The sequence below is a fragment of the Lycorma delicatula genome, chromosome 4, assembly GCF_047948215.1.
Source record: "Lycorma delicatula isolate Av1 chromosome 4, ASM4794821v1, whole genome shotgun sequence".
Lineage (NCBI taxonomy): Eukaryota > Metazoa > Arthropoda > Insecta > Hemiptera > Fulgoridae > Lycorma > Lycorma delicatula.
In genome coordinates, this window is record NC_134458.1 from 124,291,700 (window position 1) to 124,363,788 (window position 72,089).

General features: G+C 29.2%; 1 protein-coding gene across 1 annotated transcript; it reads right to left on the minus strand.

The window, feature by feature from the left end:
• Positions 1–590: 590 nt before the first annotated feature.
• LOC142323856 (actin-binding protein IPP) lies at positions 591–44,541 on the minus strand. The gene is made up of 11 exons (XM_075364153.1): positions 43,907–44,541; positions 33,816–33,960; positions 29,320–29,458; positions 24,583–24,748; positions 23,219–23,368; positions 20,828–21,021; positions 14,060–14,225; positions 10,351–10,448; positions 9,121–9,203; positions 6,536–6,756; positions 591–4,215 (listed from the first exon to the last, which is right to left on the minus strand). Exons 1-11 carry the CDS (start codon positions 44,177–44,179, stop codon positions 3,985–3,987), a joined length of 1,866 nt encoding a protein of 621 aa, XP_075220268.1. The 5' UTR covers positions 44,180–44,541; the 3' UTR covers positions 591–3,984.
• Between the last annotated feature and the right edge of the window lie 27,548 nt (positions 44,542–72,089).

The following is a 72,089-nucleotide window of genomic DNA, read 5'->3' on the forward strand; positions in this document are numbered from 1 at the left end:
AGTGTTTTATAAATGAAATTTCGTCAGTCTAAATATCCTCCAATAAAGAGTATAGTAAATTATATTCTATTATAAATGAAACGATAAGAATTATAATGCCAAACTACTAAAAAATAATTTTGATTATTAATAACAAATCATCCATTTTAGAAAAAAAATTTCTTCAATAGTTTCTAGATGAACTGCTGTCTGGTTAAGAAAAATAAAAATAAGTGACATCCTACTGTAATATATAATAAATTAAAAAAATTGATTTTTATATAAAATTATTTTTTCATAAGCAACTGATAAGAAATACTAATCTATAATAGGTAAATATTACACGTGTAATGCCATAGAGAACATTTAAATATAAGAGGAACTGCCAGTTTACAATATGTATAAAATAATAGTATGAATTAAACATATAATTAAATACACTAATTATACAAAATACAAAAAAGTAATACATACATGAAATAATTTTATATATATAATAAACGTTTATACTAATTAAAAGAATAACAATAATAATAAAAGTAGTAATAAAACATTTACACTAAAATTTTTGTAACATAAGAAAAAATTTGGTGATAGTAAGTATCTTTATAATTAAAATATTATAAAGAGTTTTGTAAAGCATGCTGACTTCTAATAAGACCAACAAATGGAATAAATACAGAAAATAGTAAAACATTTTTTTATTTTCAAGTTTATACATTTTTTTTATTGCCTAACACAAAATAATTTTATATTTAAACATCATCAATTAATTATTAAGATGATTAATAAGGATTCTGGTGAGACCTGTTTAAGAGAAGTTGACTGGTTCATGATACATGCTGACCCCTGTAGCTGACCTGACAACAAAACCACAGTCACGAATCCACCGATGCAAATGCCTCGGCAGACATTTCCATTAATGTATTTACACAACTTTCTATTCTTCTTTACCTTACCTTCCTACCTTCATATGGGTTCTTTCAACCATGACCACCTACCATACATTACAACCCTCAACTATCAAATTAACGGATTCACAAAAGTGTGATCCCGTGTCTTCCTCTAACAACAAAGGTTTCACACAAAAACTTTTCCTATATCGAACTTCAATTAAACTATGCATTCAGATCATTATCATTACTTGACTGAGTTTTTAAACATCAAAAATACTATCCTCACACCAACAAAACAAGTGTTGATCACAATGATTACGATTTTGTCTTACAATTGAACCAACAATTTTATCTGATTCACGACCCTTTCTTGAAATAGTGATCTCAAGGATTTTACTTGTAGTATAGTATGATTCTAGAAATCTTTGCAATGTGCATTTGGTAAGATTCTAATGATAGTCAAGTTTAGTGTCTGAGATTTCTTTTTCAAAATATACTGAAAATCACAAATACCTGAATGATAGTACCCTCCTCATACAGGAGAGTATCTTGAGAACTGAATTTTCTGCGGGCACAAAAGAAGCATTCTATAAATCAGTCTGTGTCAAATTTCTGATAAATATTTTTTTCATACTGTACAGACATAGAATCAAGAAAGGATATTACTAGAATAGAAAAGTTATCAAAATTACACATAGAGAAAAAAAAATGTTACCTGGACTTTTATAAGCGGAAATGGTTAAGGGGCTTATAATAAACATAAAAAAAAAAAAAATTTGTGAGTGGAAGTGGTGGAGAGGCAATTTGGGAGGTTGAAAAAAAATTTTCCAATACAAAAATTGTAGATCATGCAAAAATCTACAACTTCTGTAGAGGTACTTTTTAACCTCAAAATTTCCAAGAAAAATGCAAAAAAATTATTTTTTTGTTTTTTATTTTTAATTTCTGCAAAAATAATTTAATTTTGATGAAACTTCGTGAAAGTATACCTTTCTGTGTCTTAAATAATTACAATTTTTTTGACATCAACTTTCACCGGAAATCCCAATAATACCATTTTTCACCCCTTTTCAACTTCCCACCATCCCTGCTCATGCATTTATGTTTTTATGTTTATTATAAGCCCCTTTACCAATTCCACTTATAAAAGTCCAGGTAAAAATTTTTTCCACTGTAAATGAGTTATTTCTATTGGTAAATTAGGAAAGATTAAAAATTACATAAAGATTACTCGTCAAAAAAAGTGTTTGTTTATCATAAATGAATGAGAGGTTCAGAAATAAATAAACAAGATGAAAGTTAAAAACAAATTTAACCAAAAGAGAAGACGATTTTATAATTTTTCTTTAAATATCATTGATCACCATTCTGAATATATTTAATTGTAGACTACCATAATTTTTTTAATTTTTTACAAACGTTATTACTTTCATTAGCTAATTATGCCAGGAGGATGGATGGTAAAATATTTAGGAGCAATTTTTGTTTTTGACACTTTAATTTCAAAATGTCTCACCAATTTTATGAAATGCATATCAAATGATGCATCTTGATTGTATGCGTTCCACCTAATAAATAGTGGTTTGAAAAACCAAAATGGCAGATATCAGAAATAATTTTCTTTTAATCAGGAAACCAAATGTTTTAAACTTATCAGGTGAAAATGAAATAAAGGTTCTTAAAAATAATTTTAAAAAGGCACATTATACAGTAAAATGCATGCATAACTTGTAAACACAAAAATTTAGTTTAGGATATCACACACAGGTTGGTTATCCTGGTTTTACTGGGATAACCTTAGGGTTTGATTGGGAGTCCCTACATTTGTAAAATGTCCCAGTTTTTTAAAGTAGTATGTTTGCTATAAAACGAACATTCGGGTTTCAAAAAAGAAACCCCACTGTTTGATGCAAACTTAACTTATTCCTCTGTGATAAAAGGTAAATGAATGGGTAAGCAAAATCAATGAGCTGACAATATTCAATTTGATATGCAATATCCTGTCTTCGCTACACTTCTAGTAAAGTTTACTCTTCTAGACTGTGTGTGTTATCAAACATAGCTGTGGAAACACTTTTTTGTAACTGTGAGCATTTATTTTTTATCTCTTTCACAATTATTTAAGAGATTTTGGTAAGTTTTATAATGGCTAAATGTAGAGACAATATTTCTGATTTATTAAAAAAATGAGATTACGTAAAAACAAATGTATAATTTGGAAATTAATTTTTTCAATTGCATGTGGTAATTTTCTGGCCATAACCTTACGACTGTAAGTCACAAACAAAGAAACACAAGGATGCTCTTTTAACACTTAAGAAATTAAAAATAAATTTTTATAAAAATGTCAGAGTTTCATAAGCTTAAATTAACTGATGAGGATACATTACTTATTACATGTTTTTCTACAGCTTTTTTTGTTTGAAGGATTGTGCTTCATCTTTATTTCAAAAGCTGCTAGAAAGGCTACAGCTCTGAATGCATTAAATCTGAGGTATTTTTTGGTCAATATTTAATGAATGTGATAATTAAAACTGGATAAATGTTATCTAAATAAATGTACTCTATGAAAAGTTAATCAAAATGGGCTCAATACTTATGGATTAGTTTGAAAACTTAGAAGTTGTAAAAAAGAAGCTTTCTACAAAAAAAATAAAGAAATCAGATTTGAGGATTAATCTGATTAGCAATTTAAATAAAGATAATTTGATCTCGGCCTTGCACAATGACCTCTAGTTAAGATAAATATCAATATCTAGTCAATAGATAAATAAAAACCTCAGATAAATATCAATCTCAAATAACCTCTCAATATCAAACAAATTCTTCTTTATAAATATTATTTACCATTGTACATATGTAGCGGTAAACAAGTTTTTATATGTTGAAAATTAAAAATATATCATATTTAAAGAAGATATAACAAATATTACCAAATATACTCTTGCATTTGCAATTTTAATAATTTTTTTCATGGTGAATTAAATATTTTAAATATGTAATAATACATAGTGTTCTTGACTCTTGTGACAGCGTTTTTATGGTTTTGGTATAAATTACAGAATTACTACATAATATTTACAAAGAAACCTTATCGCTTATCATAATATCATATAACCACAGCTCCAGCTTCACTACGACTTTCAGGTAAAGGTGGACAATCATCCCATGAATCTGTAAGAGGATCATATCGTTCAGCAGAAGCAATAGTAACTTGCCCTCTGTAAAAGTTAATTTCATGAGTTTGATCTCCTCCAATAACATATAGGAAACCATCAGCTGCAGCAACAGCAGGACTACCTCGAGGAACTTTCATTGGCGGTACCTCGCTCCAAACATTCTGAAATTAAATATAAAAAATTACGCACTACTGAAACTATTACACAGCCAACAGAATAGACATATTTTAAACGGTTAAATACAGTAATATTCACAAATTAAATAGGCTGATCTCCATAACAGAGTGAGTGGCAGCATTTCTGTCATCAGCAGACAAGAGTGGTAAAGTATATATTATTATTATTATTACTATAAATGATGCTAACAGTAGTGAACTAATGCAAACAGTTAAAAATGAATGGTACAACCACCCAAGAAATAGATTAAACTTTGTTATACTTTGCAATTACTATCATTAATATGACAAAGGAAAATTACACTGGTACAACTCAAAATCCAGAATTTAAAAACTTTTTCTCTTCTTTTCTATATGACCACACAACATGTAAAAGAGTACATTCAGAAAAGAAGGTATAAGAAAGGCCACAGACAAATTAAAAAATTAATATGACTAACAAAATAACAGAAAAGATTTCATTAATTCAAAATTTAAGAAAACACTGAATACTATTACTTTCAGAATTTTACTTATTAGTACAGAATTTTTTGAAGTTGGTTTTAATTTTTTTAATTCTATTTAAAATAAAAATGCTGGCTTAACATGAAAAAAGTAGAATGCAAGAAGCACGTAGGTGAGAAACCTTGAAAAATAAGAAAAGGCACGCACAAAAAATGAATGAAGCGACTGCAATTGAGGATGATTAAGGTTCTTTAGAAAGACAGAATACGTATTATATTTTTTCTTTCTGAAAAAAAGGGATTCAGAGAAATTATGTAAATATACTACTACCGAGTATCAGATAAGGCTTTCAGAAACATGTACTAGCTTTTCTAACAAAGTTTTCTAACTAATGTTTTTGAATTTTCTTTTGAAATTACAATAATATAAATTACAAAGTTTCATCAGAATATACATGATTTAATTATCAAATTCTGATCACTTTCAAAAATGAAAATCTTCAAATTATCTGAATAGAATGTATAATGCTTGGTTTAAATAATCAACTAAATTATCTACAAAAATGTATAATGGGACCATAAGAGGAACTTCCTCTACAACAAAAAAAAATTCACCAAAATCAGAGTAAGAATCCAGGAAGAGTAAGGATGATATATGTATGTATGTGTATATTTATACAGTATATATATTTAAAATAATAACCTACAAGGAACCGAAAATTTTAGGTCATTATAACCAATGTTTAGGCAGCTTAGTGGTACTACTTTAATATGCCATCTACACGGGTATTGTAATACAGTAATAATAATAATTAAAAATAATAACTTATTTTCGCAAAGATATTATTAAAATAAACAAAACTACGCAATAATAAATACAAATACGGAAGAGTAAAACAAGATAGAGAAAAATTGTAAAATTACTTTTTCTGCAAAAAGTCTGTTATTTTGCTTCGTTTCGAACATTTTGTGTTGTAATACAGTTTTTGAAGTTTCTTTTCTAAAACAAAACAAACACTCTTTGTTTTTCATTAGAAATTGATCCCGAATTAGTTTTACCTTATTAGTTTAGTCCTTATTAGTTTTACCACTCTCTAACCTCCTGATAATGTGTGCCTTTTCCTCTATTGTGAATGTTTTCCATGAAGGCATAATTAAATCACTATTGAATGAATTACACAGGATACATAGAATTAAATACAACCTGCACGATATGATATGCTCACAGCAAAAGATTAATAACAATTGAATGTGACTGCTTCAGTTTACAATAATCTGGTACACAAAGAAGTTAAAAAAAAGAACTATAGTACATATGTACGAAAAAAGGAACCATCAAAATATTTCTGTAGATACAATATGTTACTAATAAATCACTTCTGTCCATCATTATGAATGATAAAATGTTGCATTGCAGTAGGAAAAATAAGTCATAACAACCAATGTCATGATAAACAATGTACATCCTATGTTTATGCATTAAAAGCATTCCAAACTAACCAAGAGACAAGTTTTTAGTCAAAAAACTTATACTCAATATGTCATTATATCCGATGTCACTATAAGCAATACTTACTGTATTACGTTACTGACGAGTCACTTCTGTTCGTCATTATAAGCGATAAAATGTTGTATTACAGTAGAAAAAATAAGTCATAATAACCAATATGTTATTATATCTGACATCACTATAAATGATACTTTCTGTTACATATAAAAAAAAAATCAATGGATATAATTAAGATTCTGCTCCTTTTAATGAAGTTGGTAAAAAACAAATATCAATTAAGTATAATTTTCAAAACAAGAGCAAAAAGAAAGGATTAATTTTTTTTATATTAAAATATAACATTTAAACTTACATGATCAAATGAATATCTTTCAACAGATTGTAACACTTCATTACATTTGTTAGTGCCACCAACAACATATAAATAACCATCAAGTACAGCAACACCCATTTGTGAACGAGGTACCAACATAGATGCTAAAGGTGACCATTCACCTGTTACAGGATTAAAACTTGTTAGTTTTTGCATATGGCGGCTATTATGAGTGCAACCTCCGACAAGGTATATAAGACCTATAAAAAAAATACAGAAAAAATAATTATACATCTAAGCTTTACTTGTTCATGGTTATTGTGAATCAATTTTGAATACTTTAGTATACTGATTATTTTTCCAGTAAGTTATTATTTTTATTTCACTTTTTACTTAAGCTTAGTTTTTAATATCTGGTGGAATATTAATGATAAAATTTTATTTACTTAAATTATAGGCTCAATTACAAAATTGATTCTAATATATATACTTATGAAAAGGCATATTAATGTAAAAAAAACAAGATTTAAAAAAAAGTAACTATTGCCTGGTATGAAAAAGTAACTATGTTGTATGAAACATTACAATTTTGAGGTGTTAATGGAACTATGAGTTAAAAGAAATAATAAATAGTATAGATTCATTATGATGAGACAAAGTTAATTTTACAGAATAAGCCAGAAAACTGAACTTTTTTCAAGAGGGTCTTTAGCATCTGCAAGAAGACAATTGATTTTGTAGAAAACCATAATTAAAAATTATTGATCAGTAATGTGTTATTGTTACCTTCCTGGATAAAGATATTGTGATCTCTTGTCAAATTTGGGTGGGAAGAGAGCTTGCTGTATGAAGTAGCCTTGAAGTATACTTCATAGTTAATTTTGTGATCCTTTGAACTAGATTATTCCTTTATCACAATTTACTCCTTTACTTGAGGTATTTGTGGATTTTAGTTATGTACATACTGCGACTGTGCTAAGTAAGTGGGGAGATGAATTGTTACAGCATCCTTGTATTTGTATAGAGAGTGACTCTACCTATCAATCTGTTCATGATTCTGTTTCTATCCGCTGACAGCTATGAGAAAATAATAAAGAATAAAACCTATGAAACAGGTTGTTACATGTTCTTGATGCAACAAAATACCCTTTGGATTAAAAGATAAACAATTGATGATAAAAAATATAATTAATACATAAAACCAAAATGTTTAATGTTTACTTATATTATGAACACTTTCATAAGAAAGCAAATAAAACAATGACCTTAAAATACAATGTAAATTTGAAAAATTTTATTAAGTATTCAACAAGTATTTTTTTTATTAGAATAGATATTGTACTTGTAATTAGTAAACAAGGTAATTCAACAATTGGAGAATCTTGAAGATAATGTATATCATATTAATATATAAATCTGAAAGTTTATTTGTTACTCAATCATGAAAAAACTACTATATTGATTTTGATGAATCTTCTTTTATTTTCTAACTTCAATAAAACTATGTGCAACAGTAGAAAACATGCAATTCATGCTTGCAAGTATTACAAAATAAAACTTTTTTTATCACAGTTATAGAATGAAAAAGCAACATCCAATCTGAAGTGAATAACAGCATTCCATATAAAAGCAACAACAATAAATATATTAACCAAATCCTGAACAAGTCTACCATAATTGAAAATAAAAAGGTTTCAACATTAGTTTCAATAATAAAATTCTAAAAAAAACCTGTTACTATAAACAAGGAAAATGACATATAATTCCTTTTAATAGCAACTAATACAAAAAATGTATTGAAAATTAAATAGTTATCGCTTCATTAGAGAGATTAAAATGAAAAAAAAAATACCGATTTCAAAAATATAAAGTGCATCAGAAAAACAAATAGTAAAAACTTTAAAAGGAGAAAAATAAAAAAACAAAGATAATTCATAAAAACATTAACTAAAGAAAAATTTAATATTAACATTAAAAAATAATAAATTACTATTACTAAATGATAAATATTACTTAAAATCTATAACATAAACCTAATATAATTGCAAATATATACAGAACTTAAAAGCAAGGCTAGTCCTTCAAAAATTTTTTATCAGTTAACTTCTACTTATATTTGAGGTAGAGCTCATGAGAAGTAAATGTCAAGAATTGTAGGGGGTCACATTATTATATATTACTATAATAAAACACATATCTGATATTCCGATAATTCCTCAAATAATTTATACCAGCAATGTTTTTCGTTTATGGTGTGATGCAACAGTTAGGAATCCATCTTATCCAATAATATGCAATTGTTAATCATGCAACTATGCAATCATTAATTAAAGATGGCTTTATTGGCTGGAATGATATATAACTCAAAATTACTGATCATTACTAGACGCTACCTTTGCACTCTTTTGGGTCTTAATAAAAAAATGTAATCAAGCAGTGTGAAGAAATCTTTTTGTATAGTCTATCATCATTTACACTTTCAACCAATATTTTAGATAGCGAAGGATAATTTTTATCTTTGCAACTATAAATATTGTGAAAATGTTGTACAACTAAACAGAAATAGCTTGACAATAACTAATGTCTAAATAAAATAAAATAAAGAGTAATTATAAATTAATTACCTTCATAAGAAACTACACCCATACTAAATCTAGGTTCAGGCATATTTCCATGTAATTCCCATTCATCAAGTACAGGATCATACCTATATAAAACAGTTAATTAATATTATAGAACTGAAAAAAAATTAATAAAACAAAATCTATGCCTACTAATTAATAAAAATGGCAGTTTATTTAGTTTTCTGCTTTCACCAAAATAGAAACTTCTTGTTGGTCCACTACTTTTCATCTGGATAATTATTACAGACTACTTGAACATAAGAATCTATTTGGCACAAATTTTCAATCCATGTACCTCTCATATACAAATAAAGATCAGATCTAAAAATATTACATGAGCTTTGAAACTAATTAGTATCATCAAAAAATAATTAATGCTATTCTTTTCCTTGTAAGACAGAGAGAGGGCGAGAGAGAGAGAGAGAGAGATTTGACAAAAGACATTAGCATGACTGCTAGCATTAACACTTTTAACCACTAGTCTTGTATTAACAACAATAGTACAATAGATAAGACAAGTATAAAAATATCACTGCAAATACCTTTGCTGTTCACAAATAAAACTACCCTAACAATTTATGAATAAAATTTAGTACATTATCTCTTTCACTTATAATCTAACAGTAACTCACCGAACCATTTCTTGTTTTCATTACTTGTAGTCACCCTAATTGCAACTTAATTCACTAGAAATTCGCTCCTTCACTGATGCAGAATACCCTCGCTGATTCACTTAGACTGACTGTCAACTGATCTTCCCCAGAGTATTTACACACCTATCCTATTTACCTGCCAAATCGGACCCAACTCGAAGCATGTGAATGATTGTCCGCCCTCACACATTCCCATACCGGTCTGATAACTCTTCTCACAGAACACCTGTTTAGGTGTGCCAGTGGGGAGAATTACAAAAGGTGATTGTTAAACAGACCTGTTACCTTTACTAAAAGGGTCTCTTTTAACTCCTTTCTGGATTCTTATATATTTTCTACTACATTATTATATTTTCTACTACTATCTTCCTATTTGGTAGAAATATGTTACTCAGGTCTGTTATACTGGTCTTGTTACAATATATTGACTTGAATTTGGGTTCTCCATCAATACAGTGCAGTAGCATAGCTAACTTAAAAAAGAACCTATCATTCAACAAGATAAGGATGAAGGCAATGCTAAGTTATTACAAACATTAGATTAGAATAAACAGTGTAATATTAATGAAAAATATACCTTTCAATAGAAGATCCAATATCATCGCCAACCCAACCACCAACTGCATAAAGCACACCATTTAATGCACATAGTCCAAATTCACACCTTGGCACAATCTATAAAACAAAATTTATACCTTCCAACACAAATATTCACAGAAATAATTAAGAATTTATAACCAGAATAACATGACTAGTTTCATGTTCATGTTTTACACAAATAAAAAATCTTGTTAAACAGAAAAGTGTAAATTAAAACTAAACTGGAAGCCTATAGACAGCAGGCCGAATTATTTTCAGTGTATCATGTTTTTTACAATAATTTTATCAAATTTTCACAATTTGCATAACATATGACAACATAAAATAAATTTTGTAAATTAATTGTGAAGCTCAGGTTGAGCCTTAACTATTGTGAGTGTTGCAAGTACTGGATAGCAAATGGCCTTTAATTATGAGGATCACCAAGAAATAGTTTTAATTTGGATATCCTAACACAACAAACCTAGAAGACATGAAATTGGATCCCAAAAAGTAAACCTGAGGCTTCTGAGTAGTTGTAGAGGATGTCAGCTGATACAACCTCCGAGAAATGAAAAACTTAAAGAAGGCTTTGAGTTTTGCTAGGCTGAAAATAATTGAAAACTAGACTTCATTTTTCATTCAATGTAATAGAATCCTCTTTTAAAGTCCGAGATATTAATTAAAAATTACACATCAACTTCCAACAGCTGAAGGGACTGCAAAACCTGCGTTTATACACTAGACAAGTTGTTTTTTACTGCAAAGCTAATTTCAGTTATCTTGATTAATTATTTTTGACAATCTGAGAAGAATAGCTTTAGAATTTAAAATTACAAAATTTTGAATGAGTGAAAAATTAAATTTATAACTAATATCGGTACAAGAAACACATTATCTTTACTCTTAACACATTTATTCCTAACTCACAGAACTGTAGGCGAATTGATTTCAACCTGCTTGCTATATGTGGAAATTTGTGACCCTTGGTATTGCTTGATCCACGGATTGATTGGTAGAATGAATAACAAATGATTTTACTGAGATAATACAGTACTCAGAATTAGAGTGGAGTTTCCATGTACATTTTTTCTTTATATTTTTTGTAGTTTTGGGGTAAAAAGTTAAAAGTTTTTGATTCAGAGTGTTTTCTTTATTGTTTTTAGAATTATTTAGGAATAAAATAAAATGTATGCCATATTTTTAAATTTATTTATTCATACTGGATGTTTTTTCCACTTTTTCATTATACAGTTTCAAAATCTGGTAATAATGAAATAAATACTCCCCCAACTGAATCATATCTGGAGTTTCTGTTACTTATTACATATAACTTTGGTTGTAAAATTAGGCATAATGTGACTAAAAACAAGGGCAGTTTATTATATTCATAAAATCATTTACATCTGCAGCAGTTTATTTTGAAAATGGCGTTCACCCTTTTCTACATTCACTTTTATCTTTATTTGTCTAGGTTCAGTGATTTTTATATCTTTAATCTAGCTAGATTAAAGAGAATCTGATTTTTATTTTAAGGAAGAATTATTTGTACACTATATAAAGTTTTAGTTATTATTTGTACACTATTTTACTAACTCAATCATTTGAACAGAAAATATTGCCTACGATTTTGTTAAATTGATGAGGTCAATGTGAAGTCTTGCCGTATTTTCAACCATTGCCTGTCTGACAGAAAATATTAGATTTTTTATTTAGCATAAAGTGTATTTTATCTTTAGAAAACAGAGATTTTAGGAATCTCAATCTAGTACTAATTTATTTATCATACCATTACAATTTACAGATTCAGATAATAATAAAATGTCTTAAATCATTTTAAAAGAAGATTAAAAATAATTTTTTTAAATTTATTAAAAAATACTAAAAATAATTTTAAATGTTTCAGTCCACAATTTTAAATAAAGTTTTACAATTCTGCATACTTAAATATTATTAAATTTATAAACAATAACTACTGGCTGATCAGAGTTGTAAGCAAACTGGAGACTTCTAAACCAGCTGGTCTTGGGATTAATTCCTTATAAGGAATGAGACATGACTGTCTTATGTCTAAATCTGGACATTATACATATCAATTTATCTTAGATCATTAATACTTACTTTGAAATTTACAATATGAATAAAAATGATGCTTTTAAAAATTTTCTAAATATTTTTTAAATTTGTGGAAAATCCATCACAAAAAATCCATACAAATCAATATCAACAATGCTGAAAACTGCTTATAAACTTTATTTTGGTTGTCCTCAGGAAGAACAAGATAACCCAATAGTAGAAACCGGAATTTAATAAAATATTTTACAAATTAATGAATTAATTTTGTTGATTTGTTTCTACTATGGTGTTAATGTATATGTTTCTAATATGAAATTTTATCTGGGCGTTATATATACTACTTGTGGCATTGACTGATTGATTAGAATTTATTTATACTCACAAAAGAAAATCTTAAAGTTGCATACTTCAAGTAAGCTTTCCTATATACTGATAGCTCACATTGTAGGGATGAACAAAACATATGCAAGTGTATTACTAATTCTGAAAGCTATTATGCATAATTATCACGGTGAATCTGTGGTGACCTAAAAATTACTGAGTTCAATCTACAAGGTTGCTTACAAAATACCTTAGTTTCTTGTGTTCATGTAGCAGCCGCACACTATTAATCAAAAACACTTAAAGATTGACAAAAAGAGATAACTTCACTTCAGGACACCAAACTGTTAAAAATACTCCACTTGTTGATCCTTACAAAGTTATTTTACTACCGTTATACATAAAAATACTACTAATGAAGAATTTTATGAAAGAATTAGATAAAATTGGAGAAGGCATTGTATATTTAACTCAGGTCTTTCTGCGAACAAGTGATACTAAATTGAAAGAGGGAATATTCATTGAGCCTGAAATCAGAAAATTAATTTATGACCATATATTTGAAAGCAAATTGAATCTTAAGGAAAAGTTGAACTGGCAACAAGGAAATCATTCAAATATGCTGTTCAATGTTTTTTTTTTGAAACAAAAAAGCTAAAAATAGTGATCTATTAATAGAGTAACTCAGTGATGAACTACAAAAATTTATGCCAGAGAATGTAATTGAAAATTCATTTTTTATAATTAATCAAGATGAATTTCTCTCCAAATTTGAGCACATGAGTGATGAACAGTGAGGAAAGTTCCATGAAATAGATTACTGCTGGTTTTTACGAGAATACTTCTAAGTACATAAAAAAAAAGTCATTTCTTGGTTAAATTAACACCAATTTATGCAAAATAAATAATAATTTACCTTTTATTAATTCTTATCACTTTTGAATTGATAGTTTTATAAATAAATACTTAAAAAGTGATAATTTAAGTTATAAAGTCATAAATTATAAAACACTAAGATCATAAAGTCAAGATTTTCCTGTCGTTTAATCGTAATAACTAAATATCTGAGGGTGAGAGAAAAACTGATTTGATTTTAAGATTCAGCATACAGAATAGGTCACCAATTTTTGTTCTGACATTTTTCCTTTAATCTGTAGATCAAAATTTTAATAAACATTTTTTGCATAAAGAAATACTCAAATATGGTGTTTGAAAATAATAAAAAATATTTTGAAGTACAAAATAAATAATATTTTTTTTAATAAAATATTTTGAAGTATAAGATAAATAATACTTTTTTCAATAAATACCATGGAAGGCACTTTTTCCCAAGTATCATCGCTTGGATTGTAGACTTCACCATTTGCTAAAATATGAGATTCTTGTTCACCTCCAACGACATAAATACGACCATTTAAGGCAGCCACTCCAGGTAATATTCTACCGATGCCCATTGGAGCAGCTCTACACCATTTCCTAAAAATTAAAAAAATATATATTAAAGAATTATTTGTATAAAACAATAAAATTAAGAGTAATTATTTTCAAACTGATGTACAAGATTTCATAAAGAAAAAATTAATAGTTGATAGTTTGTGGTATTAAGTTTGTTCACAAAGTTGTATGTCCAATATTTTATAAAAGATTTTCCCTAAAATAACTGTAACTATGGATAAGATCTTTATTATATTTCTAACACTACAATAATTTATTAAGTTCACATATTTTACAAAAATAGAGCTCATAATTTGAAGAAACAAATTTTATAAACATGTGATATTTTTTAGGAGGTCCAGCTATACCTAATACGAAGTTGAGCCAATAGGCTTATTTTGCAGTCACTGAACATCAAACATGGTCTGGAATCATTAAGTTGATAAATAGGCAGCAGGAGAAAGGATTAAGGATAAGAAGTAGCAGGTGGTGAGAATGAACGATCTACGTATCAGGTCAGTTTACTGCCTTGCCCAAGATCTTGACATACTGAGTATGAAAATTGTAACACTGAATATAAGACAGTAATAGTTTATGAATCCACTGTGAGCTACTGCCAGTATATAACAAGAATAGTTTCAATAATCCATATTTACAAGTGCGTTGTGAATAACAAACATGTTTTTTTCTTCACAGAAAATTATAAAAATTTAAAATCCCTACAATAAATTATTTCACATTGATTTGTTTTATTTGCTGTTTTAAAATTTCTTCTCAAAAAAATTCTGTCTAAGAATCCGAAATAAAGAATCCAATTTTTGTTTTGGACATTAGTTATTTGACTGGTTCAATGCTATTTTCTATATATTTTGCTCTGTTTTAACAATTTAACGTCAATATAATTTCTACTTAGTAGTTATCTTCCCAATCTTTATTTTTATCCTTTACATTTTTATCCCCTACTACCAAATTTCCTAAATCTGGATGTTTTATTTATTGTCAAACTTGAAAATTCATCTCTTTACAGGATTCTGCCACAAATCTCTCTACTCTCCTGTTTCCTTTAATTAAGCTGTTTAATCTTTGCTTTATCAAAGTACCTCATTTCAACATTCTCCTGTAGCACTACATTTCAAAGGTCTCTCTCTATCAATTCCTTCTTGTCTTTTCTTTTTTCCATGTTTCACTGCCATAAAGCACTATATTCTACTTAAACATTTTTTAAAACATCTTTCTACTCATAATTTTTACATTTACATTTGATATTACTAGACTTCTTTCTTGCTTGCTTATGTACAATTCAGTTTGTACATGTTTCTTCCTTTCTCTGAAATTTATCTAGTATGCTTCAACTGGAGTATGGTTAAGAGTTCATCTGACAAAATTCCTTTTATTAAATTACCAATATATACGACTGTGCCTTCAACATAATCTTCAGGAAGCTTATGCTAGATGTAGTACCACTCTCATTCTCTACAACACTCTAGATCACTCTGATAGGAGTGGCTGTAGTTACAACTACGGTGGAAAGGGTCACAGACATGTAGAATGAAGGGAACAGCACAAGTGTGTTGCTTGTGGTGGGTTGGGGCATCGGATGGGGGCCTGTGACTGTGGAAAAGCAAGAATGAAATTCATCTAAATAAATGTAAATAGATGTACTGCCACCCATGATCTCATCTGGAGGGCAGCAGTGGTCAGTGGAGTGGATTCCCTCCTATTCCAATATGAAGAGCCAAATAAGAGGATCATAGCAGAGAATGTCTGGTATGTGGACAGTAACGGGAATGCTGCGGTTCAAAATATTTCTGGACATTACGCCATGCTGGAGGTCACCAAGAAGGCCGGTTTTGTGGCAGTGGAGTTGACGAGTTGTACTGGCATCTCTGCATACATCTCCTCCAATTATGGGGATGAAATTTTCAACGAGTTCCTCACTGACATTGAAAGATACATAAGGAGCTCTAGAAGGCCAGTTCTATTAACCAGGGACCTCAATGCAGAATGCGTGGAGTTGGGCGGCATTAGATCAACCAGACAAGGGTATGCACTGACCTCCATGCTCCGGGCAGCCGGCATGGAGGTTCTCAATACCCCATATGTTCCCACATTTATTGGCAAAGGTAGGAGCTCAGTGATCGACATAACTGCCATCCTGGAAAGAAGCACCCTAAATGTGTCAGAATGGATGGTCCTTGATGAAGAATTTGAGTCAGACCATAGAACTATAGTTTTCACCATCCAGCAGGTCCGACTAGTTGAGTCCTTCCAAACAAGCCTCTGGAGGTCCAAGGAGGCACAAATCAAGAGGATTGTGGGAGCTAGAGTTGATATATTGGCACCCATGCAGGGCCCAGATGCCCTCATGGAGGCGCTCGGTGATGCGTGAAATCGCTGAGCGCTCAGGATTCTCACCAGGTTCTCACGCTGCACGTGAGAACCACCAGGAAGAGTGTTTACTGGTGGTCAGACTCTATTGCCAAACTGAGGACTCTGGCCGTGAGGAGACGTCTACAGTGGACCAGGGGCTACTGTGGCACAGGTAGATGATCTTGTCACACGTTATTGCTCGGCAAGAACTGACCTCAGCGCCACTATCAAGAGTGTGAAGGCGGCACCTGGAACAAACTCACTGAGGAGCTTGATGGCAATCCATGGTGGAGAACTTGCCTAATAGTTATGAAGAGGCTTAGCCGGTCCCTGCCCCAGCTGATCCGTGGTCAGGCATTAAGGGCGGTTATGGGCCTGTTCCCCTGTCATGAGGAGTGTTGGTCAAGAATGGAGTGTCATTATGAGAACAGACTCACAATTGGTGAGCTCATATGGGCTGCCAGGAAAATAAATATCAAGAAACGTCCACTCCATTACGGCAGTAATTGTCGAGAACTTTCTGGAAGAACACCCATGGGCTGTTCTTGATGTCATGAACGGGGTCCTACAGGGGTGCTACTTTCCAGGCTGCTAGAAGGGAGCCTGGCTGGCTTTGATTCCAAAGCCAGGAGCCAGCAGCAGTGATGGTCCTAAGTCTACTGCCTGCTAAATGTCACGGGCAAACTCCTAGAAAGATTATTTGCTGAACGAATAAGGGCCAAGGTTGATGCATCTGAGGACTTCTCCCCCAATCAGTAAGGTTTTGTACAGAGGAGATCAACCACCAATGCAATCAAGCATGTCCTTGACTGGGCTCCTGTAGAAGCTCTTGAGACAGGAGCTTCTGCATATGTGAATTTATGCAAATGACCAGGCTGTGCTGGTAGCAGCCAGCACAGAAAAAAAGGTCGAAGAGATTGCAAATAATGTGGTGGAGATGATAAGGAGTTCGTTGGATGATAGGGGAATGGGCCTGGCCCCATATAAGACTGCTACCCTAGCCTTGGTAGGAAGAAGAATAACGGTTAACAGGGTAAGGGTTGCCACATTGGCGTGTGGTTAACAAAATCTGGTTTGTTTAACGTTCAACCCACTGGGTTGGTCTAGTGGTGAACGTGTCTTCCCAAATCAGCTGATTTGGAAGTCGAGAGTTCCAGCGTTCAAATCCTAGTAAAGGCAGTTACTTTCAAATAGATTTGAATACTACATTGTGGATACTGGTGTTCCTTGGTGGTTGGGTTTCAATTAACCACACATCTCAGGCATGGTCGAACTGAGGCTGTACAAGACTTTACTTCATTTACACTCATACATATCATCCTCATTCATCCCCTGAAGTACTACCTGAACAGTAATTCCTGGAGGCTAAATAGGAAAAAAGGTTTGTTTAATGTTCACCTGTAGGAGGTGACCAACTCTGAGTTGGTAATGAACAACTTGGGCAAACTTATGGGAAGGCGAACTGGTCCCAGGCAAAGTAAAATAAGAATGATACTGTCCGTTGCAATGTCTGTTGTATTGTATGCTGTGCTTGCCAGGGCAAATGCTCTTTCCAAAAAGAGAAACGTGAGGATGGTAGTATCCCTACAGCAGCGGGCGACCATTTGAATCATTTCAGCATATAGAACGATTTCAACCATTGTGGTAGAAGTTATTATGGGAATAATACCTGTTCACCTGAAAGCAATGGCAGTTAAAAAGGACGCATGAAGGCATGCCTAAGAGTGAGGCATGCATATTGACATTGGAAGAATGGCAGGCAGAGTGGGACGGAGCTCCACCCTCCATATGTCGTTATGGACTAGGAGACTGATCCCCAGGATAGGGCCATGGGTCCAGAGGAATCATGGTGAGGTGGACTACCACCTTGTTCAGTTCCTTTTGGGTCATGGTGAGTTCGCCTTTTAACTGCATCATTTTCGCAGGAGGGGTTCCCCAGGGTGTATTTACTGTGGCATCAAAGTCACCCCAGAGCACACCTTTTTTGGCTGCACCAGATGGAAAAACAACTTGGAGTAGCTGATCCCAGGTAACATCATTGAATTTATGCTCAAAGGAAACCAAGAATGAGATGCTGTAGGAAACATGGTCACGCACATCTTATGAACCCTGGAAGCTAACAGCAGGATATAGAGTGCTGATTAGACAAGCCAAAGATGAAGACGTCTAAACAAAGGACTGAGGTGAAGATAAGGACTAGTGAGCAAGGTAGTGAGCAGGACTAGTGGCAACTTCATTCGTCAGGGGGGACGAATGAAGCCCCTTGTGGAGCCGTTATTCACCACACTTGCATGGATGGATGATGGTGATGAAGCATGAGGACTGTGGATCCCAAGACTGACGGCACCTCCTGGGGCTGTGTAATGCTTAACTGCGGGTCTGGCCCCAGGAGGGAACTTAGGTGAGGTGTTAGTTTTGTTGGTATAGCGCAGGCACACATATGCACAAAAAAAAATCTAGTATGTAATAACAACTATGATATTTCACCACACTCTGACTGCTTAACAGAGATGTGTGTTCATGGACACAATGTCAGGCACGTAGTGATTCACCAGTTTTCTCTTTATAAATTGATACTTTCAAAATTACCTTGTAAAACTATCTCATGAAAAATTACAACAATCATTAGAAAAAATTAGGTAATTAAAAATATAAAAAAGGGAATTAAACTAACGTTCTTTTTCACTTTAACAATATTTTTGTTAATTTTGTTAGTTTTCAGGTTGATGGTATTCATAATGAATATCATATGGTTGGTATTCATATGAATTTAGCCATTTTTAAAACTTTTCCACTACTTGAATGTTTAGAGTTTGGGTTAAAAGTAAACTCTTTAACTCAAATTTTAGGTTATTCCTAAATGCTATTTATTCATATTTAAAATTCCCAAAAGATTCTTTCAATTACATACAAATTTGGCACAATTTCTATTCATTTTAAATGCAACAAAAAATTTCCAAATGCACTTTTTGCAATTTGCAGACACAGACATTTACAACATCTAAAAAAATGTTGGAGTTTTTGTTAGAAAATTTTCTAAATTTTTACATTAATTTTCATTCCTGCTTTTTGATAGATCGATTAGTTTAGCTTTCCAACTTCTAGATTAGTTTACAACTTCAATTAGTTTAGTGTACAACTTCTAGATGGAAATAGAACGCTTCTATACTCTCTATTCCACGGTTCATGTACATGGTTCAATATAAAACCAGTTATGGCTGACTCACCTACTATGGAAGTTGTATAAGGAAGAAGGAAAGGGGTGAAAAAAGAAAGGTGAAATGACCAACCCATATAATGACTGCCTCTTGATTGGGATTGACTATGAGTAGTCTTGCTTACAAAAATGTTTAAATAAAATAAAATTGATTATACAGAATCAAAAGTACATTTTTGTTTAGTTGATTCAGTACAAATAATACATCAAGTTTACAATCCTCTTCAAGTTTTTTTAAGAACCACATTTGACAACATATAACACCTGCAGCTATTTCAAATAGCATAACAATTTGATTTTCTTGGATTGTTCCAATAAAGAAAACCTTACTTTATGAGTATTTTTTAAGTTCAAAAAACAAATTTTATTAAAATTTATATCTTAACATCTATTCAGTAAGCTACTAGGTAAAAAATTTATTTCTGTTTATTTTTTCATTAAATTTTTCATATTAATTTAAGTACTTGATATATCTTTAAAGAATGCTTTTTTGGACTTAGTTTAAAAAACTGTTACTGTCAAGTAATTAAAGTAATTCAAAAGAATATGTAAAAGTGAGCTTTCAATCCCATAAAAATGAAACTCAACTCGTCATTGGAAATCAGTTGTTTGACAGCTGTTTTTCAAAGTCGAAGGTTCTAAGTTTCAATTCTTAATACAAGCTTTTACAGAAATTTAAATACTAGACAGTGGATACCAGTATAATTCAGTGGTTGGGGTTCAATTAAATATGTGTCAGGAATGGTCAGCCTGAGTCAGCACAAGACTACACCTCATTTATATGTCATACATACCATCATCTCACTGGATCATTACGGGGGGTTGCTTATTGTTCACTAGTTGAACAAATTGCAATGTACACATTAGGAAACTAAAATAAAAAGTAATTTCATAAATCAATTTAATTTTGTAATTATTTTTATATATTTCTTAAGAGAAATAAAGACTGATTGAGATTATCTCAGTCTTTTTTTTTATTATTAAATTAGAATAGTATAACACTAAAACTGTTAACAGTGATTGAAAGAACATAGTCATGTAGAATAAAAATAATTACCTTCTAAATGTATCAAATCTTTCAACAGATTCAAAAGTACATTCTGAAGAACGTGTCCAGGTACTAATTAATTCTCGTTTTGAGCCTCCGATTACAAATATATCTTTCTTAGCACATAAACGAGGAGTAACAAATAGAGGAACTAAACTTCCTTTTTTTGTAACTAAATCTTTCCTTATTGAGCGAAGAGCAACCTAAAAAAAAATTAGACATTAACAATGTCGTAAAACCTAATTTAAGTGAATGTTTTTAATTATTACAAATTAAAAGATTATTAAGATAATTGCTTAAATATTACCTTCGTAGTTGGTATAGCAATATCAACTGAACCATGTTCAAGGATCTTAACCTAGGTATTTTTTTTTTTATTAATTGCAATATAATTCATATAAAGAAGCATAATGCGTAAACTGGAATCAAGCACTAAAACAAGGAAAAAAGAAGAGGCAGACATTTTAAAACCAAAAACAAAAGAGTGAAATGCATGCTAATAACAATATAGTGGAACTCAATAAAATATAGTTTTTAATTCTTTGGAGTCAGCACACAACATGTAGTTATAGCTCCTCACTAAATAATATTGATTACACTTTGACCCCTGTAGACTATCAGTTAAAAAAATTTCAAATTTCATTTTAAAGAAATTTCAAAGAAAACTGTCTCAATAATGTTGTCTTTGAAATATCTGGAAATTCTAGAGAAAGACTGCTAATCGTAAAGTGATGATTTTCTCTCACTTTTGCATTAACATGTTCAATGAGGTTGTAAGTCCACACACTGGGCCTGCTATTTCCCTGTCCGACAGGAACATTTGAATGGCCCTCTTTAAACTCACAACATCACTGCCTCACTTTTCCTTCATTCATTGGATTAGACACATATTTAACACAAATGATGGAGAATTTCAGTAGCATTATATCATGTTGTGTTTAGACAACTTGACAATATTATGGCGTGGTGTGAGTGACAACACTATATTTAGTGAGGTCACTTTAAAGAGGTTAAGCAACATTATATAATTATTTATAATTGCTACTGTCATGCTTAATACCTACCCTTCAACACTGATTTGAAGATAATTCCACCCTGATTTAAAGTTAAATATTTTGGTTCCACTTGTCTTTTTGGGTTGCATGAACGTTTTCTTTAAGAAAATCTGAGCCTGTTTTCAGAAGTCTCTTAATAGATGAAATAATAGATTTAAGTTACAGTATACAATTTTGTTAATGCAAAAGCATCGATCAGTAATATGGTACTCCATTTTGAAAATGATACCCTTACGGATTATGTACAAGATAGACAGTAACTGACTTTACAGGGAGCCTTTAAGTATTCTAAGAAGTAAAATTTTTGTCTGTTTTCATGATTTGGATAGATCATCCCTTTATCAATTTCAATCCTTTCAATTACCCTTTATTTCTTTCTTATCAATAGTATTACATAAAAGTTTTTGCTAGTTCACTGATCCTTTTCCTTCAGAAAGCACATTATTATATGCTACATGCATAACCTCAAACATGCAGAAGTCACATTTTTATAATCTGCATTTTCTACAAACTTACTGATGTTGATTCTTCAATATTTTAATATATGTGCTGGCATCTAGCAGACGTTGTTTAACTTAAACAGCTAATGAAAATTGCAGACTGTTATTGCTTTATTAACATGCCTTTGATGGTCAAAATCAGAGTTTTACAATGAGAAGTTTACTTAAAGCTACTCCATTTGTAATTAGTTTTCTTTTACATTTTTAAAATATTTCAGTGATGTTTTTTAATTATGTGCAGTAGAAGTGTAAATATTTATCATACTTAAATGTCATAATGGAATGTTATTTTAGTTAAATATGTTAAACAAGGAGGTTTAAATCTTAAAAGAATCCCACTGTTTGGGGTTTCTCCTCAAAAAAGAATCCAAAGAAAGGGATAAGAATGAAAAGACCTTTAAAATTAATTTGTCCTCTGTATAATTTGAGGTTTGGTGGGGGGAACTTAGCCTATGGACCTATATGAGAACAGTTTTCAATCATGTGACCTTGCAATAATCCAACCTAGATCTAAGGAGCTTGTCAGAATAAAGTTAGGCTTCCTAAAAAAAACTACAGAAATTCTTAAAAATGATAAAATAGTTTATTTCATAGGACACTACTGTATATTATTACCAGAAAAATTATCATTATAATCATCATAAAAAATAATAATTATAATTATTATAAATAAAAAATAATAAATTATTATAAATTACAATTATTTATAATTATCATTATAAAATTATCATTATTATTTTCAATTTTTCTGTATTGGAAAATCATTGTATTTTTACCTACACCAACATAATTGAATATAAAAAAAACAACAAATAATACAAAGAAATATTAATGAAAATACTTACTTTAAGGCTAGCATCATTACATTCAGTTATTGCATGTTCCAGCATGCATAAGGACAGAAGAGGTAATCTAACATGTATTAGAATTTCAAAAACATAACGTTTTCTTTGAGTTAAATCATGGCTTATCCATTTCATAGCAGCTTGAAAAACCTATATAAAAAAATTTAATTGATGAAATAAAACACACGTTAAACAACCGAGTACATCTGTTTTACACTTACTATATTTATCTACTATAGATTATTATATTTTTAACAATGTAAATGTTGAAATCACTCACTGATGTACAATGGGAAAATGTTAAGCAACAAATACCTCTTTTTTTAATTTCATGAAAACTGAATAATATTTTTCTATTATACACTGTTGAAATATCTCTAACTTGCACATTTTTAAAATTTCACACAATATACTATTATAGATAAAATTATTTTAGAATTACAAATGATGAAGCTGTGAATAAATTTTATCAAAAAAGAAACAAAAAAAATCTAAGCTGGGACTCAATTTAAGACTTAAAAAAAAATCAACATTGAACACAAATATAAATAAAGAGCTATGCTAAACGGTTATTGAAATAATTTGGAAGATAAGATTATACAGCAAAATGATCCACAAAAATTTTTTAATTATAGTGTAAACTTAGAAGGGTATTTCAATGATTAAACAATCATAATCAGCACACATTGTGGGGGGGGGGAATACAAACAAAATGTAAGTAAATAAATCTGATCTCCATGGCAGAGTAATAGCTTCTTAGCCTTTCATCTAGAAGTTCCAGGTTTGAATTCTGGTCAGGCATGGCATTTTTCACTCTAAAAATTTCCATTTTCATATTCCATGTAAAAGCTTCTTTGTACGCTTCTGTGGTGAATTAAATCGTCAGTCAGAGAAGTGAAAAAATAAAATAAAAACTGACAAGTAAATAATACTTATGAAAGTCTATTAAAACAACTATTTTCCAAGTGAAGCTGGGTTACAGGCAATTTTTCTGGTCTTCTAAATTTAAAATGAGCCAAATGCTCCTTTATTCTAGATCTGTTTTTCTCAATGTACCTTAAATTGCAAAACTGAAAAACTGCACTTTAAAGTTCAACATAAACTCCAAATGTTTTCATCCGAATCCCATCAAATTTTCGGATAACGTGATTATTAAACTAACCCTCCTATTGAAAATTTGAGAAAATATATGTCAAGAAAAATGCTCCTGATATATTTATTACAAAAACATTGTTTTCTCTTCTATATCTCTATTAAAATTAGACAATCAGATTACAGTTATAAAATGAAATAGACATTTCCATTGCATGCATGTTCACTATTTTATTAGGTAAACTAACATTAAAAAGTACTAAAGTACTAACCTGCAATTCACTATCTACTTGAAGAAATTCACTAGCTAATATAGCACATAGATTTTCTTTAGGCAATTCATAAAATTCCTCTTCACGACAAATACGAGGAAGATTAGACAAAATAAAACTGAATGCAGCTTTTGCTAATTCTTCACAATTATGACCTTCAGCAAACCTAGAAAACAAAATAGAAAAGATTAGCAAAATATTTAATGGAGAAATAATAATTATCACCTTTTCAGTACAGTTCAGTGACATAGTTAATAAGGCTCTTCAATTGTAAATCAGTCATAAAGTTTTTTTTCTATCTATTTAGTCCACCTGTTTGTTTATTGACCTTCCTTTTAACTTTATCCAATTTTTTTTAAAGCCAAAGTCTTGATGCTTTGCTGTAGTTCAACCATTTTTACATGACTAAACCATTAAATTAGGACTTAGAAATTTTTTTTATTAGTGATTATATTTATATTACCTAGAAAAATAATGCCCCTCTAAAAAAGAATCCAGATTCATATGCATTAAATTAATAAATTTGAAAGTAGTTTGGCTGCTATAACATTTTCTTAGAAAAAGGTTTTTTACATGGAAGTAAAAATGTTTCTGGTTTTAAAATATGAATTGTCTGGAATAAAAAATAAGGTATATCTATTAAAATCAGAATGTTTTAAATAGTCATGCAAACATTTCATTGGAACATGATGATTAGTAGTTATAATTTTAAAATAAAATGAATCCAATATGAAATATAATTTATTTTTATACACAGCCACAGGATATTATAAACAGTAACAGTTACTGATGAATGATAATGAGTCTTGGAATCCAAACCTGAATGAAACCGGTATATCCTGTCATAGAAATTGGAATGATATACAAATATTTTACTGATACCAATACGTTTTCAGTTAATTAAAGAGAAATTTCATCATTAACTTGTTATTATTGTGCTATTGTATCTATTGGAACAGTTACTGATGGAATTCTTTTTTTTTAATTTGGTCTACATATAAAAAAAAAAGTTGTAAAATAATGTATTTAGATCTGATTATGTCTGTCCTTTAAGTTAAAAATTATTGATAAAAGTCCCTACATAATGAAGAATCCATCTTAATAACTTCTAAAACAAAGTATTTTAAATTATTTTAAAATACGTTTATATTTTCTACATGAATTGTGACAACTACTTTTGATTAATCGATTTCAGGTGTTAATGATGAATTAATTTTTGACACTGTTACTTCTCAAGTAAGTAAACAGATTTTGTAATTTGTAAATTTTAGTAGCCATGGGAACAGTTAAGAAGAAAATAAGCATATAAGGTTAATCTACATTGTTTAGGTCTGAAACAACTTCGATTTGCAGAATAAAAAAATCTGATGTGGAAATCACATGACTTCCTATTATGCCTACTAAATTACACATATACATTTTTGCTGCACTTCTTTTAAATTAATACTGGTTAAACTCTATTTAACCAGTATACAGGAGTTCACGAAAAGGAACAGTTTAAATATTATTAACTTTTATTTATAAGACACACCAGAAATCTGAAACTTTTGTTAATCAGCAACTCACAAAAATACGAATAATACTGATATAGAATAGTACATTACATAACAAGAGTTGTAAGAAGCATAATACGCAAAAGTAAAAAAAGTTATGTATTTTCACGAGAGTGTAACGTGTTACAAGTCGAGTTATGTACTATACTTTTACGACCAGAATCACTTCCCTATAACAAAAAGAAAAACAAGTCATTTGAAAGATACTTACAATTTTATTAAATAGAAATATAAATCTGAAGGATAGAGTATTTGAAATTAATAATTTACAAATCATTTTTATTATAAATGAAAATAATTTTTCTAGTAAATACAAATATTTAAATTGAAATGTCAAAGAAAATTAATAAAATAATTTTCAACAATCACTTTAAACTGAATACAATTGAAAAATATACAGTTGTACTACCATAACATTGTATTTTATTGTTCTGTCAAATAATTAAGTAAAAATATTTTTTTAAAAATAAATATATAATTTTTGGAACACTTTGCTAACAAAATTCAAAAATAATATGATTCTAAATTATAATTTTCAATTAATATTAAATAATCAGATATAATATACATGAATATTACCAACATAGCATTCAATTATTCTAAATGTCGATTGCCCAGTCAATTGCAATCAAAAAGGGAGGTGCACAACTAGATGTTACAATAGTCCTAAATATAAAATTTCAATATTCTACAGCTAATCGTTTTTGAGAATGTATAAAAGGTAAAACAAGATAAGTTTTGTAAATAAAATTATTCTAATATACTAAGATCATGCTTAACGTTAAAAAAAAAACTGTTTTTCGTAAGCAAATAATTTCTAATTCTGAAAGAAAATAACTAGTGACCTTTATCTACAAAACGTTAAATCAGTATAAGGCACCTATTATATTACTGTAGCTAACAAGGGGAAGGCATGGGCTTTGAGACACCGATTTGCACCGTATTGCGTGTGTAAATAGTACACTGTTTATTTGTCTTTATCACAAAATACTAACATGCAATATTCAATTATACTAAAAAAAATGACCTAAAAATTTCCTTAGTTTTATATTACTTTACATATTAATTTTGTTTCAAGTTGCTCAAGTAGATATGTGGTGTAAGTGAGAATGTGTGAGATCCGTAACCATGCACATATTGGTTCAAATCCAACTTCATATACATATACCTTTTTAACTTTTATTTTTTTTTTTTAAATTAAAATATATTGATTTATTAATAATTAATTTATTAACCTTTGACTTAAATATTTTTTTAATTAAAATGAAAAGTATATAAAATGTTACATAATTTTTAATAACTTCTGATTTTTTTTCTATTGTTAATATTGAATTATTATTTACTGTAAACATTTTTTTTTACAATTAGGGGTTAATAACTATTAATAAATAAATATACCTAAATTAAAAAAAAGTTGAAAAAAGAGAGGAGATGAAGTCTTATTCGAACTGATGTGCCTTCCTCTTATAAGATCCAAACATTTAATTAATTAAAATTTTATTTGGCTATAACTCTGGAACCAATGAAAATAAGTACCACTTATGATATATCGTTGAAAAGCTCATAATGAGGGCTTATTACTGCAGTTATGAAAAAGTCAAAAATCCAAATGTTTTGGATTTTGGGTGTTTTTCGCCCAGTCGATTGCAATCAAAAGAGGAGGTGTACAATTAGATGTTACAACAGTCCTAAATACAAATTTCAACATTCTATGGCTAATCGTTTTTGAGTTGTGCGAGATACATATGTATGAACATACGTACGTCATGTCAAAACTAGTCAAAATGGGTTCAGGGATGATCAAAATGGATGTTTCTGTTGAAATTTGAAAACCGAAATTTTTTATTTATTTATCAGTAAAATAGCAAAGAAAAATGTTGAATATTTCAATATTGAATAATAATTATTAACTTATTATTTGACTTTTAGCCTATTTTTTCACTAAATCAAGTGATTCGTACAAACTATATTAAGCCAAAATCTGAAAACCGAATTTTTTTTTTATTTATCAGTAAAATAGCAAAGAAAAATGTTGAATATTTCAATATTGATTAATAATAATTAACTTATTTGACTTTTAGCCTATTTTTTTTCACCAGATCAAGTGATTGGTACAAACTATATTTAGCCAACTTCTTTAGGATTCTACTTTTCACAACAAAGTTATATATAAATAAATTAACAATATAATCAATCCACCTTACCAGCATGTTGGTACATTCTCTAGATCTTTCGGCTTACTTGGAAGCCACCATCAGTTGTTAAAATTAATGCACTAAAGTCAAAGTTAAAAACATAGTTAAAATTTAAAAAGTCATGACTGTCCCGGTCCTACTGTCACGCGGGACTCCGCGATGGAGCTGAGTGGGAGTAGGCGTTAATTCTCCTCTCCCTGGTAGACCGGAACGGAGTCCGTTAGCTTTGCACTCATGATAAGTTTAATGTTAGCGGGGTTCTTTAAGGGAACTAGGACCAAATTTCGTTGCGATTAACACTTTTAGTGGGAAAGTTGTTGTAGTGGTTTAGTTTGCCTCAAATCCGAGATATTCAATGAAATTGGCTCATTAAATGGTTAGAACTAGGCGCAGGGTCTTCAATCCGCGATTAGGCTTCTAGCTTACTTCCTGAGGGCGACGTGGTAGCTGCAGGTGACCGTTGTCTTCTTCTGAAGGCATAAACTTAAAACTATCTCGGGGTGAATTTACCGATGCAGATGTCCCTCGGGGCATCTGCATCGGTGGTATCTCTGCGAGGCCTGAACTGAACACTGTGGTATGTGATCAGTTTGAGGGCGAGAAGATGTCCTCTGTTAAAGCCACTACTGGCTAGGAACGGAGGAAGTGGTGTAGCGACCGCACACACTATGAGGTGGGATCTTCTCCCCTCGGGGGGGAATCGAGATGTCCTACTAGTATACTGAAGGAATATACATAACTCTGGTGGATTAAAATAAAATCAAATGGTACCATGTTATCAAAGAGATAATTATTAGATTAAATTATTACTTCTTATTTATGTTTAGTATGTTTTTAAATAATATATCGTCTTTAAAAAATTTTTGTTCATAAATTAAATTTTTATTATTACAATATATATGATATTTTTCCAAATTAGAAGTATTATAATATTTGTGAGAAATATTGAAGATTTTTCATATAAAAATATGTAACAAAAAATCACATACCTATAAATCCCAACAGCGTTTGTTGCATGTAATTCTTGTTTAAGGAATTCGGTGCATCCAATAACTGCATCATTTAATTCTAACATATCAGCTGCAATCATCAACTCTTGAACATTCTCTTGAGTTATTACAATCTCTCCTAAAAGAAAAATTAACAATTATAAAATCATATGTAAAAGATGTGATCAAAAAATAAGATAATTTTTAATTCTGCATGCGATGTTTTTATCAACCGAGTTCATCTTTTTCTCATCTAATGGCAGCACTGTCTATAATGCACATCATATTAGATGTAAAAATGATAACAAAAAGACCTTGAAGATGACAAAAGCGTTGGATGTTCTAACACATCAACAAACAATGAAAATATAAACAAAATAAAGGACATTATGATGAATAATCGTCACATCACTATCTGAGAAGTTTCTGAAGAGAAGGGAATTTCTTATGGTTCATGTGAAACAATTTTGACAATGAGATAAGCAACTGCAAAATTTGTTCCAAGGTGTTGAATTTCCAACAAAAGCAACATTACAAAATTAGCTGACATTACTGCTGGCTCAGAATTACTCGAATATGTCATAACAGGAGACGAAATGTGGAGGTATGATTACGATATCATACAAGATTCACACATCTTAATATAAGCCTTGTGAAGAACCAAGGCTGAAAAAAGTATGCCAAAATCAATCAGTTGTTAAGGATCTCCATACTGTTCATTCTGGAGAACACCAGATTTTTCAGTACATGATTTTTTGTGAGGGTCTTTAAAACAGCTGAGCTTTCTCTCATTTCCCTCATAGCATTACAGAACAGAAGGCTAATTTTTATAAATAGATTTAAATGATTAACATTAAAATTTTGTACTGAATTACAATCAATTTGCATTCATGAATGTACATCCTGTACTTGTCATCTACAGAATGTTATTTTTAAGAAATTATTACTTGTACGTAAAATGTATGATTGGTGCAATATTATTAAACCTACAATAATAATGTACAAAAATAAAAGTAAGTTGAAATTTCACATGTTTATTTAATCATCCATTCCAATAAATACCCATATGTAATTAGATTTTTTTATAATAGCAGTTGCATACTGTTATAAGCTACTTGTAGAATATACTACTAATAAACTGAGCACTAAATTATAAGATTCTTTAGCCTGTGATGTGGCGGAAACTCCGTACCATGTCTTTTTCTGTTGTACAAGGTTCCAAGATGCACGAAGATGCATGCTGGATGCCCTGGGTTGGGTGGACGTGTTCAAACCTGAGGATTTTCAGCAGATAATGCTTCAGGGTGTGAAGCAATGGACTATTATTGCAAATTATGTCTTGTGGCCTTGTCTTCTTGATTGTGGTGCTTTTGTCTTGTGTTGGCTTGATTGTATGAATGTATAAATGTGTGTGATATGTCTTTCTTAGTACCTGTTCTATTTTTTCTGAATGTTTTTCTCTTTAGGTATTTGTGGTATGCAGTGTGTAATGGTCTGGTATGGATGATGTTTGCTAGTGGAGACCGAATGTGTGTGTGAGCGCTTACCCTCCTCCTGAAGTAATGCTTTATTAGCGGTTTCCCAGGGGTGGAAGTTTAGTTGGTAGTGCGCAGGAATACATACGCATTTTCTGTAACAGCTTGCAGAACCTGTTAGCGAGTCTGACACTGCTTTTTGGCGCAAATAATGGGGGTAGCTCCACCATCAAAAAAAAAAAAAAAAAGCTCAATTTGCTAGAGCGAAAAAAGCAAGTAACCAATTTTTCCTTGTTTTTTAAGAATGAACTCTTTTGACATATGTCTGCAGCATGACTGTCACTGTTTCATGTATGTACTCTGAGTAACTACATCTAATGGTTTACTACAGATGCCATTACGTGATTGTTAATCTTTTTTTAAAGATTTCTGTGTGTGTTTAAAATTCCCATGATTATAGACAGTGCCCCGATTGTGAAATATGTGTTGTAATTCATTTCTTAAATGGAAGAAGTACAAAAATTACCAAGATTCATTGATAGATTAGTGAAGTGTACAGAGATAATGCCATGTCTGATGTAAAGGTGAGAAAACGGGTCACAGCATTTAAAGAGGGTTGTACAAATGTACATAACGCAGTACGAAGTGGGTGGCCATCTGTCATTACTGATGACTTGGTGCAGAGAGTTAATGAAAAAGTCTGTGAGATGGTTTACAGTTTCATCTCTATGAGATGAATTTCTTTTAATCTCACCAAGTGTTCTCTATGAAATTTTGTTGACATGCTTAAATTATCAGAAGTTGTGCTCGTGTTGGGTACCAAAAATGCTGACTAAATTGTACAAAAACAAATCTTTGGCTAGTGCTTTGAATTTTCTTACAAGATACAGCAATGAAGGCAATCTGTTTTTAAGCTGAATTGTTACTGGTGACAAGACATGAGTGTCTCACATTACATCAGAATCAAAACAACAGTCATAGAATGGAGACACTCAACATCACCAAAGAAAGTGATTTTCAAGCAAACAAATGTCAGCCCAGAAAATCATGTGTATTTTGGGACAGACAGGGGCCACTGCTTGTCGATTATTTTGCTTTGTGGTAAATGATAAATGCCGAGACATATTGTTACACCTTGACTAAACCAGTAGAATCACCGTTTAAGGAAACTAACTGTTTTTTAGCTTAGTTTTGGGAATCGTAATCCTTAACAATCGCTTGGCCACACGTGGGAACAAACTGATTAACTACCACTCACTATGTAGTTCTGAACTGACACCCAGTGACTACCATTTGTTCCTACATTTAAAGCAAGACCTCAACAGTCAGTGCCACAATGATGATAATGCGTCAAAACAGTCATTCAGTTACAATCTCAGGCGGCAGATTTCTATGAAGATGGAATGCAGAAGCTAATCACATGATAAGACAAGTGCCTTGATGTACGCAGAATTGTAGATTAAGATCCAGGCTTTCAGGTGAATAGAAATAAAAAAAATTTTGCTTGTTATTTTTTATATCAAAGCAATACTTACTTCTAAAACAAGCCTCATATATCAATATTTACTGCACAATATATTTTAAATTCCTCTATTACTATGTAAAAGTGGTTATTTGCTTCATCTGCTCTAGCAAATTGAGCTGAAGACCTATGACTTAGAATCCAACTCGATAAAACGAGGATGGGGTGAAAAGTTTCATGGTTCACACAGAGATAGCATTAGTACGCTTAATTTCTCGATGGTGTTATGTGATTCTATTCTTCATTACATTAGTTTACTATGAGTTTCAAGTCATGACATCACCTACTAAAGTATTTACAGTCTGTCAAAGTGGAGAATTATGGCATTTTTTTGGAAAATGGAAAAACTGGAATTTATGCAGTAATTAAATAAATACTTTTCCAGAAAGGCTTAAGTCAAAGTAAGTTAAATAAGAGCGCATGATACAACAGTTAAACGTTAGTATTAGCAATGAACCTTCCAGTGGACGCCCTTCTGAAGTGAATATGCTAGAGATGATAGAAAAGTGCATAAGACTGTTTTGGCAGATCAATGAGTGACAGTGAATGAGTTAGCAGAGTCTCTGTAGGCAAGTCAACAGAATGTGTGCACAATATTTTGCATGAAAATTTTGGCATGAACAATCTAAGCACTAGGTGGTGTCGCATCTACTCACACCTGATTAGAAAAAAATAAATTTTGAGTTAAAAAATCTGGTGATTTCACATCTCAAATCATATTACCACTCCAGGTTTACAAAATGATAATGTAAAGAACAAATCAAAACTCCTCACTATCTAAATCAATTATCTACTGTAACTTTTCTGGTTTGGTTATTCTAGAGAGTGGTTATACCAATTTCAGATTACCTACAATCTTTTTTGTTATTACACGTATGTGTGTGTGAACATACACACATGTGTGCACACACACACACACACACAGACACCCACACACACACACACATATATATATATATATATTAATAGTAAATAATTATCAAGTTGTATCCTACAGCATAATATATTGAATAACTTGCTGACTTTTTTTCACCGAATACTAACCAGATATCTCTGCTTCTTCAGAACAATTTTTTTTTAAACATGATAAATTAACAAAAAACATATTCAGTAGTTAAAACTGTAAAAAACAGCTGTTTACTAATCTCAATAATTTAAATAAAATTCCAATAAGTAATAAACTTTTAGTTAATTTTAAGAAAATTAATGCTTACCTAAGTTCACTGAAAAGATAAGCAGAAGAAAGCTCCTCTATAGAGAATGAATTTGACAAGGAATATCTTTAACAGATTCAATTTTAAATACCATTTTATAAAAAATTTTCAAAAGTATACTTCTATAAGTATTAAAACATAAATATTTATATGAAAATTCTGAGGTATTATAAGTATTTTCTGTTAATGCTAATTTCAACTGTAACTAATTTCATTAATAATAAAAAAAAGAAGATATTAATCAAGTTAGTTACATTAAGCTGTCGCTAAAGTGAAATATTTCACCTGAATAAATGAAGTTGATAAGACAATCTAGTATTAGAGGTGGGATAGAATGAAGTTCTATAGTGTCTTTTTGTTCTTCTAATAATCCATTTGAAAACATTGCTTGAAAGTATGGGCTGCTTGCAGACAATATTGCTCGATGTGCCTATAAAAAGCAAACAATCATTTAAAATTAGAGTGTAATTTTTTACAAACAATTAAAATGTTGGACAAGTAATTAGGCAGAAACTGTGAATGTTCTGAACAGAAATTTTTGACAGTATATTTCGATAACTCTACTCATGGTATCACACTACCTTGGAGTTTATTTTAACAACTCTGGGAGAAAGAGTTTTTATGGAGTTCAGAAGACATGATGTAGCCCAGTAATAAAATTGAACCTGAAATGTTGAATGATTTTTTTTGTTATAACAACATACATCCTCAGCTTGACTTGCAGTTAACAAGCAATATTAGCACTGCTTACTCTGAAGTCAACTGCTTGATGTACTTTGTTATCTTCCTGCATAATTAGTTCTTATCTTTAAAGATCATAATGTAATTAAAGGAAGATTGAATACTGATCCCAAAAATATTGGTCATTTTAAACTATTTATCCCAAAAAAATCACCTTTGCATAAAAACTTGCATAATGCAAGAAACTAAAAACATCCCACAGATAATGCTATGGCAGATAATGCTGAGCTTTTGAAATTGACTCGGCAGTGAATGTAATATAAAAACTTATGATCAACATAACATAGGAACTATTTACTTTTCCTTCGTATATCAGTAAAACTGAACTTTTATCTTCAAAAAATGATATATATATTTAAAAAAAAGAAGATATTTATGTCCAATCCTTAAAAAACAAAAATTATACATGGGTGCTGTGATAATACCACAAGGTGGAACCGACATCCCATGTTATAGAGGGGGAGGAGGCGTATAGTCCTGCAAGGGTGAGTTCTGAATTATCTTTGTGTTTGAGACAACATGGTACCAATAAAAAGGTTTCCCCTCCTACGACAAAAAAAAATCCTTAAATTAACCACCATAACACATAAACAAACACAGTGTTGACTATCATCAATGTGGCAACAGGCCCATCTGGAATTTAACTTCAAATATTCTACACATGTAAGGTCTGAAAAATATTGAATTAACTTATTTATAAAAAAAAAAAAGTAAATAAAGAAATAAAATAATAGCTGAAAATAATTAAATAAAAAACTAATCAGCCTTGAACTATAAAAAAGTATATGCAAGTATCAAAGAATATGTTAATATAATCAAACATGAAAAATTTGAAGTTAAAGGAAAATAATTTCCTTTTGATTCTTAAAATTTCAACTTAGTAAGGTTTGCAACACTTGTACAGTGGTACAATATTGGCGAAATTTTTAATGAGGCAAGAAGCAGTATATTATGTATACAAAATTTTATGTGCAATAAAACAGTATATATCGTTGAATAATATTATGCTTAGTAATGTTTGTTGTTGAGCAATTAGCAGACCAAAATGCATTAAAATACAGTAACATGGATAAAGACAAAGAACTGTTGTAAGTTGTACTGAGAACTAAATACAGAAACAATTAAATGAACAGCACTATACAAAACATTTAGCATTAAAACATGAAGGTGTATCACAAAGTTCTCCTGGGACTTTCATAACATATTCTACTCATGAAAATAATGGAAAAAGTTCATATAAACATATGTCCTAAAATGCTTCGTTTGCAAGTTACGGTTAGTGAAAACTTTCGCTTGGATTTCAGCTACCCTGGTGAAATGAGGTTGTACTGAAAATTTTAGAACATTAATTAAGGGGCAGAATTAGTGATTTTTACGGTTTTTGACCTGAAAAATCAAATAAAATAGGTCGAACCATACCTGCAGTAGTTTTTGAGAAACCTAGGATGAAAACCAATAAACGGGGAAAAAACCCTGTTCTTTATGACTGATGTACAATAACTTTGTTAAATGGGCAATAACAAAATACTTTTAAACAAAACTTGTAGAGAATTTACTTCTGAACAAAATAGTTTAAGATAAGTTGAATAAAACAAATTAAAGATAGAAAAAATTGAATTTTATTTAGAATCAGTGCATTTTTATATTTATCAGGAAAGTACTTATTTAATGTAAACAATATCCAAACTCTTCTTGGGTCACACAAAAAATTTTTAAATAAAAAATTTGCTGTTAAACAGTTAAAAAACAGTTAGAAAAATATATAACAATTGTACACTAAAAATGATCAGGATAATAATTTTTTATTAATGATAGGAATACAATAAATTATTTCAAAGTTGGCAATAAAATAGTTGGCTGAAATCCAGGTGAAATCTTTCAGTAACTGTAACTCGCAAATGCAGCATTTTATGAAATTAACTTTTATATGAACTTTTTCCATTATTTTCACAAATAGAATATGTTACGAAAGTCCCGGCAGAGCAATGCGATACACTCTGTATGTTGTAAAAATCAAAATGAGACAGTAATCAAATTCTTGTATTGGAGATAAAAAATAAATCGTAAGGCACACAGTATGACAGGAAACAGATTAATGTACACATTTTTCTTTGCAATTTTCTCAAGGCTGTGATTTCCTCTCTATGAATAAAGCACAGAAACTAATGAAATGTGAAAAAAGTCAAAGTGACTATTTCAGAAATTATCAACAATTTCCTTTTCAGTTTATTATTTGCCTATTGCATTGGTAATGGAATGGCATTAAATATTAAATTATGCCTCTATAAGATTTCAGTTAGCTATTCTTTATTTTTCTATTTAAAGAGGTTTCATTTACTGAAGGGTAGGAGAAATAAAATAAGTTCAAATAACTAAGCATTTTAATTTATTGTGGTTTGACTGTAATTATAAAAACAATATGACTGGGTTTTGGATAAAGTGAAGTTACCTGCATCTTTCACAACTGAAGAGTTCTGCACTATCAAAAAAAATTTGGGTGTTGCATCTTAGAAAATTGAAGAATAAAATTCCAATGGTTAAGTCCATGAATTAAACCTTAATTCTCAACAATCATCAATACAAAACAATCTTGAGTACAGTTAATTGGAATAATGTTATTCACATCAATCATTTACAAGAAGTCTATCATCATCAATTTCATCAAATAAAAAAAAAACAAAACATAATTTTATGTTCATTCAGACTGCAATTGACAAGATTTATATGTCTATCAGGAGTTGCAGAATAACTTAAAATAAAAAACTGCTGTGAATTTAACAAAGTTTATTACTTTTTACTTTCAAACCTAAACTGTATAATCCCTTAAACTTTGTGAACTTATTAAATAAAACATCTTAAACTATAATAATTTTTAAATCATATTATGTGATTAGATGTTTGGTATGTCATACGTATCAACTAATTTATACATGAAATTCTAATATGCATTTGTTGTCAAACTGAGAGTTAACAAAGCCCACAAAAAGTTACATAAACAAACAAATGACAAGTGTACTAATCAAACAACGTAAGTTAACATTTAATAATATAACTGATTAAAAACATCTATTCCAGAATTGCTTGACTATAATGTTACCAATTTAGTTATTAATTTATGCAAAAAACTAAAGGCTGATGCTCAATAACTATACTTTGATGAATTTTTAATGAATTTTGTAGTTGGTTAAATAAAAATGTCACGATTTGACTGAGATTGAACACAGAATCTTCCAGATGAAATGCAGAAATGTTACTATTGTGTCACAGAAGTCATCAGTGCAGTAAAAGAGTTCATTGTCAATAAATTCAAAGTACATAAAGTTTCTAGCAATACAATTACTGGCAAAATTACTAAATTCAAAACCCAATTACATGGAATAAAATAACATTTTGTTTGTTGCAAATGTTAAGCTATTCTTAAGTAATGCCTGAGATTGATTCAAATGGTGCATGTAATTAACAGTTTAAGTTATTTTCAATAGAATTCAGTCAAATGTGTGTTTGTCAGGTCATTGTTATATTTTATGTTAATCCTGTTTGTAACAGATTTTAAACAAATGTGATTTTGTCATTGAAAATTAAATGGTGACTAATTCAGAGTTTTATCTGGTGTTGGTGTTTAATTTGATTTATCAAAACAACAATTTCAGATACTTTTTAGTATCTGAAATACATTTTAGTAGTTTTATTTTTATTTTATTTTTATACTGTTATGAATTTCATTTAATGTTTTAGTTTAAGTTTTTTTATTTTGTTTCTGTATTTCATATTTTTATTTTAAGTTTTAATTTTTTTTTTAATTTCTAGTGTAGGTTTTATTTTGTTTTATTCGATTTTATATTTTTATTTTGTGGGCAATGATAACATAAAAACTTTTTCGCCCCCAACAAAAAAAAATTAGTTAAATATCGGCTTATCCTTTAGTCAAAATAACACCAATAACATAATTGCTACAGAAAGAACCAGGACTTCAGAAATGGAAAATGGAGTATGTCGATAATAAATTATGAGTACTAGATAAATCAAACATTTCTCAGTGATTTATGGTTTACCATTACTCAGTACAATAATTCTTTTACCAAAGAAGTTCTAGGATTAATCTTCTATATTAAATAGATAAATGACTAAAAGTTAAATTGAAAGATTAAAAGATATACATGCTAAATTTAATGAAAAATCAATTTAATAAATCATACCACTATACTAAATCAGTATATACTCAAATATTAGATAAAGCATCAACCTCTGTCAGTTTTTTTTTCTTCAAATAACTCACCACAAAGACAAATTATTTAATACATATTTCATGAAAATATTGATGGAGTTATAATGGAGTTACAATGGGACAAGCAGTCAAATGATTAAATACAATCTCTTCCTGGTGTAATTATGTAAAACTTAATTACTCATATACTGAGTTAGATATTGTAACAAGACCGATATAGCGGGCCTGTATAACATTCCTACCAATTATTATGAAAGTAATATAAAGTATATAATTGCAGGAATCCAGAAAGGGACAAAAAGAAGAACCCTTTTTGTAAAGTATAGGTCAATTTAACAATCTTCCTTTGTTATACTGCCTGCTGACACACAATGAACACATGTTGTGTGGTGAGAAGAGACCAAGTTTGGGATTCATGGGAACAAAAGCCTCGGTCAACTGTTCTCACGCTTCGACTTGAGTCCGGTCCAACAGGTAAAGAGGCTAGCATTATAAATAGTCAGGATAAGATAGCTAAAAAGAGAATTCTATTAGAACCAGTCTGCGAGGCGTTATGGCGTCGGTCCCACAAGGGCAGTTCTGCGAGGAGAGGCTGCGAGTTGTGTGGAATCATGTGGGTTCAGCAGAGTTCTGTGAACCAGTCTTTCTTTCTTTCTTTTTCCTGTTTAGCCTCCAGTAACTACCATTTAGATAATTCTTCAGAGGATGATATGTATGAGTGTAAATGAAGTGTAGTCTTGTACATTCTCAGTTCGACCATTCCTGAGATGTGTGGTTAATTGAAACCCAACCACCAAAGAACACCGGTATCCACGATCTAGTATTCAAATCCCGTGTAAAAATAACTGGCTTTACTAGGACTTGAATGCTGTAACTCTCGACTTCCAAATCAGCTGATTTGGGAAGACGCGTTGACCACTAGACCAACCCGGTGGGTTCTGTGAACCAGTCTAGCAAGACATATGATGACGGTCCCAGCGTGGAGAGTCACAGGTGTGAGTCTGCGAGATGAGTGTGTGAGATGTAATTCCAGCGAGGAGTATCTAGTTCAATACGATTAAGGTGACACCACAAGTAAGTAACCAAGAAATACTATTGGTGAGTTACAGTAAAATTATAAGTGTATAAGTGAAAGAAATAATGCAATAGACTTCATTCATAAACTGTTAGGGTAGACAACAAAAGGGATTTGCAAGTGAATTTTATAAGATTGCTTGTTAATATAAGACTAGTGATTAAAAAGGGTTAAAACTAGCAGTTTCTTTTGTTAATGGATCTGAATACTAGTTTTCTGTTTATATACCTGGAATAAATTTTGAACGATTATTTATTTTGAACTCTGTCTTGTGTAATCTGTATTTATTATTTACTGTGACATTACTGTCACTATTTGATGTGTAATATTTTGATTGTTATTCTTTGTTGATTACACTATATATTTTTCTCTGTTTTTATGTCATTCTTACTGTTTTGATTATGTTATGTTTTATGTCATGTAATTATTATTTACTACTACTATTATCCTGACTAGACTGGATTATATGCATTTGCATTTTAAGCTCATTTTCACAGATTGCATGTTTTCCTTAAAATATAGTGATGATGCATATTTTCACTATATTTAAAATATTTTTCGGTAGTGTACCTAGGTAATAAATGTAATCTTATGTTGTAGCCGGCCAAATCTATTAGCCACACGGACCTTAGAGCGCACATAGCAGCCACGCGTCTATGTTTTTGTTATTATGAGGCCAAATAAAATACAGACTCATGCGAGAAAAAGATAGATGATACCATTCTGCATCGTGCACACCTACTGCAGCACTCCTCACACTAGGCAATTAAATTACACAAGTTTTTGTTGCAAACGCGCTTAATGCATTAGTTTTTTATTTATTCGAGCAAAGTTTAATGTGTACCATAGCTCCTGAAAAAAAAGTGCCTCTTCGTAGATAGCTGACTGTCTTGGAACGTTTACAGGACGGAAATGTTTAAACTGTCAAGTTTGCAAAAAAATATTTTGAGCACAAAAAAGTTTCAAATAGACCAACATGTCAAGACAAGTCTTCATATGGCAGGATTGCAAAAGAAAGGCACATGAGAACAACTTATAATAGTGGCAAGTAGCAGTGATTTCACTTCCAAAGGTAAACAAAAAAAACTACTTTAGCATGGATTTATGTGAAGCATTGCTTTCAAGTAATATTCCTCTTCACAAACTCACAGATTCTACCTTCAAAGATTTTCTGCGAAAATATTGCTTGAATCAAAATATACCACATGAATCAACATTGCGTAAAGATTACATACCAACAATCTACCAACATGTCCTGGAAGAAATATGCAATGAACTCAAGGATAGCATTATTTGGATTTCAGCTGATGAAACTACCGACAGTTGTGGCCGTTACATTGCAAATTTAATTGTCGATGCATTAAAACTAGAGCCTTCTTCTTCCTATCTGGTGGCCTACAAAGACCTTGAAAAGACAAATCATTCTATGATCGCAGAATTATGAATGAGCACATTAAAAAAAAATCCTGAATCTTCTGCAGATGAAAGAGTGTTTATATTTCTCTCAGATGCTGCTCCCTATATGATCAAGGCAGCCAAAGCCCTCCAAGTATTTTATCCCAATTTGATTCATGTGACATCATGTTTAGCTCACGGCGTACATCAACTCGCTGAAGAAGTACGATCCATGTTTGGGAATATAAATAAACTGATTTCATCAACAAAGAAAGTGTTTCTTAAGGCACCTGCTTGCAATAAGGCCTATAAAGAAAAACTGTGAAATGTGCCTTTACCTCCTGGACCAGTGGTAACTCAAAGGTGAACATAGATTGAAGCTGTACTGTTTTTCAATGAACATTTTGATGCCATCAAAGGTGTAGTAAACGACTTAGAGCAGATAGTGCAGAGCTGTGGCAGTTTGTCAGTCCAAGGAAGCATTTAACAATTCTAATGCAGAAAAAAAAACATAGCTGTGATTAGCATTAATTTTTCCACATACCTGTGAGTATTAAAAAAACTAGAAACTCAAGGTTTGGTGTCGACTAAATCTATTCAGTTAATGAATAAAATCCGCCAAATGAACTCCACATTGCCAGAGGTATTCCGTGTAAACTTAAAGAAAAATTTGAAAACATTTTGAACAATAACTCAGGCTTTGAACATTTTTGTCAAATTGATAGTTTATTGATGGGATGGGTGAACTTTTACCAGAAATAATAAGTGCTAACATAGCACCCAAATTCAAATACTGCCAGTTACCTCAGTGGATATGGAACAACCCTTTTCCACTTATAAAAATATTTTGGGTGATCAAAGACACAATCTTACTACTGAACATTTGGAACAGTACCTGACTGTTTAGGTCTACAAAAGTAACAAAATATTAAATAATTGTTAATTATAAAATTTATCGATATGTTATTCAACTACTTACTAACTGTATGCTGATTTTGAAATAAAAAAACTAAAAATTATTATTTAAAGTTGCATATTTTGACAGTTTTCATGCATATTTTAAGCATTCTTCATGCATATTTATTTCAAGCGTTTTATGTTGCATATAATCCGGTCTTTAATCCTGACTATTATTGTGGTTGTAATTACTATATAAATATTTATGTTCATTAATTGCTTTATTATTATCACTTATTATCATTATTGTATTTATCACCACTGTTATTATTATTAATTTGCCTGGTTGTAATTTGAACATTTTAAACCAAGTAATTATATATAAACATTCTAAATTGCCAACAAGCTCTCAATATCCTGATTCAGCCACGGAACACGCGACAATATCTTTGTTGAAGTGTCTTTGGTTGGAACCACAAATATTACGTACAACAACGAGAAGAAACCAGTTTGAAATTTTATGTTTAATGGGAAATACTATTAGCACTTTTGTAATTCTGATCACTTACTTGATTAACCTCAATTTTTTTCACTTTAATATACCACAGTAGATAAACATCAGAAAGTGGGTGCAGAGAGCGGGTGACCTGTGCAAGGTCAAAGTCCACACTGTTTATTAGTACTCTAGTCAATTAGCAATCAGTTTTGTGAGAAATGGCAAAGTAATCAGATGCTAATTGGTTTTATGGAGAGGTTAGGATTTAGGCTAGTTTTGTGGAGAGAAGTTGGGGGTAAAGTACGAAGGTATAACAATATCAAATACCATATATCTTGTAGGGCACTTGGTCAAATCTATACTTAAATGGAAATATAGTCACTACGGAGAGAGACTACATTACAAGTTCCATATTATTAATCATTTGTATGATGGAGAATCACCTTATGAAGAGCATCTTCTTCAACAACTGATTCAGAGTCAGAGTCTGATGACTATTAAGGTTAATTTATGGATTGTTTTGCATTTTTGGCATTTAATTTATATTGATTTTTCATGTTTTAACATAATCATATGTCTATGAAAAATTTGATATCGATCAAGTAATTTTTCTGTATTACCAGAGTTTTCATCACTATAAAAGTTTAATTAAATAATATAAAAGTAATTGAATACTATAAACAAATAAAAATGAACATACATAATTTTATGTGAGGATTAATTAAAGGCTACGCGGGATTAGTGAACAAAGATTACCCAAAGTTAATGGATGTATTCACAATTCACAGTATTTTTTGATAATACAAATACTTATTATACTACTGATAATGCATATTATTTGATTAAATAATACATCCATTCTTGTCTTTTATATCCAATTTTCATGCATTACAATGGGGAAGATATTTGATACAATTTTAAAGACTGATAACCTTCCTGATATAAACTTAGAACAGAATGCCAGCAGCATAGAAGAATGAACTATTTTCTAATTATTCTTCATGTTACATAATATTGAAAATGTTATATAACATTTGTTGCTCATACAGCAATAGGTATTGATTTTCTCTAATAAGTCTGGAATTAAGATGCTAGTTATTTTGCAAATGGTTATTAATCTTAGGAGTGAACTGTATCTCTTGTAAGAGTAGCCACAACAGTTTTTGGTTATAGCAGCTAACACAAATATCAACTGATGTATTAACATAAATAAACCGTTGACAATAAATACTTGTTCTAAAATTAAATATAAAATATGAAAAGGAATAGGTGCAAATATGAGCCTAAGCAACTACACTGTGCATAGAATAATTTCAAATAATTAAAATCATTGAAATAAATTTTTGATTTCATGACCTAAGATTTATTTGAGCAAAAAACAAACACTAATTTACAGATTCACTAATTCTATAGGAGAATATTGCCTCTTACATAAACTGTGGCTTTAATTATTTCACTAAACAAATATCTGAAATAGACCAAATAAAATAATCAAGAAAAGTTAAGTACAGCAGACTAGTCAAATTTAATCGACTAAATTTACCTACCTTAACAACTTTTCCTCCAGCAACGATTTCAACATCACAAAACTTATTATTCTGTCTAATAATATTTAGATTTTGAAGTACCTTGGAAGGATGCAGCTTGCTACAATATAGTTTATCTACAGTTTGATCGTCTGTATTGGTAATAGTCGTCAGTGAATATTTCTGCTGAGTAGTTCCTGAGCTATTTTTATCATTCGAAGTTTCATTCTTCAATGGAGGCATAATTAATTTCAGTATTTTAACTTTTATTTTACTAATAAAATAACCTGACATAGACTACCGACAATAATACATCTGCTACACGAAAAACGATAGTGGGATAACTTTTAGGCTAACTTCATACCATATCAAATCTTCAGCACCTCAATATTTTGATAACGTAAGCTACTTTTGTCATAAGCTAAATGACGCAGAAAACGAAAAATTATACAAATAACTAACACTGACGAAAATAACAGAAGCCACACCTTTTTCTTCCATTAAAAACAAAATACAAAAACAAGTCTGATGTTTTAATTAAAACGTATCTTCTTAGAAAATTCATTAAAGTAATAAACACTGACCAACAGTAAATGTAAACACTTCAATAAATATACTTAGAAGAACAATTTACGAACAAACCATCACAAATCAGAATAAAAAACATACTATTAATTGACAGCTGTCGTAACGATAGTTTGTATTATCGATAAAGCTGAAATCGAGATGCGGAATCGTTGTATACGAGTTAAACGAGAGAAAATTTTTATTTCTTTACGAACAGTAGTATATTTCAAAGCAATATCTAATATTAGGCAAAAAGATAATACTACAACCGAATAACCGCTTGTTCCCTAACCCCATCTTCATTTCAAGGGGCGAAATTTAGCAAAACCTGCTTTTTAAAAAATGTTATTCTTTGACAAATTAAGGTTAAGTTTACAGTCAGATCGGTAGTTAAGCGATGTGAGTGTAGTAAAGACATTAAAATATCTCTACGCAATCTCAGAATGTTTAATAAAAATAAAAAATAAATAAATAATCAGGTCCATACAGTTTCTGGTTAGCCTTTACAGTTAAACAATTTTTTTTTTTTAAATTGATATATTATAAAAAAATTATACATCTTAGTAAATATTGATTATATATTTTTGAACGATGCTTTTATTCTGAAGAGAACATATCAAGATTGCGAGTAGACAAGAGAACCACTCCAGCTTTTTTATCTATGTTTCTATGTAGTTCTCTTTAAAATTTTAAACATTTCATTGCCACTTTTTACATACTCTTACACATACATACAATGTATAATTCTAAAAGGCTGTTTTTTTTATTTCTTTAATCTAACCTTTTCTTTAACTTGTGGCTGTATTCTTTCAACTTCAGTTTACCATTACTAACAGATTTACACTCCTTATATATATATATATATATATATATATATATATATATATATATATATATATGTCATCTGTTTTATCATTTAGCTTTTTTAATTTGTCATCTTCTTCCAAGAGGCATATAAGCTTTTTCCATTTTGTTGGATCAGGCTTTGAATTTATTCTGGCAAAATTAGTATGCTCACTGTATTGATTCTCTTATCTTATTGTCCTATACTCTACCATTTCTATGGTTTTATTTATATTCTGGTCTTACCTTCTTTTTCATTAGCATTTCTACTGCTGAGTTTAGGTATCTGGTTTGTTAAAAAAATTTATTGATAAATTTCCTAGCTGTTTTCATCTTTCTCTATTAATTTTGCAGTATAGATAAAACCCAATTTATTAATAATTAACCAGTTACTTATTGTTGATAATAACTCAAAATACTAAATTTTTATTCATTTGGCTGAATATATCTAGTCCTGTACATAGATTTCATGAATTAAAATAAAAAATTAACGGCATATTACAAATCTGTATAAATATAAGAACTGGATCATAAATGGAAAAAACTCCAACTTTAGTCATCTGCAATTGATAATTATTTATGAACAGATAATAAAAGTGAATAAAATATTTTAAAATTTAATACTGAGGGGGAAAAATGGTGCAACAACTTCTAGAATATAATTATTGTTATTAGATGGGATGTCCCATCATTAGGCAGAGATTCTTTTTAACATTAACTTTTTTTATCTCTGTTTCAAAACTTTGGCTAGTCTTTCTAATAATCTCTTTTTATGACCCATGTCTCTTCTTCTACCTTTTGGTTGCTTCCATTATTCTGCCATTGTTCTGGTCCATCTGTTTTTCTTATCACCATTTTTTATAAAGTTTCCTTTCATTGTCAGTGAAAAAATGAATAAATTAAAAAATGTTCAAGATAAGAAAAAGAAAAACCTATGAAAACCAATTATTCATTAGAATAAAACTTAATTAGAATCAACTAATGTTGAATTAATTAATATTACTAAATAATTTTGTAACTTACATAATGATGTTAAAAATTATCAAAAAATAAGAATTAAAAACAATAAGTTATTTTAATACACTTACATGGGTTTTCAGTGTGTTCTTAATGTGAAATGGAATCAAAATTTATTTATAAGTATAAAACCTTTCCAAGTTTAAAATTCATCATTAACTGAGACATACACATTGATGACATAAATGAGTGACATTAGAATAAGGTGTTAACATAAGCACATTACTGACATAAGCACATTCATTTATTATATAAAAAATTAAGTGCATTTAAGTTTAAGAATGAATATCTTAAAATGGCATAAAATATACATAAAAATTTAGCCTGTTCATTTTTCTTTTGTATTTATTGATTACCTTTAAAGATGTTTAAAACACCTTAATGTTCTGATTCTGAAGGCCTTGCTTTGGCTGATTGTAACTCATGAGATTCATAATAGATAGTTTAAAATTTTAATGCATTCCCCAGTATGTTTTAAATTGATCTTTCAAATCTTGAATTACCAATTTTGTCCTTACAAAAATCTTTTTTGGTTTTCACGTTTTCTGTGAAGATGTGGGGTAACTTGTACAGGTAAGGGACACACTATGGTGTATAAAATTCAAAGTTATAAATTAAACATTACAATGAACTAATGATAAGCAGAAGAATTTTTAAAATCTATTTGTTGTGGCAGGAAAGGACTTAACTTTACCAAATTCCTTTTGAGTAATTAGCTTAAAATAAATCTTGAAAAACTTGCTTAAATTTATAGCAAAGCCAATGCAGTGAGTTATATTTCTATGAAATATGGTTGTAAAGAAATCACATCTTCATTATAAATAATAAAAATGAAAAAGTATAAAAAATAATGATTTGAGTTTCTGCAAGTTCATTTTAAAAATTACGAGAAAAGATGTTCAAAATTTGAAACGACCTTGTTTGAAAATTGATGAGTTTTAATCAGCCAAAATAAGGCTTTCAGAATCAGAGCTCAAGAAACAGGCCCTTTATTTCTAAAACTAAAAAATTTCTGAACTAAAATGTCTGAAAAATTTTAAAGCTGATAAAAAAATGTGCAACTGAACAGCCTAAATTGTATACTTTATGAAAATCTGACAATTCATTTTAAAGATAAACAAACCCCTACAAAAATATAACTATAATTAAATAAATAAATAAATAAATATAACCTAAACAAATTAAACTATAACCCAGGTTTTAATATAATACTGGCCAAATCATTGAAAGAGATTGGAGCTATAACATGAACTTTTGCGAATAGTAAATAAGAACCAAAATAAAGGAAATTTAATTAAAAAAGAAAGTAAAAAAAAAAAAAAAAATATTAAATAATTATTAACAAAAAAAAAGAAATAATTAAAATGACAAAAAAAATTCAAATTACAATTTTTTTTTATAAAAAAGGCAAAGAACTAAAAAAAATTAAAAAGAAATCCAGTTCTTAACCATTCAGGCTGTTAGCCTCAACCTAACACTAAAAAAATACAGGAATTATTCTAGAGTAAAAAAAAAGACATAAATGAAAAAAAATTAATACAATAAAATCCCCCCCCCAAAAAAAAAAAATGAAAACAAAATGTAAAATAAGATAAAGAATCAAAATAATAAAACATACAAACAAAACTAAATACAATTTCATATTCTTAAACAACAAAAAATATCAGACAACTTATCAATTATAAAAATACAAAAACTAAATCCAAAAAATAAAAAAAAACCCAATTATTTAAAAAAATAACATCAAAGAAACTAAGTAAAAAAAAAAACAAATTTTAACACTTAATTTAACAGAAAGATAAACTACCAGAATAATATTTAATATATTTATGAATTAAAAATATTAATGACAAAACAAAATCACAAATCCCCAAAAAAACTTTCAATTATGACTTATAAAAGTCATAATGTAAAAAGAAAATATTCTAAAACTAAAAGAAATAATAAAAAAGCCGAAAAAGTACTGCATAACTTTCCTGACTATTAATAATAAAAACTAAGAGTTAGATCCAAAAAAACGAATATATATTTTTAGAGGTGGGGAATAAATTTTAAGAAAAATTTCTCTAAAAATACTCATAATAGGTTAAGCTTAACAAATTTTCTTAAGTAAAGTTTTCTCTAAATTTAACATACTCTTCAATAAAGGCTAAAATAAAAAAGTAAATTCACAAAAAAATATTTTCTTTGTTTAAGATTTAAGGACTGTAATTTAAAAAAAATTCTAGACATTTCTTGATATCTCTATATATGAAGTATAAACTTTCAGAAATCCTAAAAATATTTAAAAAATCTTTGCAAAATATTTAAATCGAAGCGAAATAGAATAAAAGAACAAAAAACATATATTTTAATTTTAAGAGTGTGGAGATGGGTTGAATTTTTTAAAAACATTTTTTGGGTTATTTATATATGTATTGTAGATAACAGATTTGCTTTAATAAACCTTTCTCCATAATGCCTCTGAAGAAAATCCATATTTGTTTTTCATGATATCCCTCCATCCTTGATGAATTTTGAAAAACAATTAATGTGATCAACATATATAGAAATATTTGAGCCAAATTTGAAGAAGTTCTGTTTGATCAATCCTGAGTTATAAGGCCAAAAGGAATGTGATACACTTACATAGATATGCACGCACACACACATATATATATATATATATATATATATATATATATATATGTTATTTTGGCCTAGATGAACTAGTTAGGCTATAAAAATGTAAAAATTTTCAAAAAACCCAATTCCCCAACTTTTGAGTGTAACAGGTCTTTGGGCTGGAAGTAAAATAGGCTATCTTAAATTGTCTTATCTGGAAGGAGGGTGCTACACTGAGTGATACAATTTAAAAATTATGCTATTTTAAAATTTTAATGATGGTATTCCATAAAACACAAAAAAAAAAATACTTTCTGCCAATATAGAAGAAATAATTGTTCAATAAATTCTAGTAGGATTTGCAGCAGAGAATTCTACCTAAACTTTAATTCACCTTCCACTTTATTTTACCATTTATTTTAATAATAAAATGGTACCTAATATTTTTACGTGAAAGAGAATCATCAAATCCAACTGGAATAAAAAGAAGTATTGATAAAATTCCTTTTCATCCACACTTCACTATTAAAAATATTACAGGAGTAGCAAATAACCAAAACATTAATAACATTTAAAATAATAATTAATTTAAATCCAACTACAAATCCAGAAAAGTTTACCCCAGGAAATCCTGTAAAAACACCCCTACCCCATTCAACCAGAATGATGCTCCTTATTTACATATACAATTTTACAGTCACCCCCTAGAAAATTAGGTAGAGTAATTGGTTTAATAATATCAGTTTTAATTATTATTTCACTGTCATTTTCAATAAAAAACAAATTTCAAACAAACTCATTTTATCCAATCAATAAAATACTATTTTGAATAATATAATAAACACATTCATTTTACTAACATGAATTGGTGCTCAACCATTAAAAGAACCATATATCATCACAGGATAAATTTTAACAATAGCTTACTTAAGATATTCTATCACAAATCCACTAATAACAAAAATATGAGACAAAATATAAATCTACTGTTAACTTAAACTTATAAAAAACCTAAAAATAATGAAAAATATAACAACCTTAGAAAAAATAATATATTTTTAAATTATGGGTAAAATGTATTAATTTATCATAACAAAAACAAGGAAATGAACCATGAACATAAACAGGAAATAAATAATAAAATAGTACCTTAAAAAAATTTTATATATTTTCTCCACCAAGAAATATAATACAAGATAAGAATTTTATCAACATTATATTACAACACTAAGAAAAATATAAAGAAAACTAAAAGATCTATACTCAGCATAAAAAAGAAAATTAAAAGTAAAGTTTAAATTTTTAAATAAAAAATTAAAAATAAATTTTTAATTTGGTACAATGAATGGATTTTTACAGGAGGTTACAAGTTAACGTGTGTTTAGATAGGTCCCAACCTGCACTGTAGCCGCTTTAGTTACTGTCTATGTGATTTGTTTTTTAGCTGTATTACTGAAAAGAGGTAGTGTTGTTGTTATGGTCGAAAACTGAATACTGGGTAATTTTGCGCTACAGTTTTGCAAGTGGATTAAGTGTTATCAGTGTTTAGAGAAAATTACTCCTGTGCTTGTAGAGGATTGTCCTCATTGTATAAAAATATTTAGGCGGAACCAAGAGTTTGAAAGAGAAACAAAGTGTGGGTGTTCAAAGCTGAGGAGACTCCCGTGGCTGTCTGAAAATCTAAATCAGTGAAGAAGAGAATAGTGGCCATATATTTTAGTGTGAGAGGAGTTTTAGAGAAAGCTGTGTTGGAAACTCAGAAGACAGTCAGTCACAGGGAAGTGGTATACTGAGATATGCCTGTCTAAAGTTTTTGAAGCTCCCAAGAAGCTGTGCCTAACCTCAAGAATAGGAGAAATAAGGATTTGGGATGATGAGTGTGCCCAGATATCTGACAAAACATGGTAGGGTTTCTTGGAAGACTGGTTTTGAAGGATGGAGACATAAATGTGTGATGGAAATTGTTTTGAAAAATTGTAAAAAATAGTCATATTGCAAAACTTTCCTAGCATCCTTTGTAATAATTGTAAAGTAGTTTAGTTTTATTTCACAAAATCACATAAGTCTTTTTTATATACACTGTTACACTATTGTTCAGTATAATGTCCAAAAATTTATCACTGACTAATTGAGATTATCAGGTCCAGAAGCATAATGAAACTTGTACAAGAAATGTAAAATTTTGTGAAAGGCTGATGTAAAGAAATTTGAAATGCATTCTGTTTTGGTCCTTTCTAATTAATGAATAGAATACCCTTGAAAAATGTTTTACCTAAAAGTAGATGAACTGAATTTAGATATTCATACTGTACATGTTAAATAATTTTGAATGAATATAACTAAATAATTTAAGACTAATCAATCAACTTTTCTAGGCAAACCTAACATGAAGTATTACTATCTCACAAATAATGAATTATGGCACACAGTTATTGAAATAGATTGGAAATCAAAATTATGCTGAAAAACCATGTACAAAAATTTTATTTAAAGTTGCTATTTTGTTTGATAAGCAGTCATCAACAATAGAATTTATTATTTTATATTTATAAACATAAAAAGTTGTAAATAAATAATTTTTGTTTTAAATGAAGAAATAATATATTATTTCATTTTCAATTTTTAAGATTTAATCTTTGTTCGAGAAAAATAATAAATATAAAAATCATTATTATTTCTTCTTTGATCATTTATTTATTTTATATTGTTTCTTTTGTGTATACTTTTTCTAATTGAGTCTACTGATGATGAATGCTTAACAATCAAAATGGTCATTTAGGTTTCGGAATTAAGTAAAATCTTTATAAGGGCTTTCTGAATCTTGTTTTCCAATTTATTTGGTTATTAATCATCTGTATTTAAAGCAGGAACATAACATTTACAGTTACATTCTGCAACTGCAATTTCATCTTGTGTTGACCAGTAAATTTTCATTGAATCTAATATTGATTTAAATTAATTATTTTTTTATCATCTACTAATTGTAAAGTAACTTAAGTAGGTCTTGATGTTATATAATGACTAGTAGGTGTGCAATATTCATTCTTTTTCTATGCAGTGAAATTATGGTATTGAATTCATGTTGCCAAGATAAGTTATGAGTAAAACTAAAAAAAAAAACTTGAAATTTAATTTTTTGTTAAGAAACACCCATGGAAATGCTTGACCTCACTCCCACGATGTAAAACATGAAATACCACATTGTTAGATTTTTGATCTTATTATTATAAATCAACAATGTATTTCAAAAGCTTAAATGATTTATTGTTAGACTGTTACCGTCTTCATAGATGATAAAAATGTATCTTTACCTAAAGATAATTATTTAAAAGGATTAGAAAACTGGAGCTAAAAAATTTCCACTGGATGGATTATAATTTCAAATATAGATCAAAATTTTGGATTGTTCTTACAAGGCATAACACTAATAGTTGCATGGATTGTATCCACATTAATATTATGATAATAATATCATTTATAATATTTTTGATGCCCATAGTATGAAATATCTGGTTGTATTGTTAGATGATAACTTCCTGTGGAACAATTATATTCATTTGTAACAAAATCAAACTATACTGTTTTGGCTTACCATTACACAGCTGAAGTTGTGATAATGGAACATAATTTGTTTTGCGTTATTATTACATTAAATAATATTTGTTTACTGTTTTCAAGTAGCCTATTTTAATAACAATCTTGCATATTATTAAATAATACAAAAAACATTTTTGTTGGTGATAAGTATTTTATGTTTTGTTCACTAAATTTAATCATTTTTTATTTCTTCTGAGATGACCTATAAATAATTTATATAAGAATATACTTTGACGTACAAAATTAACTCATTATAATGTACTCAAAAATAACGATAGTTTTTCTATGTAAACTTATCTATTATTATTTATAATAATTATTTATTATGCCTTATCTAGACAGAAAAAAATTAATGTTGCATTTTAACTTCAGCAGCAGTGAATAATTATAAGAAAATCCATGGTCACCAGTAGTATAGAGATACAAACAGAAATTTACATTTGGCTGACAATGATATGTTAAACATGTTCTCTAACGTGCAGCCTTACTATTTAAGTTCTATTAAGTGCAGCCTTTTTATTTATCTTCTGAATAAAAACTTTGACAAATACATTGTTTTTGTTCATCACCTTTCAATAGATGAACAGATGATACTATACTTTGGTCGCCATTCTTGTAAAATTTTTATGAAAGGAAAAACCTGTGCACTTTGGCTACAAGGTGTATTTATGTTCTTCACAAGGATACCTTTTCAACTTTTCTTTTTATCAAGGAAAAGAAGCAGAAGTAGACTGTAGCCTTGGATTAAGTGCTTCAGTTGTTCAAAATTTATTGCACATTGTAGACAATCCTGGCAAGCACAGCATTTATTTTGATAAATTTTTTAGTTCATATAAATTTTTAAGTTTACTGAAGAAGGAAAGCTTTTCACAACTGGAACAGTTAATGAAAATAGAATTCAAAACTGCTCTTTGGAAGATTCTTGTTCTTTGTGTAAGGAACCTTGTGGGATGTACGATTATCAATCTGATACAACCAATTCAATTTTTACTACAAAATAGAACGACAACTCTCGTGTTACTCTAATTACAAACTTTCAGTCCACTAACAAAAGATATTCTAAGATGAAAAAAATGAAAATTTCAATCCAACAGCCAGATCTCATAAAGCAATACAATCGCTTGTCTGGGGGGGGGGGGGGTTGATTCACTGGACAATGATGTCAGCAAATATCGAATAACAACAAAAGGAAAAAAAATGGTGGTGGTTTTGTTTTCAAACTTTCTTGTTATAGCTTTAGTAAATTCGTGGAAACTTTATCAATATAGCCTCAAAGAACAAGTCAAGCAACTCAAATTTTGATGACTTGTAGTTATCGCATTATCATCAAAGGCAAATAACAAGGAAGAGATTGTTATTCCACAAATGCAGAGACTTGGACAACCAACATTGTTTTCTCTGCAACAACTCAGTGATACTCAGTTGACAAGCATCATCCTGAAAAAAAAAGTGAATAATAGAAGAATCTGCTGCTATGTAAAAGTACAATGGTATGTAATAAGTATAAAGTTGGACTTCACCCAAGATTTTTTATTGATTACTATAAAAAATAAACCTGATATATTCATTGTATACCGAAACAAAATGTAAACACTTCATTTACATTGATCCTAATTTCTGTTCTGTTTAGTTTTTATTTAGATTCGTAAAAATATAAAAAAAATAGTAACCTAAATTGGTGTGTGTAGATTTAGACACCCTTTCCTGTTGAAGTTGTGTTTTTGTAACATTTCATAAATGATAAATAAACATATCTGAGGTTAAAAAATCATATGTATGATTCAGAAGCATCTACTAGAATAAACCTAAGAAATCAATAAGAACTCATCTTACGACCAGTGCATCAGAGCACGTCAAAATATGGATTAAAGTGAATTAGTAAAAAACCCTAAGCTAGTATTATTACTAAATATTTACTTTGCTTACTAATATTCTCATATGAAATTAAATATTCTCTTTTATGGTTCAAAAAGTCATCTTTTAGGCCCATTCAGAATGAGTTTTTAAGATGCAAAATGGGCTATTAGATCATTGTTTGGTGTTAATAAATGTGAATCATATTGACTAATATTTAATAAATTAAAAATGTTAATTTATATTTATTAGTATATAATTTTTAATTGCAATTTTATGCAATTTTCCTATTTCTTTCACTGCATTTTTATTTGCAAATGTTTACCATTGCTAAAAAATTCTCTTATTTTTTAAAAGTACCAATATCCATAAAAGTGGATATAACTAGTCAACAGAACTATTTTTTTTTTAATGAGAACGAAAAACTGCCTTATGCTTTTATTGCTGTTTTTAATAAATTATTAACAGTTTTATTTAAAAATTTGTTCAACAAATTTATTTAGAACTGAATTAAATGATTTCATTTTACAGAACAAATATTATTCTGTTAATGAATATTATTCTATTCTGTAAACTGATACTAATAAAAAACCTTGAATTTTCTACACCTTTGTCTGATGTACATAAATATTGTTCAAATAAATTCTATTAATATCTTTAAAATATTTCTTTTTAAACTTATTTCATTAATAAGTATTGATCTGATTGGATGAAAGTAAAAAGTTGAAGAAATGTAATTTTTTAGGTACTTCTTTATTCCATTAAATTATTCACATTTGATTCTGTTTACAGTTTTTCTTAATATTTGTATCACATATAAAGGTTTTTTAAAAGTACAACTAATAATAATTAAAATATAAAATTTAAGGAAAAACATAATTTAAATCTTGATATTAACAAGTAAAAATTTTTAACTTTAACTAAGCAGTGAATTAAATTTTTGAATTAAATAGACAACCTTAAACAAGAAAAGACATTTTAATGTAATCTTTATTATAAAATATAACATTTATTTTGATAAAAATTTATTTTTATCGAAGTAATGTTGATAAAAAATAAAAGCTCTAGTGTTTTATTACGAATAGCTTAATGATTCAACAGGCATCTTCATCTCAAAAATACTGTTTGCATTAAAAAATTACCAAAGACCTTCTCACAACAATAAGTACCCCAAGCTTTTATATTTGGTCACAAGATAACTATTATTATTTTGATGGCTGAAAAAAAAATATTTTACATAAAAGTGTTTTGTTTATAATTTTTTTTTAATTTCAATACATTTTTATCTTCCTATCTATTTTTATAATAAGTTCTATAAAGCTTCATAAATGAATCTATTTTAAATTAGGCTAATAATTATTTTTCTTTAATTCAATATCAGTTTATCAAATATAAAATAAATCCAGAAATTAAATTTCTAATGATACAGTGTAAGCACTGATTTAGTAAAAATATTCTCCCCAATTTGAAGTAATGTTTTATATTTCATTTTGAATGTTTCTTTTTCTATATTTTCTTATTTTTTCAGTTTATTATTTAACTTATTAACAAGTTTTTTTCAGTTTACAGGACTAGTGATAATGTACTTAAACATGATATAGAAATTAATGAATAACCATCTAAGGAAGAACTCCATGTTACAGTTAGCCTGTCTTTAATCATGTCAAAATTATTTATAGAAAACTTAAAAACTTATTAATAATTTAGTATGAAAGAAGAGAAGGAAGGAAATTACTAGACATACATTCAACTGTTTAACATTTCATTTAGTATAGTTTAGTAATAAATAGAAGTAAATTCATTTGTATAAACTTTAAAAGTAAAACAGCAAATAAGAAAATAATGTTAATATCAGATTAGGTAATAATACTAGAAAACAGTTATCACCAGAGAAATTCTTATGCACAATGATTGATCATAACCTTCTTGGAATGCTTTAAGTCTGATATCATGACTTAGTGATGAGAGCTGTTTATCAGAGATTGATATCTAAACAATATTTAGAATGAGTTAGATATGAGGTAGTTATTAGATATGTGGTAAGAATAAGTAAATATGAATCATGAATGCAATATCTTAAATGTCTACATTCCTTCATTATTTATTTATGAAGAAATAGTTAACTGTAGTCAGAAAATTTAAGAAGAAATTTAGATGCTCATTATTATAACTTAAGGAATGGAACAAGTAGGTTATAGAAGTCAACAGAATAACATTAAATGAGTGTATGTCTTTTAATGTCAGGGAAAAATTCATGGAGAAATATATGTTAGCAACTGCTAATGAGAAAAAAGTGTATAAAAATATTAAAATAGTTTTTAACTGAATGATGTTTTTTACTCAATGGAAGAATTCCCTTCCCCAGGCATTAGTAAATTAGGTCATGTAGATTTAGTATTAGATTTAAGTTTAATTTTTGACTCACCCTATTCATACTGCTTAATCACTTCCACTGATTTTGCATTGAGCATGCAGAAAATAAAATTATTAACTTTGTTTTGAAATAGTTTTTTTTTCTATTCCTCTCCTGCAGTTATCATTAGATATTTTCTATTACATTAGATCCATTACAAGGAGTTAGTACATAGTTTTAATTATGTATATGTTAATAAGGAACATGCTTCATTTTCGTTTTGTAAGTTAATTCAACTCAATTTTATTTAACTTAATCTTACTCAATAAAGTTAATGGTTAAACATTACAATATTATTTTATATAGAATAGGTTAAGTTATGTTTTTGGGTTTTAGATAATTTTTATTGTCAAAGCTGCAGATAATTAAAACTTATAAAAATGGATTATCTTTATGTAATAAAGTTATTTTAGAAATTATTGAGCTGAAAATATTCTAAGATTCATAGGAAAAATTATAAAAATGTACATGTAGTTCTTTTATAGATTTTTTACCCACTACTGTTTTTTGTATGGAAAGTACAGAGTAATACTTTATGCAGGTTATAACAAATACGTACTTAGATAAATGTGATTTTTTAAATTGTGTAAAACTTTCTGTGAATTAAATTTCAATAATATGTTTGATTAAAACTACAACTTCATAATTTAATTTAATCTTTATACTTTGAATAAAATAATACTAATATTACTTTGTAAAATGTATATCTGAGTTGAGTACAACAAAACATGTATATTACAGGCCTATTTAAAAAATGTGACTTTGCAAATGAGCTTAAAGTAATGAGACAAGAGTGTCTTTTAATTGTTATTCACAGTGATGTGAATTGGAGAAACATTTCTTTTATTGAAAATAAAAACAAACTACATGCTGAATCATAAATCTATTCTCTTTTTTTAACTAATTTAGCAAGCTGATCTGCAATAATTTCAACAGCAAGTTTCCCAGATGCAGTGTATTGTTCTCTACCATTTCTATATATTCTATATGTTGGTAATTGTATAACATTATATGCAGATGATATGTCATCGTCTGAGGTAGAAAAAAATTTTATTCTATCTCCATATTCTTCAGCTAACTGTACATAAATATATTTTGTAGACTGACAAATTTGGCACCATTCTGCTGTGTATGAAACTACTATAATACCAGATGAAGTTTTAATAATTTTTTTTAATTCTTCTAAACTATTTAAGGAAGTTATATTAGGACTACTTCTTTTATTTAGAGCACGTTCTTGAAATGATACAGTAACCTGCAAGTCAAATTTTTATTTAATTTTAAGATTCCAATAAAGTAAAATATTAATGCATAAATAATTGATTAAGCTATATAAATTAATAGATTTTAATCTAGATACCACTGTTTGATTTTTTTTAAATAAAGATGAATTATTTTAACCAATTCATCTCATAACATCATTTTGTAGAAGCAAAGTGCTTACATTGAAAATCATTATTTAAAAAAAACATAAAGTAGTTTAATAAATTTTTATCTTGGTAGAAGGAATGTCATGCATAATATTTTCATTATTTGCGCAATGTATATTTACATTATTTGCAAGGTATTGAGCATAATGTATTACATTATATTGACTTAAATGATTTGCAAGGTATTACTTTGTTAGTAATATTTCCTTCCTATACATGTATTTTAACTAAATTTTTTATTTTAGAATTCATGGTTTAATTTGCTTCTATTTGTTTGCTTTCTGTATGTCTATAAGAATGACCTCTACATGTTGACTTAGTTTATTTTTTAGTATTTTTTTGCTAGAAGAGTTTCAGCTTATGGGGGCCATTGTGTTTAATGGGAAGGCTACTGTCATAAGTGACTTTAGCATTAGAAGAAGAAGAAGAAGAAGACCTTAATGATTTTTTGTGTTATGAAAAATACATTTTTAAAACTGAGCACAGTATTCTGAAACTGCTAGATTATATTATGTTATAGTATATTGCTACATTACATTAAAAAATATTATGTAATTCTACTAAAACTTCAGAGCTGTACCCTTTGTCTGAAAGGTTCTGGATTCAAATCCTGGTCAAGCTTGGTTTTTTGTCACATGTTAAAAAATTCATTTTTTATCATCCAGAAAAAAAGAAGCAGGGTACTGGACAGGGTAACTGGGAGTTGGCCTATTGCTACCAGATCATTTTTCAATTCTTTTTTAAACTTTCATTTCAGGTAAAAGCCACATTAAGGGTTATTAAGTTGTGTTTAATTTGGTACTGACTTGAAAAATGATTATTTTAGAATCTGTTCTTTTTTAAATTCTGTCTTATTATTTTTTAAAGATCTGTTTTATTTTTATTTAATACATGACTACATCTAAAATTTAACACTGGTAATATCACAAAAGGCGGTTTGGAATAGAGCAAGAAGTGTAAATTCATTAAAATAAGAAACAATTTAGAGAAATACTATAAAACATCTGCTACTGAGAGTGAGCTAAGAATCTTTGGAATGTAGGATATGTTTTTTTTTTTTTTTTTTACTATAAGTTTTCTTAAATTTTTCCATGAAAATAAGTTGAGTATCAAATTGAAATCAAGTTGTGCATCATTATCAAAATAAAATTCTCACAATCAAAATTAAGTAATTATCAAACTTATTTTTATATCTTGTATGAATACTGTATAATTTTAATTTAAATAATCTTTCACTTAAAGTGTGAAAACCTTATAATAGGACCATTCGAACTAACTTGACAAAATAAAATCTTTCATCAAAATCGTTCTATTTGATGATAATTAGTGCTTGAACGTTTAAAAAAATAAAAATACAAATGGGTTGAGTGAAACTTCTTTTTTGAAATCATTAAAAATGTGCTAAAAGTGAACCAAAAAAAAAAGTAACTGCATAAGCATATCTTAAGATTACAAGAATTTTAATCATGAAAAACACTGGTTAGCTCTAAGGTAAGATAAAAAGAATGACACAAAAGAAAACAAAACTATAAATCATAAACCAGATCATTTGACTGTGAATAGAATCACTTTAATATTCTTGTTTTTCTAGTAATGTGTTTATTAACTTTAAATACTTTTCTGGAAATGAATATTTGAATATTCAATTTATTCATTGTTATTGTCTATTGGAATCCTTAAAAAACTCAACAGGCCTCATATTAAACCTATAATTAAACAAAAAAAAAGAAAAGAATTTTACCTACCGTTACAAAAAAATATATAAAAAACAAAGAAAAGATTATAGGTGAATACATTTTATTAGCCAAAAAACTAACAGTCTAATACAAACTGAAGAACAGAAGAGATGTATTGATATTAATGACTAGTTACACCTAAAACAGATTTAGAAATGGTTATTTTAGTTTAAATGAAATGCAACTCTCTTATTGTCAAAATAAAAAAAAAATTAAGGTACATAAAAAAAAAAGATTTAAAAAAGAAAACACTGAACAATAAAATTATAATTAAAACAAATATAAATGTTTATGAGATAAAATAAAAGTATTTTATTACCAGTTTTAATTACTGCTATAAATTATAGCATTAAAAGTAATAAAGATAAAACTAACTAAAATATGATTATGTTTTTGTAGTAGGTACTTTTTTATGTATTTAGCTCAAAAATAAAATTACAGCTAATTCAGCATAAATAAATAACCAATCACTACATAACACCTATGAATTTGCAATCTGACTCATAATAATAATAAAAAAACTATCTGTCAAATTATTATAATCTGTTTAAGCAAATAATAATCATTAAAACTTTTATGCCAGTATATGTTTACCTCCAAATAAATTAACATAAAATGTTATGAATATCTTATATAGTAATCATGGATATAATTATAATCTTTATGTATCTTAATGTAATAGATATAAATTTAAAACTATAATCAATATTTCTGAAGAATTTAAGTGAAAAATACTCATCATATCATGATTGCTCTCGCCACCAAGTGACACTTTTTTTGACATAAGCATACAGTAGCTACATATTGACATAATGGGCACTTAAACTAACCTGCATTGTTAGTGTCCTCTGTCACATATACTTTTCCTCATCGCTTAATTATTTCAAAATTTTTACTGTAGTTAAACATCTAAATTTAATTGTCTTTTAACTTGATTTTCATTGGATAGCGTGAAAAATGTGATAAAATTTAAAAATTATTAAACATTTACTTTCAAATCATATGAAAACAGTTTTTAAATTAATTAATTATGTTATTTTAATGGAAAATTATAAAAATTTACCTGTATCTAGCTAGTTTTTCTCTACATTAAGCTTCACAGACTGTCACTAAAAGTATTGAGTATTTGTGAAGCCATTAGATTTCAAACACTAGTGGAGCTAGTGTTGAAATTTTTTGAAAGCTAACTTGGATGTAGATAAAATTTTGTATTACTGTGATCTTAAAAAACATTTTAGTTTTTATAACATGGTATGTCTTGATTATCAAAATTTAAATGTACAGACTGGCACATAAAGTAATCCAATATTCTCTTTTGTTAAAAAATATGTATTTGAATTGCAATACAGAAAAGTAAAATTCAACGTATTTACTATATACCTGGAAATTACGTTCTGCTTACCACACGTTCAATATGACAACAACGTCTAACAAATTTTTCAACATGAACTCTTATGTTTTTAATAACTTGACGGCACATATCCTTGGTTATCTCGTTGTATGCCTCAGTGATCAACTCTCTCAATTCCATCACTGTACGAGGATGTTTAAGGGAAATCTTTTCCTTTAGAAATCCCTGAAGAAAGTAATCACACGGATTCAAATCAGGACTGTTGGAGGGACAGATCTGTCCACACACAAAATGATTAGTTTGAAATGACATTTGCATTAAAAGTTTCATGCAGAAAGTCTAAAACAACATTAGCTGTGTGTGATCTGGCTCCATCCTGCATGAACCACTCATTTTTTAATTGAAACCCTTTTGCAAGAAGCTGAAGAACAACATCATTATGCAGCATGTTTAGATAACATTCACTGTTATTTGTCTGTTCAAGAAAGAATGGCCCATTATCTCATGACTTGGTACAGTGATCCATATTGTAATTCTTGCAGCGTGATGCACCTTTTCATGAAGCATGTGTGGATCTTCGGAAGCCCAAAAGCTCACATTTTGTTTATTAACAACCTCGTCTAGGTGAAAATGCCTCATCTGAAAACCAAACATTGTTCAACAACGTTTCAGTTTACAGACCATTCAGCAAATGCCATTCTTTGATGTTTGTTGTCAACCGTTAATTTAGGCAACACTGTTATTTTGTATGGATACAAATGCAAATCAGTTTTTAAAATTTGCTGCACAAACCGCCTTGAAATCCCAAGTTGTGCTGCTGCTTTTCTTGTTGATTTACCTGGACTCCTCAGCAAGGCTGCTCGACAGCTTTGACATTTTGTGGAGAATGAACATTGGCAGACCATTTGCACTTACTCTCAAATACTGAACCACCACTATTAAATTTTTTGTAAAGTCTATGTATTGTTTTAAATGGAGGCGACCACCGAGTTTGAAAGTTGCATGAAACTGTCTTTGTGTAAGCACCACACTTTTCATTTCATTAAAGAATAACACAGTTTTTACGTGCTTTCAACAGAGAAGTCTTCCTTTGTTAGCCATCTTAGAACAATGTACAAACAGCACACTTGGAAAGAGAAGAAACTAATATTCATGAACTGCTGTCACTTCTGTTAACATAAACACATTAATAATTATAAACCTAAACAATTATTGCCAAAACAAATGTTGGATCATTTCGTATGCCACTCTGTATAATCTTTTCCATCTATATTTGTTCATTATCAATGAACAAATGATTAAAGTTTGTTTGTTCATTTAATTTGTTGTTTTTGTAAAATTTAGTGTTGCTAAATTTTTCAAGTATGATGAGATCTTGGTTTTATGTGCTATGTGTGAAATTTACATGTTATGGTTAATGTTTACAGTGTCATACATTTATAAGAAGATTTGAAAAATTGTATATATATATGTATATATATATATACATATATAAAACAGAATCAAGTTTATTGTTTTTGTGAGTTATATGTATCTAAAAGTGAATGTGGTTTCAGTTTTTTGGTTGTAGTACTTAGTACTATTACTGAAATTTAATTTGTATATTATTGAGGTGTGTTTCAGAATTTGTTTTGCTTGATTTCTGTTTATTCTTATTTATCTTGTTTGTAGTTTTGAAAGTAATATAGTTTTCTGTAAATGCTGACAATTTTGTATGACTATGGGTTTTTGTACATAACATATTTTCTGTTGCTTTTTTGATTTAGTATTTTATTTTATATATTTACAAGTGTATTTGGGTAGCTAATAATCAATGCCAGATATTTTATTATTTAAGTTTTCACTGTAAAATTTATTCTTCTGAAAATTATGTGTGTAAGAAAGCACACATAGTATATGGGTTGGTTAGATGTGTTATAGAGAAGTGTAATAGTTATAGTTGATTTTCTATATACTGAATATCAAAAGTCTATTAGTTAAATATTTTAGATATGAAATCAAAGAAGTTAACTGATCTATTGAATTTATAATCTACTGTGGAATATAAGTGTGTGTGTGTGTCTGTGTGTATGTTGTTAATTTTTTTATGAATCCCAATATTCAAACATATACTTATAAATAAAATAATTGTAGCCAACTGTGTGAAAATATCAAATGTAAGAATATCATCTGTTTTAGTTTTGTTTTTTCTGATTAGGACTTAATTTCATTATAATTATTTTAAATTTCTTTTTACAACTACTCTGCATATATAACATTGTAAAAGAGCTCTGTAGAATGTGTTTTTATATCCTTTATTTAATCCCTCATGCTAAGATTGATCATTTTAAGCAATTTTTGGCTTTGCAGTTATGGTCATCACACAGAAGAAAATTAATGAATAAAAAAAAAAATAATTGCATCTATATTAATACCTAAAAGTATTAATTATATGAAATTATAGTGATGCCATATCAATTGATAATATTTGAGTACAAATTTAAGTACATGTGAAACAAATAAGCAGAAAACTCAAGTTTATTTAATTTATTATTTTATTTAAAAACTCTTCAATAGGGTAATACTGTTTTTTTCAAAATCTTTCAATTTAAATTCATTTTAGATAAATTGGTTATATGATCTTTCTAGGAAAAAAATGACCATTTTTTTTGTTTTTTCAATCAAAGAAAGTTTTTTTGGATTTCTTATTTATTAAGAATTGTTTTCATTATTATTAATATTTACCAGCATTGGACAATGAATTGACAACCTATTTTTATATTTTGAAAACATCTTTAATTTTTAACTAGTCCCAAGATGTAATATATTACAAACATGAGAATGTAGGATAATAAATATTTAAAAATTATTAACGATAAAGTTTAGAGATTTATTAAGGAATTTAAAAGCAAAACAATATGGTGTGATCTTGTTAGAAATAAATCAGTCTGATCATAATATATAATCTAATAAGACACTGTAATATTTTGTGAATATGGACAAGAAATTACATTAACAGTTGTTCTATCTATCTTAAAAGGATATTGCATGGTTTTACTCATACTTAAAGTTCATTCAATGAATGATGTTTTGAACTACTAATGTAGAAATTTCTATTCTGTTTAGTTACAAGAGTTACAAAATGAAATTTCACATTATTTGTTTATAAATTCATTAAGTTTAATTGCTTGCATTACATAACTTGTTGCATTCTAACAAATAAAATATAAAATATCTCCCACCTTACATCTAACTCTGAAATAGAAAATAATTTAGTAAGACTTGAGGCAGTATAATGCACATTGTTAAAAATATTTATAGCATATGAGAGATTTTTTACAATTTTTTTTTTGAGGAACAAAAAAAATTTAATTTAATGTACAGGAATTTCATTAGAATTGATTGTTACAATTGCAGAAAATACATACAAATCTAATAGGGAGATAATAAAAATAAACTTAGAACATTAACAAAAAGAATTTGAATTCAGTAAAGAAATAATTAGTTATATAATACAAAGTCCAATTTCTAACAAATCATTTTACAAAAAGCAATGCTATTTATTTAAATCAATTATTTAAAAACATTCTCTTTGATGTCTCTCTGCCATTTTTTCAATTACTTTAATTCTGATAATATTTAAAGTACAAATGACAAGATTATATTTACTTACTTATTAATAAATTAAAGCAAAGAGAATATTAAGCTGAAAAGCTGCTTGTAATTTCAGTATAGAGTTGTAATTTTACTGTCTAAGATGCATCTTCATTTTAGTTACAAATTTACTTTAATTATTTTTATTCCTGTAATATTCTTGTTTCATAAATGTTATTCTAATATTAATGACTATAATTACAATAATATTAAAATAACAGATTTCATTGTAAATTTTTTCAGTAATTATCAAACACATTTTTTATCTATGGTAGTGTGTTTTCCAACAGGTAATCCAACATAAATTATATAATATTAATTTGTTACTTTACTTTTGCTAACTTATTTATTTTGGAGTATTAACTTATTTTCTTCTTTTTTTATAGTATTAGGAGGCCTAGCTTTATGTGATAAGCTCTTCAGCCATTAGGCTTACCGTGTAGCCATTGACTGGAAATATAGTCCCCAAGTTGCTCTTGGCAACTGGCAGTCCCCTCCAGATATCTTTCTTTCTTTTTCTTGTTTAGCCTCTGGTAATTACCATTCAGATAATACTTTAGAGGATGAATGAGGATGATATGTATGAGTGCAAATGAAGTGTAGTCTTGTACAGTCTCAGTTTGACCATTCCTGAGATGTGTGGTTGATTGAAACTCAGCCACCAAAGAACACCGGTATCCACAATCTAGTATTCAAATTTGTGTAAAAATAACTGACTTACTAGGTCTTGAAAACTGGAACTCTCGACTTCCAAATCAGCTGATTTGGGAAGACGCGTTCACCATTAGACCAACCTGTTGGGCCTCCCTCTAGATATCTAGGATGCATTATTTATTCAGGACCTGCATCCTCAGAGTGGAGAATCTAGCAGAGTCAGACCCACAACTACAGAACTGCTAAGGGGTCAAGGATATGGAAAACAGATTATAGTGAGAAAGGATGATGATCTACCAATCAGGGTAGATTGTGATAGTTTACCATATTGCTTTTACATTACCTACTACAGTTTTTCCTTTGACTGTGATATATGAAAATTATTTGAAGTATAAGCAGAACATATATACATTCATTGTACTGCCAGTTCTTGTAGTAAACAGATTCTGAAGGTCACTTTATGGCTGAATGTCATCAGTGTTTTTATGGGCTTTGCATGCTGATGTGTAACAGTATATTCAACCCACTGAAGAAGGTAAAAGAAAACTACTTCACGTTTTTCTTGCCTGAATAAGTTAGGCCATTGGTTATTTATCAGTTCTGATAATAACTGTCATTTTTAGCCTCATATTTTATCAAGGAGTTCGTTATAACATTGTTGGTAAGAGGTGACGAAGTCAACAAACTACGTTTACAGTTCTAAACATGACCAAACCTAACAGTGGAATGAAAATGGGGGAAAAAATAAATAAGCATGAAAACATTATACTTCAGTTTAATTAGATTAGTAATAAAGAATACTTTCAAAAAATATCTCAAATTTTGTTAGACAACATTTCTTTCCCATTTGATGAACTGCGGGACTCAAATATGTCATTTTATTCATTTTTTTAATGTACATTTATGAATTGCGCCGCTAGATAGCAGTATTTGATAGTATTAGGTAGGGTACAAAAACTTGATAATGTACTTGAAATAATAAAATTTAAAAGAAAATATACTACAGCTTGTTTTGATAGTAAATGCTGTTATGTAAATGAAAGTACTGAAGATGAAACAATTTTTTTAATTCCCAACAATTCTTTAAAAGAAATAAAAGTATTACAAGAGATTATATTAGTTTTATTAAAAAAGGAAAAATATGGTATGAAGTGATATGACTATCCACAAAAAAAATTGGCCGTGAAATTCAATTTGTTTGTTCTAAGGCAATCAATTTTAATAATAAATCTATAAGATAACAACCAGTAATTCATAAAAAAAAAAAGAAAGAATAATCTAACAAAACGCAGTGATATCAAAAAAATTACAATGAAATTGTAAACCGTACAGTAAGAGTCTCGCAGATATAATTTCTTCTGTCCAAAAAACAAAAATTTCTGTAGTATAAATAAAACTGTTTTTAACAAAATGATACTGATATCAAAAATGGTAGGACACCACATTTCTATTATCAATACCTGTTAATAATTTAGAATTTTCTTTAAAAAAATACATGTTAAATATATGTAATAGACAATAGATATACAATAATAGATAGTAAACAATGTCTAAGCATTCCATATAAGAAAAAAAAATTGTTACAAAACTCTTTGTAACAAAGTTGTTATAAAACTCTGGATCGATTTCATTTATATGTAATACATATCACATTTACAGAAATAATACAATTCTTATGATTATTCATTGTTAAATAAATGTTACAATGAAATTATATACATCTACATACTTATGTAGCTCTAACACTAACACATTACAGAACTACTTTATAAAAAATCTTAGCCCAATTAACAATAATAATGATAACTGCCAGTTTTCTGTTTATTAGTTATTCTGTTTTCAGTTAATGCTTTTCCAAGCACAATTTTAAAACTTAAAAAATCTATGGATATTATTTTTGTGAAAATGAATTTAGGAATTTGGGAGCCATTTTATTTAATAGTAAAAAATTTAGTCAAAAAATAAAAAACAAAGAAAGCTATATTTTTCATAAAACAGATTCACTTAAAAGTGGCTATTGTTGCTTATCTGCATCTTTAAATGAACTTAAAGCTGCAGTACAGGGAAAACTACAGACTTGAGATTTCCAGTATGAGTTTTGACCTCACTGTTAAATGGGAATCACTGATTCTCCTAGTTCATTTTTGTTCTAGAAAATGAATTGACCTGTTAATTAGAAACACTCTGTATAGAAATTGATTGCATAATATTAGGTACTTAATAATGTACTTAATGTCTTGGAATGATTGAAATCTAAGTAATAAAACCAAATAGTACAAATTACAAATACATTTTAAGCATATTCTCAATCATTTTTATATTATTCGAGTGTTAGTTACAAAAATGATCTCATCTATAGATATGATTTAGAACAATATGCAACAAAGGCAGAATAAATATTTACCAGTGAAAAGTCTGTCTAAAGTGACTGCTGAAGAAATTGCACAATAATTTTAAAAGAACTTCTGTATGTAGTAATAGAAACTGAATAAGTAGTAACTGGATGATACTTTTTAACATCTAAAACTAATAGAATATATAAATGAATTTAACTGCAATATACAGTAGAAGGAACATGTTCTAACTGAATATATATATATATATATATATATATATAATGAGGAGTAATACACACACAGTGTGTGTGTGTGTGTGTGTGTGTGTGTGTAAGAGAGAGAGAGAGAGAGAGAGAGAGAGAGAGAGAGAGAGAGAGAGAGAGAGAGAGAGAGAGAGAGAGAGAGAGAGAGAGAGAGAGAGAGAGACAACTACATAAACAACGGGATTAATGTAGACCAGCTGAAACAAATCAACAATTTTACGTATTTAGGAACCACAGTAGCAACAACAGTACTGTACAGTCAGAAAGAGCGAATATAATTTTTAAATTTATTTAATATTATTTTAATTTATTTAACGTAAATTTAATTCTAATATTTTTCTGATATTATTCAGTGATAGAGGCTCACAGTTCACAGTTCATTAATTCAACTCATTAAAGTTTGTGCTTCAACCGGTAAATCTCCACTACAACATATATATATATATATAATAAATACATATTTATGTAGCCTATGACACTCCCGGTAATGTATGGATTCCAGTGTGGGGTCATACATCTAAGTCGGTTGGCTGTTGAGCTACTACAGTAGAACAAATAAGCAAACAAACATACATACAAACATACACTCTAAATATAACACACTCTTTTTTGGGCAGTTGTGTAAAAAGAAAGAAAGTTGATATGTTTTTCGTATTGTATTCCTTAACAGCTAAAAGTCAGTGTTTGGCAGCTAAACATTGCCATTTTGAAGCCAGCATAAGAGCTATCAAAGATTCTTGCTTGAAGTAATAAGTAACACTGGAGTGTATATAAGATCGATGTAGCTTTACATATTCTTATAATATTCTGATTACTGTTACCACTAACTTATTTAAAGTGTAATAATGCTGTTATCAATTACATATAGTAATCATTTACTTATTACTCATTAATAAATATTATATATAGATGATGCACAACAGCAGTTCATTCACAATGATGGAGTTCTTAAGCTGAAAACACAAAAATATTTGTGCTAATTTTGAAATCTGAAATTTAATGTTTTTTTTTTAGATTTAAAAATATCGTTGGTTCAAAAATTATTCATAAATTCAATTAGAATCTCAAATTACCTTCCACTATATGATGGACCTAGCAGTGGAATTTTGTTTGATATGGCTTGCCCACAAGCTGATGATCTTCTTAAAAGTGTAAGTACATTTTTAGTAATACGGAAAAAAAAATGTTTTATTTATATAAAGCAACTGGGAAGAGAGTGATGAAAAGTGTCCCATAGTTTGGAAAGGTTTTTTGGTCAGTCTCAAAATAAAAAACTCCATACAAGAATTCAAGTCACAATCCCCAAGAATCTCAACGCTCACCCTTCTTTCTTTTTCCTGTTCAGTCTCTGGGAATTACTGTCAGGTATTACTTGAGAGGATGAATGAGGATGATATGTATGAGTGTAAATAAAGTGTAGTTTTGTACAGTCTCAGAGTTCGACCACTCCTGAGGTGTGTGGTTAATTGAAACCCAACCACCAAAGAACACCGGTATCCACGATCTAGTATTCAAATCTGCTTAAAAGTAACTGCCTTTACTAGGACTTGAACGCTGGAACTCTCAACTTCCAGATCATCTGATTTGGGAAGACAGGTTCACCACTAGACAAACCGTTGGGTATAACATTCACCCTAAAAGCATCTAATATAATTTTCACCATAATAAATGCCCAAGCCCCATCAATAATAAAAACAAATTTCCAAAAAACTGCAAAGAAAGCTAAAAGTTCTGGGATTTACTCAACCAGACCATAAATAACATCCAAAAATCACATTAAACAACAAATTGGAGACTTCAACACTCATCTAGACAGAGAAAGAAGATACTGTGACATCATTGGAAAATGGCCAGCCCAAAAGAGAACAAATGAAAACGGACAGAGACTCATTGATCTTTGCAGAAATCACAATCTAATTTTGAAATCTATGTATTTCAAGAAGAAACCTCAAAAACTCAAAATCTGGAAACACCCTATGTACACTAAAGGGAAATGGCAACTAGATCATGGAAAAACACCACCAAAAGAGAACTACAATGTAGAAATCCTTCAAGGAGTAGACACAGGTTCAGGTAACTACTTAGTCAAAGTTAAAATTAAATTCACTCCCCAAAGGAAGCAACAAAGCCAAGCACCTAAATTTAAAACAAAAATAGACCCCACCTAGCTAATCAAGAATTAAAATTACCAAAAAGCAACTGAAAATACAACACAGATAAACTCAAAGACCTAGTCTACAATCTTAAACAAATTGCAGAAGAATTGGCTCCAATAGAATCCTGTAAAAAGCATCAATGGTGGTACAGTGAATGTGACAAAACAGTGGAGAAGAGACATCAAGTGTGGTTATTACAACAATCCCAAAAATCAGAAACATTCTACCAAAATTTAGTAAAAAAAAAGAAAAGAAACCATCCAAACTCTAAGGAAATTAAAATCACAACACCATAAAGACACACTGAAAGCAATAGAAGGAGAATTCAATAAGATGCAATTGAGAGACCACTACAAAACCTTCAAAACACAATTCCAAAAATATGAATTCCCAACCCTACTAATGAAGGATGAAAACAATAATCTGGCCTATAACAATAAAGGCAATGCATAAATCCTAGCTCAATACTTCAACAAACTCCTAAATTGCGAAGAACTGACAGAACTCCAACATTTTGATACCAGCGCCCCAATAGCAACACCAGCAGAAAACATCAACCCTCCCACAATAAAAGAAGTCTACCAAGCACTAGGTGAGATGAAGAATTACAAAGCGGCAGGAGATGATCAGTCCTTTGTAGGGATCTGGAAACACACAGGAAGACCAGAAAAAATCGCTCTTCTAGTAGCTTGTCAACATCTGTATCAAAGAAGAACAACCAGAACACTGGATAACAGCCCTCATCCACCCACTACACAAAAAAGTGGACAAAACAGATCCTAACAATTACAGGGGGAATCTCACTCCCAGACACAAAATACAAAATTTTTTCTAGAATCATCCTCAACAGGATCAGTTTACAACTCAAGAAAGAACTAGGAGAATACAAGGGAGGTTTCAGACCCTGAGGAGCTGCCCAGACCCGATCATAAGTCTCAAGTTAATAATGGATTACAGCAGAAAAAGAAGTAGAGACATGGTTTGTAGATTTCAAGAAAGCATATGATTGCATCCACAGAGAATCCCTACTAGAAATTCTAAGACAGCTTGGACTACATCCCAAATTAATGAAAATGATAAAACTACCCCTCACAAACACTAAGCCAAAAGTGAAATTCAGAGGCGAATTCTCAAAAACATTTGAGATCAAAACAGGACTGTGCCAAGACAATTGACTCTCATCGCTACTATTCAACTGTGCTCTGGAAATGGTAATGAGGGAATGGCTATGCCCCCAAAAATAAAATAGGTCAAAAAAATTGAAACAAACTGCCTTTGTTTCACCGATGATTTGACAGTGCTAACAAATGACATCAACAAAGCTAAAACACAGATATAAGAACTTCAAAACATTGAAAATAAAACTGGCCTCAAAATATAATTTGAAAAGACAGAAATTATGCCCCAAAAAATTATTATTATTATTATTAAATATTATTTTTTTTGGGTCCAACCCATACATATTTTTGAAATTACTTTAAAGTCTTAACATTTTACTGAATCATTAAACTTTATTTACTCAGATGTATTTTTCATTAGACATGACTATTTTCAGAAATAGTTTCTTTGTTTTAATTACATCATAAAATTCCAAACAAGAAAGTTCTGCATTCATTTTTATATTTAGCAGATGTTTAACAGTAGATACTGAAAGTCTTCCCCTTTCTGCAGACCAAATGTTTCCTGTAATTGAAAAAATTCTGTCAACTGGAACAGATGTCCCAGAAAGAAATTGCAAACTCAACCAATT

What these genes read in the sequence shown, in the direction of transcription:
- LOC142323856 (XM_075364153.1), bottom strand. Translation starts at nt 44,179, where the DNA reads ATGTCAGGTTATTTTATTAGTAAAATAAAAGTTAAAATACTGAAATTA. An exon ending in ATTGGATCTTCTATTGAAAG is followed by an intron (nt 9,204 to 10,350) that starts GTATATTTTTCA and finishes TGTTTTATATAG; the next exon opens with GTATGATCCTGTACTTGATG. An exon ending in AAAGATATTCATTTGATCAT is followed by an intron (nt 4,216 to 6,535) that starts GTAAGTTTAAAT and finishes ATTTAATTTCAG; the next exon opens with AATGTTTGGAGCGAGGTACC.